Source organism: Micromys minutus (genome assembly GCF_963924665.1).
Source record: "Micromys minutus genome assembly, chromosome: 21".
In the NCBI taxonomy this organism is placed as follows: domain Eukaryota; kingdom Metazoa; phylum Chordata; class Mammalia; order Rodentia; family Muridae; genus Micromys; species Micromys minutus.
Window position 1 is genome coordinate 40,373,977 of NC_137956.1, and position 71,306 is coordinate 40,445,282.

A 71,306-nucleotide genomic window follows, 5' to 3' on the forward strand; every position below is an offset into this window, starting at 1 on the left:
AAAGAAGTGTTTATCTGGGCTCACGGTTCCAGAGGGGTAAGAGATCCATCACGCATTGCTTCTCGGCCTTTTGGTTAAGATCAAGTGAAGAGTCCACCATGCCAGGGAACTGTGGCAGAGGGTGGCAGACACGGAAGCAGGGACAGTTGAGACCTCACATCTTGACCTGACCCAGAAGCTGGAGGCAACCTGCCCCGAGTGGTGCACTTCCTCCAGCAAGGCCACATCTCCCCATCCTTACTTCTAACTGGGGACCAAGTACTCAAGTGTCCGAGACTCACAGGGGATGTCTCATTCAAACCTCTCAAAGATTGCTTTTGCTAGAGGTTCATTTGGCTTTTCCTGTATTTTCATGGGAATGTTTATAACTTGTCTGAAGTACTTTTCAACCAAATCAAATAAAAACTTAACTTACTTCTAATATTTAAAAATAAGTCAGGAGAGGGCTGACTTCAACGGTTAAGTACCTTAGGACCTGATTTTGATCCCGGGCACCCCGGGTAAAAAACACCACAAACACTGGGTGTGGCAGTGTGCAGCTGCAATCTCGGTACTTGAATTGGATGAGCTTCAAGTTCAGTAAGGATCCTGCTCTACAATCTAAGGTGTAAAGTACTCAAGAAAAGACACTGGATGCCAACCCCTGGCCTCTACACACATGCACAGGATTGGGTGCACACACACACACACACACACACACACACTCAGTCAGGAAAAGGCAAGAGTATTAGGAGTTTCGCTTTATTTCTCTTTGGTTTCTTAACACAAAAGACATGCGTCCTATAAATAAAAAGTTTTCTGTGAAACAGCTGTGGGTAGAGAGGGTCAGGATTCCTTAGTTCCATCAGAGGCTGGTCTTCAGCTCTCCTGCTGTGATCTCTGGAGAAGCCCAGAGACAGAAGAGATGAGGAAGGACAGTGGACAGACCCTATGGTCCACCATGTGTGTCGGACCCACCTCCTGTTACATTCTTTCCAGTGTCCTTGAGTGACGTCTGTTTTCACATGATTCTTCTGTCCTAACACGGATGAGACAGATTAGCCACCTGCCCTCGGACAGGGGAGTATGGAAATGTCCCTGTTTGCTCATGTGTGTTCAGAGCCTAGATCAAAACACTGGCTTGATTGTTCTTGGAAACACTATCTCCGTGTAAGCTGTACACTAGGAGGTGGGTGTGGATGCAGGAAGGCTAATCCGACAGCAGCAGGCCGGAGGAAGATGTATATCATCTCCAGTGATGCAGCCTGCTAGCATCGTAAGGACCCAGGAGGCCCGCCTGGGAGCCCACTGACTGGTTCTCAGCACCTTTACAGTCGAGGCTGGGCAGTACATTCACAGAAGGACTCAGTAAGAGGAGCGTGGATACACTCCTCCTAATAGGACTAAGAGGAAACCAAGACCCATGGTGCCCCAGTCTGCCGCAGCAGGCAAACCGAGGGGCAGGAAGAAATGCTGGCGCTCCACTGGGAGCCAAGTTAGAATTTATCAGTTATCAGATTGTTCAGTCTTTTGAGATAAAAACATTATTTTCAAGTGCTTATAGCAGAGGCCCAGTTCTTTAAGTTGCAGGGACCAAAAGTCCTTCCTTCTGAATCTATGGCAATTGCACACACTGGTAACCCTGATGGTCCAGGGAAAGGGATACCCGCAGGCTTCACATCACCTTTCTGAACCATCATTTAGGCTGATCCAAGTAGGCGGCAAAGGGCAAGAAATCAATCAGGCGGACAGTGGGACAGACTCTTTAAGACCCAGTTTGGGGCTAAAAACACATATCCTTCTCGTCCCTTCTGGAAGAGTTTTAGGAAAGTGGATTTTGGCAGCAGCAGTTGAAGGTCTGCCCCACTGCCCAGTGCACTGGTAACACAAAGTCTCTTCTCTGGGTCCCTCTGTGCTATGGTTAAGGTCCCATCCAGAGGAAGGAGGAGCATTGAGTCTCTTCACGAGGTCATTTGCCAAGATTAGAGGAAGAAACAAAATCTCTTCCTTGCAGCAGCAAAAGACTTTTTTTTTTTTTTTTTTTTTTTAAAGTCTGTAGGCCTTTATATCAGGACGCCAGCGTTTGTTGCTTGAATGTAAAGGCCCTTCTTGCTGGTCAGTCTGCCAAGGGCTGGAGAGAAGGTGGACACCAGGGTTAGCAAATGGATGGAAACTAGGGAAATGGCAGGGCAGACAAGTCACATGACCAAGCTGGTCCATGGCTGGTAGGAGCAAGCCCCTGGTTAGGTCCTAGAGGTACAAATGGTCAGTGTGCTCCAGAAGCATTGTGATGAGGAAGTTAGTCAAGGATGGTGGGTGGGTAAGCGCAAAGGGCAGACATGTTGTTTCCTGCTGGCCAAAGAGGAAAGGGATGTATGTGGGAGTGGGGATCTGTGGGAGCGCTGGGTGGTGGTGGGAGGTAACCATGGGGTGACGGCTGGGAGCTCGGGTAGAGGTGAATGGCAGGAAATGGCTCCCTAAGCCTATGGTTTAAAAAGTCCTCTGACAGTGGTGAGGAGGCCAAACCCCATGAGCACCTTGCTACAGGTCAGTCAAGAATGTCCTGATTTCAGACACACTGTGGGGCTCAGAGGGAACCCCAACTACTTTAGGAGGACTTGGGACCCTGGGATCCGAATGCAGGAGTGGGTTCCACCGTTGTCATGTTTGGTGGTTTTCCATTTAAACGTATGTTTGCTTTTAGTGTCTTTTATGCTTTCTTCCTGTGAAAAATGTTCAAGTCTTTTCCTTCCAGTTTCTCTCCAACATTTTCATGTCTCCATTTCCTCCAGTTTCTCTCGAGCATCTCTCTTCTCCTTCTCTTTCTCCGGAGAAAGATCTCACTGGATTCCCCCCCCCCCCCAAAAAAAAAAAAATCAGGCATGGGGAAGACTTCTGTTCTCCCTGCTTACTGGAGACAGGGACCAAGTCCTCTGTGCCCATGGTGAAGGGAAAGCCTGTGCACACAGCACGCTGCTTAGCTGTACCACCACAGGCAGCTAGAACACCAGGGTGCCCCTTCTCTCTCGACTTCACCCCACACTTCCCAAACGGCTTGGACACTGCAGCTTCCCATGGCAGACTGGCCACAATAAGGCTGCAGACAAGCAGGAAAGGAGAAGCATCGGCTTGGAAGACCTCCCGCACATGAGCACTCGCAGCTCTGTGGCCAAGTGGGAGCTGGGCCAGCACTGCAGCAGGTGCTCCCTGGGCTTGGATGGAGCCTGAGTACAGGGACCAGCAAAGCACTTCCGTGTTTACTGGCTGTGGGACCCAGAGGGACTCCTATCCTGTGCTGTGCATCTTGAGAACCTAAGGTCACAAGGGCAGTACAGTGAGAGAGGACTTAAGCACCTGGAAAAACTGTCCCTCTGGCAAGCTCACATGACACCCTGTCTTCTGATCCACCACTGCCTCTTCTGAGAGGACTTTCCCCTGGAAGGAAGCGCCTATGCTTGTACCAGATCCCTAACCCACCGCATCCCATCCTCTCTTTAGATGGTGAGAAGAGGGATGCAGCCCACACCAACTCCTCCCTCATGGCATGCCATGGGGGCCATAAAAGTCCAGCGGTCGGTCTCTGGGTCGTACATCTCCACGGAGCTTAGGTTTGACTGTCCGTCATAACCTCCCACTGCATAGAGGCGCCCACAGCTGGCCACGAGGGAGACCCGGCTCCGGCGTGTGTGCATGGGTACTATGAGACACCACTGGTCTGCCACAGAGCTGTACATCTCAGCAATACTGAGGAAGCCAGAGCCATCATAGCCCCCACAAACAAACATCTTGCTTCCCAGGGAGGCGGCACCATGGCGGCAGCGTTTGTTGAGCATGCTGGCTGCTGGGTGCCAGGTGGCAGTGTGGTGGTTGTAGTGCTCCACCTGCAGCAGGGAGAGAGGGTACCACACGGTCAGTAACAAGGCCTCATCTGTGGGGTGACCTTCCAAGACACAGAAACCCACACGGTGCCAGACTGGGAGAGGCTGGTGAGAGGGAGTTCAGGTCGCACGCACTCTAGCTCTGACACCATCTCTTTAGATGTTGTGTACCTGCTCTGACACTACGCTGGTACTTTCTAGGCATATGCAAGGAAATGAAGAAAGGATCTTCCCAAGGAAGGGCTTTTAGGTGCTGGTGAAGCTGAAAGGTGAGTACTGTCTCATGCGACTGTCCCCAGCACTTTCTGCCTTGGAATTGACTGATGCTGGAGCCACTACTGCATGGCTGCTGAGCCCAGCAGAGTGTCCAGAACTCACTCCTGGCGTTCCACTGGGCTTACTCTGCTGAGGGTTTTTAAAGGCTTTTCAGCAACCCATGCACACCTAAATGGGGCAAGTCCAGGATAATTACACCCTAGCTTCCTTGTGTACGTGACTGTCTAGAAGTGAAGAGTTTTAACTTTCTTTTAAGATGTATTTACTTATGTACATGAGAGATCTTTCTGCATGTCTGCCTACATGACAGAAGAGGGCATCAGATCCCATTACAGATGGTTGTGAGCCACCATGTGGGTGCTGGGAATTGAACTCAGATCCTCTGGAAGAGCAGCCAGAGCTCTTAACTGCTGAGCCACCTCTCCAGCTTGAAGTGAAGAATTTTAGATGATGTAGGAGACAGCCTGAAATCTGTATCTGGCAGTAATGGGGCTGAAACAATTGAGCTCAGGGTCTTGGGTCTTGTACATGCTAGATAAGCAATATACAACTGGTCTACACCCCACCCCAGAGCTGAATTTGGAAAAAAAAAAAAATCCAAGGATGGAGGAAGTCACCCAGGAGGGGCTGGACTCACACTGCTGAAGATCTGCAAGCCGTCATGGCCTCCTGACACATATATCCTGCCCTCGAAGACTGTCACTCCAGCAGCACTCCGGTTTGAGCTCATCGGAGTCACCACTGTCCACCTGTGGGAACAGTAGGAACATGAGATCCAGTGTTCCTGACCTTCCAAGACAGCTTAGCCAGGAACAGGCGAATTTCTCTGTCTTTCTGTGTCCTGCTAGTTTCTCTTCTCACTTCTCCCAGCACTCTGCCTGCTGCTATGCCTCTCCCCCAAGGCTCAGACCCACAGCCAGTCAGTATGGTGTGTGAAATCAGCACACTCAAACAAGACCTGCCACACACATCTGCAACCACTTAGCATTCCTTGGTCTTGTTAATGAGACCGCCACCTACCAAGTTACTCAGAGTGTCACTGGCGGCTCTCTCAGCGTTCCTGTGGTCCACAAGTACTGGTTTAGCTGACTTTCTAGTCTTGCTTATCTCTGGCCCCCCATCTGGGCCACTGCTACAGCTTGGCATGCATGGCCTTGCTTTCAGGCCATCTTTACCCCAATCCCACACAGCAAGGGGAGGGGAATTGCTTTTCCAGTCTCTGACATGGTTCCTCACTGTCTTTTTTCAGGCAATGCATAAGTACGTCAGTGTGAGTTTTGTTTCTTTTGTTTTTAAACCTGTAGCCCTGTGTAGCCTTGGTTGTCCTAGAACTTTGTAGACTGGGCTGGCTTTGAACTCTTTACTTCTGCCTCCCTAGTGCTGAGATTTAAGACATGTGCCTGCATGCCCGGTGGTTCTATTTGTTTGCTGAGAAAGGCTCTTATTCTGTAACTCAGGCTGGCTTTGAACTGGAGGCAATCCTCCTGTTGTAGCTCTCAAGCGCTGAGATTACAGGATGAGCTACCATGCCCAGTTCTTGCTCTGCTTCTTTACCCTGTAGATTTTACCCACTTTCAGGTGTTACCACAGCACATAGTGAGGTGTTTCTTATTGCAATCCCTTCTTGCCCCACTGTCTCCTTGTTTAGGATAAGATTTACCACTGTTCAATTTCTTAAATAAAACCATATGTATATGAATGTGCTTATGCATGCAGGCACACATTCATATGTGAATGTGCACATGGAAGCCAGATGGGTATTATCCTCAGAACTATGTCCACCTCCTTTTTTGAAGGCAGGGCATTTTTAAAAAATTTACTTATTTTAAGTATGTGAGTACTCTGTCTTCAGATACTCTGAAAGAGGGCATCAGATCCCATTACAGATGGTTAATAGCCACCATGTGGTTGTTGGGAATTGAACTCAGGACCTCTGGAAGAGCAGTCAGTGCTCCAAACCACTGAGCCATCTCTCCAGCCCTGAGACACAGCATCTTACTGGCCTGGAGCTCATCTATTAAGCTCTGAGGGATTCTTCTGTCTCTACATTCTCAGCCAGGATTGCAGGCATGAGCCCCCACGCCTGTCATTTTTGGACTTATTCTTGCAAGGCAAATATTTATAAATGTAAGCCATCCCCTCAGCCTCACCGTCTGTCTGGTGAGTCCCCTTGCACCTCTGCCCTAGAGCGATGGATGTCCCCACACGGTGCCAAGAACTCCAGACACAGACCTCCAGGGAAAGTGATGACAGTGCACTAAACTGAGCAGTGGGGACCTTCCTACAGATATAACCAAAAAAGCACCAGGGAGGACCAGCCTCCTTTCTACTTGATAAGAACTGCAGTCAGTTGGTTAGGCAACAGAACACTGGCTTTGAAACATGCTGATGAGTTCGTTCAACCCATCTGCTTACACTGTTATCTGAGACGGGAGGATACAAGCACTAGAGCGAGTGACTCAGCCGGGCATTGCCAGTGTTCCTAGTGTTCCACAAAAGCATCTACACGGTTGTGATGAGTGTTACAGAAAACACACATTCAAACAGGATTCCTCACTGCTGGATTTTCTTTTGCAATGTCATTTGTATGGTGAAAAGACAGACTCTCAGGAAACAGATGCCAACAGTGCCCAGGCTTATCTGACCACACAGCCTTCACTCCAGGCCGCACTGCCGTGGAACAAGCTCTCCAGACATTCCTTACCCCGTGCTTGCACTTCCACCAGTGGATCTATGTAACAAGGAGACACAGACCAATGGATAAATGATTCAGAGTATCCCAGCCTTTGTTTATGTGAAAGGGGTTCATGTAGCCTTGAACTCCTGAGTCTTCCGACTCCACCTCAAGTCCTGGAATTACAGGCATGAACCACATGCCTGGCTTAAGCTCTTTTGAAATTCCACTTAGCCTAAGAATTTTTTAAAAATATTTTTGATTTTTGTTTTGTTGAAACAAGTCTCACTTTGTAGCCCTGGCTGGTCTAGAATGTACTTATATAGACCAGACTGGTTTTGAACTCACAGAGACGCACTTGCCTCTCTGCCTTCAAGTGAAAGGATCAAAGGCGCGCGCCACCATGTCTGGCCTTTAACCAAAGATTTAAAAATCGATTACATGCAAGCATTGTTAAGTCACTTCCTGCCTGGAAGAAGCGTTAAGCCAGGTGCCACGGCATGTCTCTGCGGCTGAGTTATGGGAGTCAGTGAGTGCGAGAACTCTTGTCCAACAAAGCAAAGCAAAACTAAAACAAAAGGTGGTGGTAGGGGGTGCTGGAAGCCTAGTGAGTGCAAAGGCCTGGTCGTGGAGAAAGGTGGGCTGAGTGTAATGGTTTATATCTGTAATCCCAGCACACCAGAAAGCTGAGGCAGGAGGATTGCTGAGACTGATGAGATACAAGTCAGCCTTACTTGTCCGTCTCAGGTGAGTAGGTCTCCACAGAGTTGAGGGAGGAGTTACCATCATAGCCTCCACACACGTAGATCTGTCCATCCAGCACGACTGTCCCCATGGCACTGAAACAGACAGAATGGTCATCCCAGCAGCCTCTCACACAAGCTAAGACATTAATCTGCCAACTGTCTTTTTCTAGAACAGACCCAATCCCAGGGACACAACCAGGTAAGGGCAGAACATCAACAGCTGTTCAGTGGTTCTTTGCTCCCCCGAATCTGAGTCTCAGCAACAAGCTATGTCCCCCTCAGGCATTCAGTCCTTGATCTGCCTGAAGGGCTCACCTCCCACCCCACAGCACGGTAGGTTCATTTACTTGTTTATGTAGCTGAGGATGGCTCTGTGCCCCTAATCCTCTTGCCTCGATTTCCCAACTGCTGAGATTACAGGTGTGCACCATCATGACTAGCCTGATTTACCTCAAACTGGAGAGTTTTTTGGGGGGCTGAAGAGTTGGCTCAGAGATTGAGAACACTGGCTACTCTTCCAGAGAACTGAGTTCAATTTCCAGTACCCATAAGGTGGCTCACAACCATCTGTAACTTCAGTTCTGATGCTCTCTTCTGACCTCCTCAAGTACCAGATAGGTATGTGGTATACATACATACATAAAGGCAAAACACCCCCACAAATATAAATAAAATTATTATTATTATTTTGTGTGTGTGTGTGCATGCATGTGCAGAGATCAGAGGACAACATTTGGGAGCTAGATCTCTCCTTCCATTGTGAGTTCTTTGGACTGAACTCAATTTGTCAGGACTGTGTAGTAAGCACTTTTGCCCACCTACAGACTCTGGGCCTTGGCCTAATTTAACTGTAGAGTCTAATCATATTCTTAAAAAGTCCCACATGCTTCAGAACCACTATCTTCTAGCCCTGGGGCCCAAGAGTGGCTTCTTTATTAGGACACATGTTGCATTTATTCATCCACCATTGTTTTGTCAGCCTTGTGGAAGGCATGGTGTCCTAGGCAATAGGTTATGAGTAGAGAACAGAGGCTCAGTATGGTGGTGCAATCCCAGGACTAAAGAGGCTGAGGCAGGGAGAACTCAAGTTAGAGGGCAGCCTGGGCTACATAGCAAGAGTCTTAAAAAAAAAAAAAAAAAAAAACAGTCAAACAACAAAATAACAAGTGAACAGCCAAAGTTCCTAATTACAGGTACTTATGTGTCACCATGAGGTAAGGTGCTATGAATCTTGCTGACAACTCTGAACCAACAGGGACCCTTTGGAACACACGAAAGGTCTTTATTGTGACTTCAATAGTGATTTTTGTGGTATATTGTACAAAATAGGCCGTAGCTACATGTGCTTGTGTGTTCCCTCTGACTCCCTGTGTAATTTCCTTTGTAGTTTAACCTGTGTTTTTGTGACTCCTGCCCCTACACAGCCCTCTGTGACTCCCGGGCTCTACATAGTCCCCCGTGACTGTGACTCTGGGCTGTGGAGAGATTCCAGCTTCTGTTTGTTATACAGAAGAATTGCTGTTAGCATGGCCAGATGGGCTCTCTTCTCAAGGCTGCTTAGCGAGGGCATGCCTGAGAGCTAAATGACACAAGCCCAGAGTCCCCCGTTCCACACATAAGCTTCCCTAAAATCCTGATTACCCATGCTACGTGACCGCAGATAACCTTCCACCCTACTCAAACCTTGTGAGAATTCAAACGACAATGCCAAGCTACCTGACAAAGTGTTTTTGTGTCCAATGTTACAGAGGCTAAAACAAAGCTGGGGCTGAATAGGAAAGAGAAATACACCAGACAACTGCCACTTTTCAAGTACATATAGTGAGTCAAACTGCAGTAACAGAACTCTGAACCTGCCCCAAGAGGAGATTTAAGAAAGGTCACTAAGAAAATGATTTATTAGGCACTGATGTAAAACACATCAGCATGGATGTGAAACACACGTGAAGTAACTATATTTCCTTTTTCTTGGTAATATTAGGGATTGAACCTAGGAAAGCATTCTACCACTGAGCTACAGCCTTAGTCCCAAACACAAGGCAGTTAAGTCAGGAGTTGAGCAATGACATGAGAATGAATCAATCCTAAACCATAAACAACAGTCAAGTAAGAAGTAAGGAGAATGCTAGAGAAGGGAGCTCGCTGGCCAGCATGGGCTGGAACAAGCCAGTACAAGAACCCCAGAGGTGGCTTGCAAGATGGAAACAAGATGGAAAGCGACAGAGGGGAAGCTGTCACTGGCAGGATGGAGAGCCATGTGGGATGTCACCACAGAAGTGACTAAGAACAGCTTAAGGGAACGTGTAATTTAAGAGGGACAAATGGAACTGGGTCTATGTTGCTAATATCAGGGTATTAGCCACAAAGAAGGAGAGGAATGTCCGGAGAACTTTCCTCCCATTCAAATAACTTACCAAATCCCCTACATCAAAGCAAGAATGTCTCCCAGAGCAGACACACAAGGAGGGCCTACAGGCTGCTGTCAAACTAAAAGAGCCACCTGTGGTTGGGACATGGAAAAGGGGTCCCTCATTCACAAAAAGCTGCAAAATGTCCAAGGGCAGAGGGGGAGACACAGAAATGTGGCGAGGGAAAGAGAACTCTGAGAACATTCTTGGAAGAAGCACATCCTGTGCATGCATTGCTTCTTCCGAAAGGAATGTGCACAGACCCTTGTGTGCTCTGTGACTCTGCTGTCCTTCCGGCCAGTACTGCTGACCTTGGAATGTATGCATCACCTTTATGTGGCAAAGCCCTCCACACTAACTTCCGCCTTGCCATGCATGCCATCACTCAGCACCTCCCTCTCTCCCCCAGCCCAGTCATGTGATCTCCCAAGTAGAGAACCAGAAGTATGACAAGGAGGATGGGCCTGTGAGGCAAAAGTTAGGTCACAGAATTATACAGAGAAACCATTTAAGAGCAACTGGCGGGTAGGTTTCAGAGTATCCTTTAAGAACAGCACATTATTCTCCTTCCTAAAATGGATCTGTTCTGGTTACATGTCCAGGGACCCCGGGCTTCTCTCCTCCTCAGTCCCTACGCAGAGAGCTGGAACACTGCTCATCTGCTGTGGCCTGACAGACACCCTTTAAATAGTGTGGGGCCCCCCACTGCAGTGCATGCCCGCCATACGGGAGGACACTGCCCGTCATCTCTGGACTAAGAAGGTGACACATGGGTTACCATGGTGTCCTCCAGTTATATTCTGGACATGTGAGAGCACAGAAGTGTGGGAGACACAGGTAGCTAGACCATGTTTGATGATGTACAAGTTCAGTCCACCTTGTGAATACACATGTGCTCACGCCTGGAGAGTGTGTGACACTGCCTTACTCATGTACTTCAGGGGCAGTGAGGGTGTACGGATAGCAAGAGAAAGAAAGCACGAAGAAAGCCACCTTGGGTTTCCTCCATTACTAATGAGGTTAACACTCCTTATCCTTCAGGCTTCACCTTTAATCCCACCTCTTCCCTGAGATCTTCCAGATCTTCCAGTCCAGTCTCTCGCCCTCCTGGAATCTTCCAGAACACACATTTTCAGTCCTTAGCTGGCACTTACATGACATGTCCATGTCTTGGCTCCCCAAGTTCCTCAAAGGACAAGGCAGGTATTTTATGCTTAAGCAGATGGGGGCTTGTTCCCAGGAGGTGCTGGCAGTGGCTGGCCTGGCAGCAGGCTTTCCCCAGGCCAAAACTTGCATTTTACTTTATTATGTGCCCCTACATGGGGCTCCCCAGATGCTCAGTGTGTGCTCAGCCTGCACTTGGCTTCCAGAATACCTTCGCTTGCTATTCATGCTCCCCACTCGGGTCCATGTGTCCGTCTCAGGATTGTAGGCCTCCACGGTGCTCAGCCGCAACTGACCGTCATATCCCCCGATAGCATAGAGAAGCCCGTTCACCACAGCCACACCCACACGGCTTCGGGCTGTCGTCATGGGATGGCACTTTTCCCAGCGATTGGCGATAGGGTCGAACACTTCCACCACATTCAGGGAATCACCTGCATAAAAATTTGCTACTCAAATTAAAACAAATGAGACCACTTGTTTAGATCACAGCTACTGGGTGTTGACTATACGGAACATTTGACTCGGTTCTATTAGCTCTTCCCATGAACTACTCAGAGTAAGTGGGCCCACTAAAACCTCTAGCTAAAGATTTTAGACTCAGATGGAAAGAAAGCATTTGCTGCTTTGGGTCCTCACCCCGTTTTAAATGTGCCATGAAAGGCTAACAGACGGCCCCCAGCGTGGTTCTAGAATATACTTAGAAATCAGTCAACAGCAGTCACAGAGACCAGGAATGATAATTGAACCCTCCCATCCTCCTCAGATCCTGATGGGCAGCTCAAACAATTCTCTTCCCTGTGGCCCAGGTGCACCAAGCACTTGTTACATCCTGTGTTTGGTACTGAAGACTTCTCTTTTCCAGGCCACGCTGTTAACAAGCAGAAGGTTGCTGGCTACCTTTCCTAACCTTAGCTGAGAACAGAGCTGTCAACTTCCCCCTGACCCTCCAGGAGGCTTTCCTAGAAACGTTGACTGTCCGTAGTACAAGAGTGATGGGTAATGGTGGACGGTGGTTTTGTACTGTTTTGCTTTGGAAGCAGAGTCTCAATAACTGTAGCCCAGGCTGGCCTCAAACTTCAGACCTCAGTCTCTGAAGTACTGGGGTTACAGTGTGTATTGGGGCTGCTGATAATGGGTGGGTGTAAGACATATGGGGGCTTCACAGGAGGCAGTGGGAGGAATCAGAAAGAATTACAGACCTGGGGTACCAGCAGCTTGGGGTACTGGGTTATCTCAGTCTGATGTGTATGCAAGAGTGAACAGCCTAGTTATAGAACTGGGTGGATTCCTTCCTGTACTCGTTCTAGAGCTGAGTAAATGCTGCAGATAATCAGCACAAGGGAGGGGTGCCAGTTTAAGACTCAGGGTGAGTCCCAGTCCTTGCTCTGACCAGAGCAGTGTGTGTACACTGCTCAAGTTCCCTGGGCTCACCCTCCTCCTCTGTAAATTTCAGCTATGGTGACTTACACAATTCTCAGACAGGGTCCCACTGTACAGTCTATGCTGCCTGGGTCTTGGGATCCTTCCAAGTACTGGGATTACAGGTGTGTGCCTGGCTTCTCTCTTCTCTTCTTCCCCTTCCCACCCTTTGTTGTTGTTGAGATGACAGTAACCCTCCTGCCTCTTATTCTCAAGTACTAGATACAAGCAGGTGCTACACTGGCCAGCTTTTCCCTTCTTTTTTGAGACAGTCTTAACTGTGAAACTCAGAGTGGCTCCAAACTCACAATCCTCTTACTTTCATGACCCAAGTGCTGGGATGATAGGCGTATGTCAGCATCCCCGGACTGTCAAGCCTAATTCTTGAAGGCACCTTTAGCACTAACATCAACTCAATATTATGAAAACATAATAAGCCCTACTTGAGGCCTACTCTCCAATATCTTAAGATAAGGACAGGTGACGGAACAGCATAAAGAGGAGATTCTTCATTCAAAGAGTTCTAGGAAGGGCTCTGCAAAGGGGAGTTGCAAGATACCTGCTGAGTTGAGGCCCCCCACGGCGTAGATGAGCCCAGCGATGGATGTGCAGCATCGAGGCCGAGTCCTGAAAGCTGGCAGGTGGGGCCGGCGCTCTGGCATCAAGTGATAGTCCTTTGCTTCATCTACCAGGTCCCTGGAATGAGGTGTAAGATGCTAGGAGAGGAGGTCCACAGTTACACTTATGAGTCTCCTCCAGATCTTGGTGTAGGGAGTCTAGGAAAATCTGGACAACTCGGTCTACCAGTGTCTGTCTGTCTCATATGCTAGGGATTGGATCCAGGGCCACAAACACACCCGAATGCTCTACTACTGAGCTATATCCCCAGCCCCTATGTGAGGTGTAATGTCAGGAACTCAGGTGAGAGCAAGGGAAGCCACACAAGGCTACTGAGCTATGCTCAAAGGTGAAGAGCCAAGGCCACCCCAGCCGGGATGGCCAGAGCTACTCCTGACAGGCACTAACCAGGTGTGATTTGGGAAAACAGTGTGGGGTTAAAGCGGGAGTGTCTGGGGAAGCTCAAGCAGACTACTTCCTACCAGCACTCAGACCTAGCTCTCCTTCCCGCCCCATCACCATCCGTGGCTCACACCCTCCAGTCAATCACCCCTCTCTTGCACTTCAGCAACTGCTGCCAAGTTCTCTAGATAGACTGCCCAGGCCCTCACCTGCCTCACCAGCCCCTCAAAACCACTTTTCTCTAAGCACCTTCTTTGATAGCTACCTACTGCTGACAGAATAGTTCTTATATCTCGGTATTACCCTTCAGACACAGGGCCTCAGCTCCCTCTAGCCACATAATCCTTACTTCCTGACATACCTGCACCACACCACTGACATCCCCCTGAACCTGCTTATCCCAACTAGGGGTGCAATAATGCAAAACTGAATGTGTGTAAAAAACCAAACCCCAACTCTGCATTGTGACTGTAACAAGACAGGCCTTTCTTTGTTTTAATTGCATAACACCCATCTTCTGTGCTGCTGGCTCTAGGTAGAAGTTACACACACTGGTAAACAAGATCCCCCACCCCCACCTTCTATCACTCATCAGAGGCTAGTCACTAACTACTATTTACTGAAGAAAGCAAGGAGCCTCCGGGAAGCCCTGTTTGCACTATCGAGTCAGCTGCCAGTGTGGGTAGCATGCACAGTGTACACTCGTAACTCTCAGTGGATGAAGATGAAGAGCACAGAGACAGATGCCTTAGGGAAGAAAAGCCCCTTCTGCTCCTCCATGGCATGCATCTCTCTGTGAGCAATGTGTGAGTTAACTGGCTGCTCCAAAGTCTTCCTCCCCTGAGCTAGGTCAGGCGGCCAACTCCTCTTCTTTGCCTAGACCCTGGGCCGTGTCCTGGACAAGGCCACCTGAACTTACCTGCATTTGTGGCAACACCGTACCAGGTCATCTTGCTGCACTCGGTCTGATAGGAACTGGGGCCGGCAAAGAGGCAGGCGGATATTGGACAGCAGCTCGGGCAGGTATGGTCCCCTCTGCTCCCGGTTATATCTGACCCAGGCCAATGCAGCTTCAAAAACCTGTGGGAAAGAGCAGATGCTCTTGCAGCTACCCAGAGACCACGCTCCGGCCTCCTCAGTCTCAGCTCTTCCACTGCCTGTACTGAAACAGGTCCTCAGGTGAGCCATCTTTCCTCCCACTCCTGACCGGAATCCACAGCCTTCTTCACACATCTCGAGCTATGCTCTTAGGCCCAGTCCTTTTAGAGATAGGATGTTCTCTGCAGCCCAGGCTGGCCTACAAGGACTCAAGATCCCCCCCAAGTGCTGGAATTACAGGTGTGTGAGACCAAAGCAAGCTTAGGTCCACCTTTTTAAATGTAAGCCTGGGTTACTGTCAAAGCTTCCTGGGTTTCATTGATTCTTTTCTGCACCACAGCAGAATATCTTTCTCCCTGTTGATCTTACACCTAGCCAGCTCTAAATTCCAGCCCAGGTCAGTTCCTTTGATCACTGTCCACCTAGGAACCTTCCTTAATAGCTTCGAACACAGGACTATCTATCACCTGTTGACGGCCCTCAGAACTCAGACTGCCACTCAGGAAAAATAACATGAGCGGCTCTGGGATACAATCGTTGTTTGCCCAGGAGGCAAACACTCTGTTCTAAGTCTATGTCCACGCTGCCAAACTAAGGATCAATTTCTTTACGGCCACTAACAGTCAAGGATGGGACAGAATCTCTTCAGATATTTAAGAAATTTAGCTGCCTTTGTGTTAACATTTCAATGGCGGCCTCCTAGTGCTGGAAGCTAGACCAATCCAAGGTATTCTCAGAGGCCCTGATGAAAGGACAAAGAGAACTCAAGCTCTGGCAGACTTGGCAAGGTCCAGTATGGGGCTGAGGCCAAGCCAACAAATTAAGGTTTTGGTTCCTGGGAAGTCGCCTTTCCCCTGAAAGACTGCAGTTGTCAGTCCTGAGGCAGCTGCGTCTGAAGCGTCCTGTGTTCTCTTGCCACACTGACTTAGCTTCCTGCTGACCATAGCGCATTTTCCTGCTGTTAACAATATGTAAGATACTATTCTTCTTTTTTGTTTGTTTGAGTGCTTCTAGAACTCACTCTGTAGGCTAGGCTGGCCTTGGGCTCAGAGCTCTGCCTGCCTCTGTCTCCAGAGTGCTGAGATTAAAGGTCTACTCTATCATTGCCAGCAGAATGCTATACTTCTTAATAAACTTGCTTGTCATAGGCGATCAGTTTATGCAAAACCTCTGCATCCCAGGTTCTGTCTTCTTTATTTTCCTATTCCCTGTCCTCTCCACTGAACACTGTTCACAGCAGGTTACTCTCCCTTCCCCCACGTTTGCCACACAGTACCACGTGTACAGAGATCAGAGGACAACCTTGAGGTCAGTCCTAGTCTCCCACCTTGCTAACTGTGCACGGCTGACTAGCTGGGCTGCAAGCTTCTTGGGATCTTTTTGTCTCTACTTCCCCTCTTAAAATAACAGAGGTTACTGCTGTGCCTAGCTTAATGTAGGCTCTGAGGATTCAAATTCAGGTCCCCCGTTTAGTAGAACAAACTCTTTACCCAATGAACCAGGCTAGGGCTCTTGGTTGCAAACATCCTAAGTGGCTCAAATTTTGACTGGACCTCTCAGGAGCACAGGCAGTAGTGATGACCCCATGTTTGCTGAGCCAAGCTTCTCACTCTGCATGCAATGTCCTTACTGCCAGCCCTCAGCCTTCTCTGTCCCAGACAGCACACACTGCCCCCCTAAGGCCACTTACACTGCACCTCTGCTGATGGTGCGTTCTTGGCTCTTTGGCTGATAACACTCTGCTCTTATTTTAATTTTTCCTGACCACTCCTAGAAGGTTAAGACTTTTACTCTGCTTTACCAATAACTCCACCATACAAAATGATTATAAACAGCTTTCAAGAGCTTCCCAGGGCTGGAGAGATGGCTTTATGTGGTACTGGGGACTGGATGGAGGCTTTGCTCTCTCCCAATGGGACCTGATGCTCTCTTTTGGCAGGTAGGCATACACACAGGCAGAACACCCTTACGTTAAGTTAAAAACAAATTAGAATTAGCCCAAGCTCTAAGAATAAGGGAAATGTAGCTGATAAAAATACTATCATTTAGATACTAAAATATAGAAAAGATTTTAGGAAAATACATATAACAAAACAAGCCCTGAAATACATAAAATTGTACATTCATAATTTGTTTAAAAAAAGATGGAAGGAAAAATAGATGGGAGAAAGGATGGACGGGAGAAAGAATGGATGAGAGGAAGGATGGGCAGGGGAAGGAGTGTGCGCTCTGCTTGTGCAGATGGCCGCTGTGCTCACCGACCTGCTCCTCTGACTTCACATTCAGCTCATCCCGAGACACCAGCTCAAGCACATCTTCCAAGGGCAGGGCCAGGAACTCTTCGGACAGAGACACCTCTACAAAGTGCTGGTGGATGAAGCTGTTGGCTGCATCATACAGCACAGCACACATCATTGTCTCGGCAAACTGGCGCACACCCAGGCAATTTTTGGGGTGAAGCCTTCGGCATAAGATGAAAAGAGAAGGATCAGAGGAAGGAACAGTATTATCTTCAATCACTCTCAACATGGTTTTGAGTCCAGCCATGGAAGAAGTTTTGTTCTCAGCTTTGTTAGACACTCCCTATGGTGTGAGGTACATGACTCGGTTATCAACTTAAGATGGGCTAGCCTCAAGTTTTTGCTTCCTGGGGCATATGTGACTTTGTCATGTCCAAGTGAAATGGACTGTCAGGAAGTCCTGTGACCTGTGACATGAGAAGACAGTGAGCATGTGCTGGGAAGCTTTGTCACCAAGCCGGATGCTTTGGATTCTGAGTCTTCAGGGAACAAGTCCACCTCTGGGCACCAGGAAGGCACCAAAGGCATGGATGAGTCACCCTCTTTATACAGGGACCATTGCATACTTTATTTATTTATTTTTTTGGGTAGAGGGAGGCTGTATGAATCTAAGAGTTCAGAACCCTAGAAACAACAGCAGCAGCAGCTATTATTATCATCTTAGTGACTAAAATACTTTGCTAGGCTTTTTATACTCATTCTGCAAAATTGTTATATTTGTGTGTGTGTGTGTGTGTGTGTGTGTTTGCTTTGTTTTGAGACAGGGTTTCTGTAACAGAGCCCTGGCTGTCCTGGACTTTGTAGCCCAGAACTGACCTTGAATTCACAGAGATCTGCCTGCCTTTGCCCCCTGAGTGCTGGGATTAAAGGTATGTGTTACCATACCTGGCTTAAAACATTATTTTAGCACCTTTAACTACATGCATGTGTGAGTATGTGCGCACGTGTGCAGGTACCTGCAGGAGCCTGTCTTTCACTAGCTCCTCCCACCGCCCCTCTGCTCACTGACAGCTCAATTCTGTCCGTGAGGAGACTGTGGGTGTAGTGATGTGCCACTGCGGAAGTCACCGACTTGTGCCAGTGACACATTTGATTTCCCATCTAGCTCAGGCTGATGGTGAAGGTCAGTGGTAGGGAGCACTTATCGTGTACAATGACTTGGGCTTGACTCCCCAGTATATTGAGGGGAAAGAAACTACTAAACCAATCCAGTTCTGGGAGAAGAGTTGCCAAAAAAAAAAAAAAAAAAATCAAAGCAGTGTCTAAAAACCAGGAGGCCCATACATCTGCAGGCTGGGAGAAGGGCCACAAGTCAAAGCAAACAAACACCAAAACAAAATGAGAAGGGTGTAGGGGGGCAACAGCAGAAGAGCCGTAGGCCAGAGGAGCACTGCAGCACTGTGCCCTCATGCCCACGGTGGCTTTCCTCAAGACACTGGCAACCAACCTTCAAGCAAGGAAGCCCACACATTTGTCCTCTAACGCACACGGAAGAAGGGAGCTGCAAGTTCTCACACATCCCACAGCCAAGCTGAAGGAACGGAAGCAGTAATCGCTGGGAGAAATCAGTCGGCTGGCCAAGGCTCTGGGGCTTATGGCGGGAAGAAAGGCAGTGGTGAAGGAGGGGCCTGGGGCCAAACCAATGAGCAAACACTGAAGACAGACTCGGAATATCAAGGTTAAGCTTAAGCACTTGCTCCTCAGATGGGAATAAGACACATAAAAACTGCACCGGTCTAAATAAAGTAATTGGGTTTTTTTTTGTTGTTGTTGTTTTGTTGTTTTGCCAGATGAGGTGCCACACACCTATAATTCTACTCAGGAGGTAGGGGCAGGAGGACTGTCATGAGCGTAAGGCCGCCTGTGTCACAAGGTAAGACCTATCTAAAGAAGAAAAGGAACTGTTGGGCATCTTGTCCTTGTTTCAGTGAGGGTCTATGAAGCCTGGAGGTGATATGTAGATCAAGTTGGCCTCATCCAGCTCCACCTGCTCCTGGATGCTGGACTAAGGATGTGTGCCACCTCATCCAGCTGCTCAGCATCTTGAAGAGAAAGGGCTTTATGATACATAGCAAGTCGGGTGTTGCAGCAATGACCTCAAGAGCCCCTAGGTGGCACTGTTGCCCACTGGTGAAAGTGTAAAGAATGGCAACTGATAGTGCCCATTGCATCTGCAAGCCATTTTCCAAATGTGTGTGTGTGTGTGTGTGTGTGTGTGTGTGTGTGTGAGAGAGAGAGAGAGAGAGAGAGAGAGAGAGAGAGAGAGAGAGAGAGAGAGAGATCTAGAGCAGATCTTAAGGCAGGGATAAGCCTGGCCCCGGAGCTGCACTGTCACTAACTACAAGGGTTCCCTCCGCAACACTTAACATCACTGCCATGGTCATGTGTCAGTGAGCACATGGCAGTGCTCGGTGAGGTCGGATGTGGACACCCACAGGGGCCACAAACCATTTCAGTGGTTAGGACTGGTAGAGTGGGATGGGGAGGGGAGGTCAGCTCTGAGAGGATGATGTTCTTGATGACAGGGCTGAGGTGGAAGGAACACAGATCATCAGGCTAAACATGGAGCCTGGATTTAAGAGAACACCATATACACAAAGGAGCTCGTCCGGTTTTTCCATGCCTGTGTATAGCCCAGCCCTAACTCTCACCTCCAAATCTCTGGTGATTAAATGGCCTTTAGCTTATGACCGAGTACTGTCCCCTAAAGGGAAGAACGGGCTTATCTGATCAGTTAAAAGGTCACACAAGAACCCATGACACCCTTTGCTAGGAAGCAGAATTGTAGGAGTATAACCCATGGTCATCACCCTAAAAGACCTCACAATGGCTGCTTCTAGTGGGCAGACATAGGTGGGCTCTGGATGAGCTGCAGTATAGAAAAGTCGAGGAACTCATGAGGGTTAGGAATCTAAACAAACATGGAGATGGCCATGGAAACAGTTCAGGAGTGCCAAATAGATCGCTAAGTTAGTTTGGTGAGAAATTAGCTAAGTTATAAGCGACACTAAATGGAGACAACAAACTATATTTAAACACACAACACACACATATGCACACACACACATGCACACATACATACACAGATGATTAAAAAAAGTCATCATTTGAGAGGGACTTGGGGAGCATGGGGAGAACTGGGGAGCACGGGAGGAGAGAGAAAGCTGGGGAGCACGGGAGGAGAGGGATGAAAATGATGTAAATACAGAACACATAAGGAATTCTCAAAAAAAAAAAAAAATTTAAAAAAGGGGTGAAATTAGCGAAATGAACTGCTGGTCAGACTGAAAAGGGACTATGTCCTGCCACAAGAGTGTATGTAAGTGACCAAACAGTTGGATCCTGCACAGTGCTGATCCCAAGAAATGCCACGTCTACAGAGCAGAGTAACTCCCAGATCATCGCTCAAAAACACTCTGGACACACCATTAGTTCAGCAAGGTGGCAGGGGTTCCGGAATTCCAGAGCAGAGCAGGCCCCCACCATCTGCTTTGCTCACCTCTCTCGGAGGAATGTGCAGCAAGCATCTTTGATGCTCTGCAGCTGCAGGAAGCTTGCCCCCATCAGCAGGGACTGCACGTTTTGCTGGTCAATAGCAAGGTTGCCGTTGTAAGCGAAGTTGATGAGAGCCTCCAGCGCACTAGAAGTAAGAGGAAAGGCATGAGAAGCACTTCAGAGATGAGTCCTGGCCCACAGGCCACTTGGTCCTGACTGAACTGACAGGACAACTACAGTGGTTTGAATAGGAACAGCCTCCAAAGGCTCATACATTTGAACGCTTGGTCATCAGGAAGTGGCACTACTTGAGCTTTGGGTTTTCAAGGCAGTCCCAGTGTCTGTCTTCCTGCTGCCTCTCCAGCACCATGTCTGCCTGTGTGCCACCATGCTCCTGCCATGATGATAATGGACTAAGCCACTGATACTGTACTAGTCTCAATTACATGCTTTCTATTATAAGAGCTGATGTAGCCATGTGTTTCTTCACAGCAGCAGAACACTAAGAAACTACCTGAAGAATAGATGAGCCATGTTCAAAAATTCCTTTGAGGCTGGAGAAATGACTCTGGGACCAAGTTTGGATCCCAGCCCCCATGTAGCAAGTGGGTGTCCCACAAATGCCTGCAGTTCTGGCTTCTGGGAATCTGATGCCTTCTTCTGGCATCCACGGGTGTCTGCCATAGGCACACTCACATGCACACCCACATGTGTGCATACACTCACATAGTCACACACATACACAAATAAACAAATCCCCTCTGAAAATCCGGCAGCACACCCTGTGAGTTTGAGACAGGAGAATCTCAGGTTTAAGGTCCAGCCTAGACTATGTAAGACAACATCTCAAACATACAAACAAAATCTACTTTATTCAGGATATTTAGAATGGAATGACTATTTCATCACAGCCAAAGATTCATCCTAGTCAGAAGTAGCGGTGCAAACCTTTAACCCTTTAGAGGAGGCAGAGGTAGGCAAGTCTGGTTTACACAGCGAGAACCTGTCTCAAAACAAACAAAAACAATAACTGACTGTCCACATGTACTTTTTCAGAATCCTAATAAAGAAACAATCATTTACAATCTCTCTATTGAAGAAGCTAATGGTGGCTGTCTTTCTTGTTTTGCTCCTCTGTCCATCCATACTTGTAGTCAATGTGGACAAAGTCGTAAAGTGTTTTACTAATCCCTTCTCATTCTGCTACACTAGCTTCACAGTCACTGTTTTGGAATGGCTGCTGTATAATAATACTAGAATATGTTCTAACTTATGGCCTTTATTATCAGGCACTATAACCATTGCTATTATAAACTATTGCCATCATAAATTTTTAAAAAGTATTGTTTTGGAGCAAATGTTTAGGGAGAGATTTCTAACTATGTTTTTGACTTTGTATTTGTTCCCATGGAGAATGAGATTGAAATTCCAGCCGGGAAGCTCTGGCCTCTTCTCCCTGATCTCATAACCCTCTTCCCTGGCCGATCTCACTGTGTCCAGCAGTCTAAGTACACTCTCGCCTGGTGCCCAGGCTGCTCCCTCTGTCGGAGGACTGTCCCTCCAGACAACTCAATCTTCTCATCTTCCTGACCGACCCGCCATCCTCTGCTAACTTTTACTTCTCCTTCCACCCACTTCTTCCTCTTTCTCCTCCTCTTTCTTTTGTTCTGCTTGTTTTCAAGGCAGGATCTCTTCTTTTAGCCTTGACTATCCTGGAACTAGCTCTGTAGACCAAGCTACAGAGTTCCACCTGCCTCTGCCTCCTGAGTGCTGGAGTTAAAGGTGTGTGCCATCTCCTTCCAGATTCATTCATTCATTCATTCTTTTTTCCTTTCCTTTTTCTTTCTTTCTTTTTTTTTTTTTTTAAGGAAAAAAGGTCATGTAGCACAGGCTGGCCTCAAACTCACTACATAGGCAAAGGTGACTTTTGAACTTCTTACCTTCCTGCCTCCTCTTGAGTGCTAGGATTCGAGGTGTGTGCTACCATACTCTACACCCTGCTGGGGATTGTACCCAGGGCTTTGTGTATGCCAGGGAAACACTCTACCAACCGAGCTATACACCCCATCCTGCTTTGCTTTCCTCACATGACTTTCACTGCCAGCTACATACCACTGTTTCTGCCCTGAGCTATTCACAACTTGGACGCTGTTCAGTGAGGCACTTGAGTACTTAGGTCGTGTACACAGCTCCTTCAGACACTGAAAGGCTAGGCCTAGCCCATTCTCTTCAATGTTCTGAGCCATCAAGTGACTATTAAGTTTGCCACATTCTAGATAGATGCTGTCCTTATAATACAGTGGCTATTATCCACATAATTGCTTCGGTTTAAATTTAAATGAATTAAAATTAAGTAAATTTAAAAATTAGATCTTCTGTCTCAGAGCCACAGTTCAAGTGCTCAGTAGCCATACTGTGGTGGTGCCTACCTACAAATCCATGTGGAAGGCTGAGACAAGGTGCTTGCTGTTTGAGGGCAGCCGACAAAAAGACTATTACAAAACAAAACGGTTTATTCCCATACTACAGAAGGCTTAATGGCTAAGATAGTTCTAGACTGATGAAAATAAAATGTATCACAATGTTTACTGGAAAAAGTATTCTTCCAGCTCAGAAATGTAGAGTAATAAATATATACAATACATCAAATACCATCAAAACTCCCACAAGTAAGGTATGACAGTACATATGTATAACCCCAACACCAGCAGGCAATAGAGACAGAAGGATTTCTAGCTGAGTTCAAGGCTAGACTGGGCGACACAACAAGATCTGTCAAGCCAGCGAACCTCTTTCATTTCACCCTACCTCAGGTCACTGGCTGAGGTGCTCACTGCCTGTTAATTCCTCACAGTGTATGTGGAGCAGCTCCAATACACCTGCTGCAGGCCCCCATATGGTCCAAGGCTCAGGCTGAATGGGGGTGTGGCCACGGGAAGGGTGATGGGGGTTCAGGGCTCAGTACCTTGGGTCCATTCCCTGCACTGGTGGGGGTGTGGCCACGGGAAGGGTGAGGGGGGCTCAGGGCTCAGTACCTTGGGTCCATTCCCTGCACTGGTGGGGGTGTGGCCACGGGAAGGGTGATGGGGGCTCAGGGCTCAGTACCTTGGGTCCATTCCCTGCATTGGTGGGGGTGTGGCCACGGGAAGGGTGATGGGGGCTCAGGGCTCAGTACCTTGGGTTCATTCCCTGCATTGGTGGGGGTGTGGCCACGGGAAGGGTGATGGGGGCTCAGGGCTCAGTACCTTGAGTTCATTCCCTGCATTGGTGGGGGTGTGGCCACGGGAAGGGTGATGGGGGCTCAGGCTCAGTACCTTGGGTCCATTCCCTGCATTACAATCTCATCCTGCTTGCACTCCATCATGTCATTCGTAAACATAGCATGGAAGTACGGGATGGAGGCCGCTAAGACGATCCGGTGAGCACTGAATTTGTGGTCCCCGATCTGTGGGCCAAAGAGAATACAAATATTGAGGAACATGGATATAAAAGCCCAATCTTGCCTTCCACAGCTTACCCCAATGTTCCCAGCAGTGACAGGGAAGACATCCCAGGGATGAAGGACGGACAGGCTCATCACAGAACCCCTGTGCATTTCAAACCCAATACACCCAGTGATGCTGGAAGAGATGAGGTATAAACATGGAAAAACAGATAAAAGCCTGAATGGGACAAGTGCCAGTTTTTATTCACAGGGCAACTCCTCCCAGTCTCTAAAACACACATTGCTACAGCACTTTACTGGAACTCTGATTTTGATAAAAGGCAAATTTATTAAGAGACAGAAAAGTACTCAAATTAGAGTGCTTAAATGAATATTTGAAAAAAACAAAACAACAAAATTGAGCTTAGGTTTTCTAGAAAGAGCAGCAGGTGCTCTTAGACACTGTGCTGTCTTTCCAGGCCCTAGTATCAGATAATTTTGCTTCTAGTTTGTTGCTTGGAACTTTCTTTTGTTCGTTCATTTTTTGAGACTGAACTGTCCTGGAACAGGATCTGCCTCCCAAGCACTGGGATTACAAGCTGCCACTGCCACCTGGAAATTTTATTTATTTTTATCTCACGTGCATTGGGGTTTTGCTTGCATATATAGCTATAAGCTGCCATGCTGGGAATTGGATCCTCTTAAAGAATGGCTAGCACTCTTTTTTTTTTTTTAAAGAGTTATTTATTTCATGTATGTGGGTACACTGTAGCTGTCTTCAGACACACCAGAAGAGGGCATCGGATCCCATTACAGATGGTTATGAGCCACCATGTGGTTGCTGGGAACTGAACTCAGGACCTCTGAAAGAGCAGTCAGTGCATTTAACTACGGAACCATCTCTCAGCCCCAGCCAGTACTCTTAACTACCCCAGACCGATATGCAACATTCTTACAGCTTTCTGAACACTAACCCTGAGTGAGCAGCTATTCTTTAGCAAGTTTGACTTTCTGTTTCTGGAGTTCCGAAGTTTCAGGCTCTGTACCTTGGTGCTGGTTTCTCTTGTGCATTCGCTGCCTTATTTTAAATTCTAGAAAAGTATTTTCATAGCGCTTCTTTTATTTCTATTTATGTGTGTGTATGTATGTAATATGTGTGTGTGTGTGTTCAGGTGTGCTTGACCATGCTTGCACATGTGGAAACCACAGGTTGACATCGGGTGTCTTCATAGACTGTGCTCCACTTGCTTTTTTGAGACTGAATCTGAGACTTGCAGCTTTAGCTAGGCTGGTGGCCTGAGCCCCTGGGATCTCCCCTCCTCTGCACCCTAGCACAGGTTACAGATGTGCTGAGACTCTTGGCTTTTATCTAGGGACTGGAGATCCACACCTAGGACCTCCTGACTGCACAGCAGACATTTCACTCAGAGTCCTCTCTCTGCTTCTCAAACCACATCCTTGCTGGTTCATTCTATTTTGTCATTCTGTGTGTGAGTGCTGGGACGCACATGCCACAGTGCAGGTGTGGAGGTCAGAGGACAACTTTCAGGAACCAGTTCTCTTTTCACCTTGGGTTTTGAGGATCACACTCAGGTGGTCAGCCTTGTGTTATAAGCATCGGAGGATGAACCATCTTGCCATGCCCTTGATGAATTTCTCCCTTTTATAGTGCTGTGTGCTTTAATAGTGTTGCTTTCTAGTGTTGTGGGCATGTGTGTGAAAGCCAGAGGTCAATGTTCAGTGTCTTCCTTAATCACAGTGTATTGTTCATGTATGTGTGCGTGTGTGTATAGGTCAGAGGTTGATGTTGAGTGTCTTTTATAATCACTCTTACCTTATTTTTTGAGACAGTCTTTCTTACTGGACCTGGAGCTCACAGATCTAGCTAGGCTAGCTAGCTAGCAGGCTCCAAGGAGCACCCTGTTTCTGTTTCCCCTGCACCATTGCCGGAACGTGCTGTCACACTGGCTTTTATGAGGACGCTGGGGATCAAATGCAAGTTGTTACGCTTGCACAAGTGTTCTACCAAATAGCCTTTCCCTATTTTCTCTTCCCAAGTAGGTCCCCACCACCATCTATTTAATTGTGTGTGTGCATTTGAACATATAGCAGAGTGTATCTATAACAAACAGGGAAAACAAACAAACAAATAAAAACATCCCACAAAACTAAAATCCTTTTCCCTCAAAATCCCAAGTGTTAGATTTAAAGACTCTGATGGCCAGGCAGGGTCTTTAGTCGAAACAGATTTTGGTTTGTTTTCATTTTTGCGTTGGTGATTAAGCTGTGTCAGGTAAGCACTTGAGCACTGAGCTACCTCCCCAGCCTGAGCTGGGGTCTTCTGTGTTGTTCAGGCTAGCCCTGACCATTCTGTTGCAGTCTCCCACACAGCTGGGATTGCATTTGCGTGACATCACTTTCAGCTTTGCTTTTTAATATTTATTTATCAGAGAGGCAGAATGGGTTTATGCTTTGTTTCATTAGGTTTGTGTGTGTGTGTGTGTGTGTGTGTGTGTGTGTGTGTGACAAAATCTCCTAGTGCCAAAGCTGGTCTTGGACTCCTGACCCTTTTGTCTCTACTTCCCAAGCGCAGGATTACAGGCATGCCCCTAATCCTCACAACCCAAGGAACACACTATCGTATGTTCAAGATTTTTAACTCTTGACTTGTGGACCTACAGTGCGCTCGCACACAGCTTCCCATTGATTTTTAGATCCCAATCTCACTTGCCTTTGTGAGACTCCGCCATCTGTTCTAATTTTCCAAACAGGTATTGACAAGTATGAAAATTGGAGGTTCTCTGGGCGCAGTCTTCAGGGCTTCACTCAGACAGAGGCTCCGTGTCCACTCTTTGTATAAACCAAACAGCATGAATACCTGCTGTGGTTTTGTTAGCAGTGGTTTGGACTTTCCAGTTATAGCTGATTTCTTTTTCTTAGAAGCCGCTAAGAGGATCAAGCATTCAGAACCGCTCTATGTGCATCGTAAGAACTGTGCTCTCCTCAGCAGCCATGATAAGCAAGTGCTAATTACTGAATATTTTTAAGGATTTTTTTTTTTCTTCTGGTGTTAGGAATTGAACCTGGGACCTTGTGCATGCCAGGAAAGAACTCTACCATGGCGCACTGCTTCCTGTGTACCATGGGCAAGGGGCTGTGCTTTGCCGTCCTCTCCTCACCACAGGGCCTAACACCTCTGTTTGACATTGACTTTGGTAACACTGGATACCACAGTGGAAAGAAATTCAAATTTCACTGTCCAGATATGGTAAAATTATGCTCATACCTTTGCTTCTTTTCCCGTGTGGTACTAGGAATTGAACCTGTGGTCTTGTACACTCTGCACAGGCACTCTGCAAACTGACAAGTTCAGTAGCTGTGAGTGACCCATGCCCTCAAAGCCAAAAAACAGTTGCCATCTGACCTGTCACAGAACATGTTTGCTCAAAGTCATGGGGAACAAATACCAAGAAGGAAGTGAGCAAGTCCTCCAGAAAAGAGGAAATGGCAATTCTTAAGACCCTCAGCTCTGGGAACTCCTCCCTTAGCTCCTCTCCACGCTTCCCTTAATAAATCTATATGAGCTCTGCTAAAAACAAACCAGTACCCCTAATCGAATCCCTCATGATTTCCTGATGGTGTTCATGACTTTCTTAGCTAAATTAGCAAAAATCACCTGTAGTCTGTGGAATTCAACACCGACTATACACAAAAAGCTTCCTCCTTTGTAGAATGCAGAAAGGTTGAGCCTGAAATAAAGGCATTTATTCCCCGGACCTGCCTTTCTGTTAAATAGTCTCACATGACCCAAGCTGGCCTAGAACTTGCTATGGAACTGAGGCCCATGTGGACTTTGATAGGGTTATAAGTATGGCCACCGAGCCTTTGTTCTGAGACAGGGTCTTGCTGTGGAACCCTAGCTGGCCTACAACTCTAGCCCTGGCTGCCTTCAACTCACAGTAATCCTCCTGCTTCAGTCTCCCAAGAGCTATGATTATAGACATGTGTTACTATAGTCAGTTCTATGTTATTAATCTTCTTTTTTTAACTGGTGTGTGTGTGTGCATAAATATAGATGCACACGGAGCCTAGAGCTATCATATTTCCCTGAGTCACCTCATGAAGGTGCTGGGAACTGAACTCTGGTCCTCTGTAAGAAGAGTACACATTGTACCTCTGAGCCATCTCTTTACTCCTATTACGGTGTTTCTTTTTCTTCTCTTATTGTTACAGAATTGGGTCTGAATATGTATGGCAGGCAAACAGGCAAGACATTCAGGTACATTTCTATCTTGGAATTCCTGACCCTCTCCCTTCAGAGCTGAGGAATGAACCCAGGAGCATGCTTGGCAGTGTTCCTACCACTTAGCCTAAGCCTAAAATGTACTTTTCCCCCTTGTGTCCTACTGGGAACTGAACCTATGAACTTACCCACACTAAGGAGACACTGTCTAACTGAACTACACCTCCAGCTTTCTGCAATCTTCAGGCAGCACGACTTCTTTGGGAAGCCTCATGTTTCTCTCTTAAATCTTGAGACTGGGGTTTGGTGAGAGGACTAAGTGGTTAAGAGCATGTAATTGCTCTTAGAAAGAGCCTGAGTTTGGTTCCCAGCACCCACACAGCTTCCAGGGCTCTGATGGCCACTTCCTGCTCTGACTGCTGCACTTGCATGCAGATACACACCCATACAAATAATTTAAAAATCGAAAAACAAAACTCTAAAATGATGGAATGAGGCCACCCACACTATCAAAAGGTATGTAGTTTATGGATTAAAATATATATATATATTTTTTCTGAGACAGGGTTTCTTCATGTAGCCTTGGCTGTCCTGGAACTTCACTGTGTAGACCAGGCTGACCTCAACCTCAGAGATCTGCCCTCTTCTGCCTCCTGAGAACTGGGATTAGCGGTGTGTGCCACCACTGCCCAGCTGGCTAAAATATTAATTACACTAAAACTATTTCCAGTGTTTGGCCAACTGCGCACCATAGTCTACTGACACATAACTTTAAGTTGATTCATCAAAGTTCTCATTCCTCATGTTTGTCAGTGCTTGCTAGCCTAGGTACAGCCCCTGTGGAAAATAAGCTGTCAATTTCTTCTACACAACCACCATATACAACAGCCTTTGTACTCTTGGCACATCTATCCAAAAACAAAAACAAAAGTCATGCATAATCTTTTACATACGGTTGGTCCACAGCTTTATTTGTAACAGTCAAAAAAAAAAATCCTTCAGTGAGTAAATGACTAAACAAACTATGGTACATGGAATGATACTCAGAAATATGAAGGAAAAAGGCTATCAACACACTCAGTTTGGGTGGACTTCTAAGGCATTATGCCCCGTGAGGAAAGCCAACCTTAGGCGCCACGCCTGCTACGACCCCTCTGGCAGCACTGTTAGAAAGAGAGAAGAGACTGTGGAGCTGACCTGTGCTTCCCCATACACAGGATGAGGCAGGGGATTCACTTGGGCCTAACAGGTAAAGGTCAACCTGAGCAACATAGTAAGACCCGAGCTGAGCAAAAGAAAGGCTGGAGAAGTGGCTTAGTGCTTAAGAGCACTTGCTGCTCTTGCAGAGGGCCAAAGTTTGGTTTCTAGCACTCATATCAGGTGGCTCACAATTCCAGCTCCCAGCAATCACCTCTGCATGAGGGTCCCAGTTCCGGAACTCAGGGGCTGGGCTTTCACGCTCCGATCTATCTTGGCAGTCTACAGGTTGTTTCTGAATGAGTACACTCAATGCATAATGACATCTGCTCATGTCAACTCCCACTATTCTGCCCAAACCCAACCTACCCTGTCTGTCTCACGTTGTTCCATCCACCCCCATACCTCTTATTTAAGCTGCTGGCAATTGTGCAAAATGTCTTTGTCTCCTTGCCTGGATCTTTATCTCCCAGGTTCCTGCCTAGTGAATTACTCCTCAGCTTTGGAGCTGCAGCTAAGACCGAGGCCTCCTGTGATTCCTAGGCAGTCAGTACATTCATGTGGCACAGTCCAAGCCTCCAGCACACATTGTATACCTATCCCTTATGAATACCCCTCCATCCAGGCTGAATATTCTTCCTACATAGGAAGGCCTCTAACATGTGGTTCATATATACATGTATTTAATTAATCCTAAAGCTTGTTTCATAAAAAGTCCCTGCATCTGAGATAGGTAATAGAATTGTTAATAAATCATCTTTTTAACTGGCCCCTTCTGCTCACACTGGAGGAGATTCACACGTGGGAGTTACAGGTGGCACACCTTTGGGAGTGCTGCCCTCCAGTGTCACCTGAAACTTCAGCAGGTGTGGCAAGGGCCAGGCTGTGGACAGCTTGACTTCAGGGCTATCAATGCAGCCAGTTCTGAAGAAATAAATGAGCTACACCAGCTTCTTTGCTCAGATGAGCTGCTAATCGGCTAGTATATAAGAAACTTCCGAGGAAGGGGGCCAATTCTTTCTCTTCAAATGCTGGTGATCTGCCCACCAGCCCAGAACACTAATGAGGAACCTTGTCTGGCTCGCCAGAAGCAGAAATGAGATGAGCCCTTACAAACCCACGGGGCTGGGAAATTGATAGCAAGTGTTTTCAAATACACTAGGTTCAGCTGGAGGTTTTGGCAGTGTTTTAAAGTACATTCCACCAAAGGGGGGGGGGGGCTCGTGGTGGCACACATCTTTCATCTCAGCATCCAAGAGGCAGGTGGACCTCTGAGTTTGAGGCTAGCCTGGTCTACAGAGTGAGTTCCAGACAGCCCAGGTTACACAGAGAAACTCCATCTCAAAAAAAAAAAAAAAATTAAAATTAAAGATAGAAGGAATATTTCAAACTATTGCTGAAGCTTTGGTTTTTCTGTTTTTTGGACTCCACTGGGTAGGAACTCAGAAAGGCAGGGCGAGTTGCTGAGAGTTGACAATGAGATGTGGGGTTACATCCCACATAAAGAGCTGGTTAAGACATTCAAGCCTATCCCCAGCCTTTCAGAAGCCTATTACCTTTTACCACCCATACCAAACAGGGGAGGAGAGGGGAGGGAGGAAGTAAGAGGCAGAGTCCCCAGGAATCACTGCATCTGATTAGACCAAGATCAAGTGCTAAGAAGCTATGTCTTACCAGTCCAGAGACCTTCCTCATCATGAGACTTTAAGTATACAACCAGTATCACACTCTGTCTTTTCTAAAAGTGAGTTCAAGAGTATCTCTGCCACTAATCTATAAGCACCAAAGACACCAAAGCTGGCCTCATTCATAGTCTGCTACCTCACATCTCGCCAAGCGCCAGGCACCAGTGAGTGTACTGAAGGGACATCACAGACAGACTGCCTTGGCCCTGTGGGGTGACTCAGCAAACACCCGTGAGCATTTGAAACATCTGAAGTATGGCAGGAGGTAAAGAAGGTCTGGCTGCTTCAGAAGCTCACCCTCCAGAGGAGAAAACAGACACACCTATGCTATGGAGAGGGACAGAGTGCCAGGGCTTCCAGTGCACAGCACATAAGCGGCTCTCCATCAGCCAGACAAACTGTCTCAAAACACAACCAAAACCCAAAGCAAACAAACAGAACCTCTAGATTTCAGGACAGCTGGTGTGGGCACTAAAACCCTGCATTCAGACAAGCTTCCACGCAATGCTGATGCTCTGGGTCCAATGGCAACAGTCTAAAGGTACCTTCTATTGACTTACACCAGAAGGGAACAGAGTCACAGAGACTCAACTTTACACAACTACCCACTATGCTAGGACAGGGCAAAAGAAAGAAAACATGGGTCACTTCCAAACAGAAACACATGGTTTGGTAAGGAGAGAGAGGTGTGTGAACCTGTAACTACAACATTAAACAAAAATGCCTGGTGTTCTAGCACAGGCGGCTGCACACACCTGTGATCACACCTGAGAGAAGGTAGCAGATCAAGAGTTCACGGTCATCTGTCACATAGCCAGTTTGAGACCAGCCAGGGTATATGAAACCTTGCCTCAAAAACAAACACACAAAGAGCTCCTCTGCAGAGGGGGAAAGGTTTGGTTGCTTTTCTCTTCTTGAGATGAAAGGATCCATGAAGCATGGACAGGACCCTGTCCACAGATGTCTGCAGAGGCCCGGAGCAGGGAGAACAGACAGTTACTGCAGGAGACTGTGGGCAACTAGGGAAGAGGAGCAAGAGCGGTGAGAGGAGAGTCCTAGTACTGAAAAGAGTGGGCAGGCGAGGAAAGCCAGCCAGGCTGTCTGCCAGCAATCCCCATTGGAAGCGCCTTTCGCTGGCCTCTGAGTCAGCAGGGGCAGTGGGGGATTTCTGTGAGTAGCTTAGAATTATCGGGCAGTCAGTTCAATCAGCAGTCCCTTCCTAAATCCTCCAGAGAACTAGCTGCCATCTGCTGCTTTTGCATTTACCTCCACCTCTGGACAGTGTGATAACTTGTTACCTCGTCCAAAACACAAACAAGACAGTATTTGCCAAAATGAGGCAGCAGTACCTTGGAGACACTGGTTACTGCACAGCTCTTCCCCGCCCCACACCCCCCTGACAAGTCCATAACCTTATTTGCAGTGGGCAGAAGAGTAGACTTTCCTGGGACTGTGGGGATAGTTTAGTGAGGAACATGAGTACCTGAGTTCAGATCCTAGCACCACATAAAAATCAGGTTGAGGTAGAACGCATCTGGAATCTCAACACTCGGGAGGCAAGACAGGAGGATCCCTGGAGCTCATTGATTATTCAGTCTAGCCCAACCTCCAGGTTCAGTGAGAGACCTAGAGCAACTGAGAAAGATATCCAGTATTGACCTCTGGCCTCCATATGCATGCACACACAGAGGGACAGGTACAAATGCACCATGCATGCACACATTCGTGAGTGAGACATACAAACAGCCACAAACACTCTCTCTGTCTCTCTCTCTCTCTCTCTCTCTCTCTCTCTCTCTCTCTCTCTCTCTCTCTGTTTGAATGCTTGGCCCATAGGGAGGAGCAATATTAGGAGGTATGGTCTAGTTGGAATAGACACAGCCTTGCTGCGAGGAGGTGAATCACTGATGAGCTTTGAGGGCTCAGTTTTCTTCTGCTGCCTGCAGATTAAGTTATAGAACTTTTGGGGCTGGAGAGATGGCTCAGTGGTTAAGAGCACTGACTGCTCTTCCAGAGGTCCTGAGTTCAATTCCCAGCAACCACATGGTGGCTCACAACCATCTGTAATGAGATCTGATGCTCTCTTCTGGTGTGTCTGAAGACAACTACAGTGTACTCATATAAATAAATAAAATAAATATTAAAAAAGACATAGAACTTTTAGCTCTTTCTCTAGCACCATGTCAGCCAAGATGCTGCCATGTTTTCTACCATGATAATAATGGACTAAACCTCTGAACTGTAAACCTGTTTTCCTTAGTAAGAGTTGGTGTGGTCATGGTGTCTCTTGACAGCAATAGAAACCCTGACTAAGACAGAAGAGTCTGTTTTGGTGCTGGGATTGACGCTAGAACCTAAGGCATGCTGGGTACTGTTCTTCACTAAACTACCCCTCTAGCCACTCATAAGGTACTTGAAGAGTCAAGAGTTTCAAACAAGGAACTAGGCTCCGTGGGGAAGAGAGGGACCTTGGCTGACTTCATGCACTTCCTCTTTTCTCTTTGGCCATTCTGTTCTTACCTATCAACTCCCTGAAGGCACCACAAAATAATGAACGAATGTGTGCCTACCTCTGGCCCGAGTTCATTCCTTTCACTCCATACTCCTCCCTCTCCTTCTAGGATGAACTACTCCCTGCCTGTAGATCGATATTCAGAGAGGCTGTTCTGGCTCTGCTGACAAAAACAGCATTTTCAGGCTCCTTATTCTGCTTTGTTTCTTTGGACTTGTCACTACTGGACCTTCAGTCTTTTGGTTTTCTGTTTGCTGCCCATTCTGAGCACAAGCTTATGTTCACAAAGACCTTCCTTGAACACGGAAGACAGAGACACATCTGTTAAATACAATGAAAGTCATCCAGGAAGAGCAGGATAACAGGGTCAAGAAGCTGAGCATGTGAGTACATGTGTACATGTGCCAGTCTGTTGGTTACACAATGATCATTCCCTGAGGCCCAATAATTCTCTGGGAGGGCCAGCAAGATGACGTAAGTGTTGTGCAAAGCTGGACAAGACTGAAGGCCTGAGTTCAATATCCAGAACCCAGACTGTGGATGCCTCAGTCCTTCTTAGAAGGGAGAACAAAACAGGAGAGGAAACACAAGGTCAAGTAGAGGAGCCGGGACTGAAGAAAAGATCTACAGAGACTCTCACCTGGAGAACCACCCCATCTGCAGCCACCAAACCCAAGCACTACTGCTGATGCCAAGAACTGTTTACTGGCAGGAACCAGATATGGATGTCTCCTTAGGGGCTCTGCCAGAGTCATATAGATACAGATGAGCTAAACATCAGACTGAACAGGGGGAACCCCAATGAAAGAGCTATAGAAAGCACTGAAAGAGCTGAAAGGTTTGCAACCTCATGGGAAGAACATCATCATCATCAACCAGCCAAGGCACTGAGGTGGAGAGGGTGATTGGGAGAGGGAGCACCTTCATGGAAGCAAGTTGAGGGGGAGGAAGAAGAGGAGTGGCGGGGGGGGGGGGGAGGAGAGAAGGGTATAACATTTGAAATGTAAATACAGAGAATAGCCAATAAAATTGAAAAAATGCAAAAATGGGGGGGGACGGAGGATAGATTGCCAGAGTAAGTTTGAAGCCAAGCAGAGCCACTAAGGAGGGGCTGAGAGAAGCCAGATTGAATCAGTCAGCTTGGAGAGGAGTATAAGACAGAGCAGTTGAGTTGAACCAGCCAGTCGGTGCTCAGAAAGAACAGAAAGGGGTGAGCTTATTCAGCAGGAGGTCTCAGAGGCTGAAAACATTCTAGTTCTAGATAAGATTGTATAGAGGCCAGAAGCCTCCAGGTTTAGGCCTAGGTAAGCAGACTGAGGCTGTAAGCCTCGGAGAGGACACATCAGAAGAGTAAAAGATATGTTACAAGCTAGCGTGAAATACCCAGTGCTACAGCAGAAACAAGAGAAACCCTGCCTCAAAATGAGACGGAAGGAGAGCACCAACTCCCAAAAAGAGTAGTTCAGACATCTACCCACTTGTGAACACCTATTACCTAGATATGTTGATAAAAAACAATTCTGCCTCAAACCCTGCTTCCCTGGACTGTGGCTATTTACAAAACTATAAATAATCACACAACTATTGTAGAAAGTGCCACAAAACATACAAAAAAAAGAGAGGATGAAGTTGTGTATGGTGTTTTCTGATCTCAGTTTCTGATCTAGCTGTTGCTCCTTTCTGAAGTGGCTTGTAATTTTTGTTGTGGGGAAGTGGGGACTTGAGCCAGGCCCCCAAAGCTGTTTCCTGACAGCATGAAATTACCTGGGATATCTCTTTCGCACTGCACTCATTGGTCTATTGGCAACACTTGCTGCATTGACTGCACACCCCTGAAAGCCTAGGCCTTCTTTCTGGTTTATATTTAGAAAAATGATTGCCCTTACAGATGCCTTGTTCACAACTCTGTTGCAAATGACTATTTCCTACATCTGAAACACGGGACATTTTGATATCAAAGACCTCTAGCTACACCTTGATCTATTATATTAACGTGGTATATATTAGAAACAACATTGTTCCTATTCCTTATTCACTTGTCCATGTGCGCTGCCCGCCTCACTGTTAATGGCTTAATATTTTTTTTTTTTACATTCGGTATTCGAATTTGCAAACGCCAAGGTCTCAATCAACACTTGCCCTCCATCAGCGCCCTGTACATCTTTGTTCACAGCTGAGACTAATCTTTGTCAAAATTCAGTGAAGGCCTTGTATAATCTTTGTAAACAAGGTGAACTTTCTCCTGGGCTCCTCAACTTTTGTCCCAAACTCTTAAAGCTGCTAAGCAATGTTGTTCTATAGTATCATCATCAAATCGAAACTGTTCTTCTATACCAGAGCACTGTCCTAGCAACTGGTCTTTAACGATATTTATTCCGCACTCTATTCCCCTCTTCAATACTCACGGTTTCTTTCCCCCACCAGGTGAGCCCTTGCAATTGCAGACTTGCCTCTATTATATGTTACTAATCCCTCCCAGTCTTGGTGAATAATTCTATTTTGAGTAGCCTGGTCATTTAGAATTTGTTTCAAATAAGAGAGTGCATCCCATATGAAATTATGGCAACTTTAAAATACCTTAGAGCTATCATTTCTATAGGATACCATAACCTTGATCCTGCATTAGCAGGCATGTGTTATGGTGGGAAGTTGGTGATGATCTCATAAGCCCAGGCTACCTGTCCTACCACTCTGGTGGTGCAGGTGAGTCGAGATGAATCCTTTCTAAATGGGCTGTTTAATTAGACTGTCTTCTGCCTCATCAGCTTTTCTCTGACCTGACCACCCTCAGGCACAGTTTCTGTCCCTCTTTCTTCCTGCAGGAAACTCCAGGACTGATCCTTTGTGTTCTTTTTTCCAGTGTTCCTCATTTCCCAAGTGAGTCTCCCTCCACCTGTAACCTCTCCAGTTACACTGCCAACTCTGCAAGCCATTCATTCATAAACAAGAGAGCACAGTGACTGGGAGCAAAGCAGAGATATCCCAGTGGTAGCAGCCACAATACATTTTTTGTTGGCATATTGAAAAAAAATAATTCCATTACTTTTCCCCTGCTGTGTCTTCTATGGCATTTAAACTCATGTTTCCCTTTTTTTTCTTTATCAAGTCCCATGTTTAAGTGCCACTTGTTACTTTGTGAGTTCTTCTTTTTACCACCCTTTATCCCTCTGATCACTAGATTGGAAAGAAAGAAGGATAGAAAGGGGGGGGGGGCATGAGTCTAATTTACTTCCTTTCATTTCTTCTTTAAGCATGACTGCTAACAAACTGCAAACAACCCTGCCACCCTCCAACCCAATGTTGTTGCCCATTACCAACAACCACAGACGATGCATATCAGAGCCCTAGCATTTTAAAGAAAAGATTTATTTATTTAATTATATGTAAGTACACCATAAGCTGTCTTCAGACACACCAGAAGAGGGCATCAGATCTCATTACAGATGGTTGTGAGCCACCATGTGGTTGCTAGGATTTGAACTCAGGACCTCTGGAAGAGCAGTCAGTGTTCTTACCCATTGAGCCATCTCTCCAGACCCTAGCATTTATGTGCCCTCTGAAATTTTACCAGAATTTCAAACATCACACACTGTAGAAACTATCTGCAGCTGGCAAAGCCATGCCTCTGACAGTGCTTGAAACAAATCATACTGAGTTGCTGTGGGTTGTATGAAGTAGCTCTATATCCTTGTACCTGGGATTAAAATGAAAGTACATTCTTCCAGAATTTCTAATTTTTTTTAAACAAAGCCAAAAATCCCAAAGTACCAAAAGTGTTCCTACAAAAGGGTCTTATGTAGCCCAGGATAGCCTTTCCAATTGGCTATAGAGTATGAACTTCTTATCCTGCCTCCACCTCCCAAGTGCTAGAACTACAGGTGTGCACACCACTCCTTGTTTACAATCCAGCTCCTAACAGCTGAGTTTGCACACTACCTAAGTTAGTTTTGCATCTCTGTGGCAAAATATCTGTCATAAACAAGTAAGGGAAAGTTACTGTGGCTCAGGGTTTGAGAAGACACATTAATACATCCTGGCTAGGGTATGTCAGTGGACACATGAAGCCAATGATCACCCTCCTTTTGGTTTTGTTTTCTGCAGTTAAGTTTTGTACTGTTGTGATAAAACACCATGACCAAGCCTTCTCATAGAAGAATGAGTTTATTTGGGCTTACAGTTCTAGAAGCGTAGAGTCCATGGGTGACAGAGCAAAGGCATAGAGGTGGGAGCAGGAGACTGAGGGTTCAGACCTGAATCACAAGCAGGAAGCACACAGAGGGAATTGAGAGTGGTTCAAGTCCTTAAACTCAAAGCCCACCTCCAGTGACATTCGTCTTCCAACAAGACCACACCTCCTAAGTCACCCAAACAGCACCACTAACTGGAACCACGAATGTTCCTCAGCCAAAACACCATGCTATGTCCACTGTCAAGAAGCAAAGAGATGATGCTGGCTTCCTCCTTTTACCTTTTCATTCAGTCCAAGACCCCACCCATGACACAGTGCCACTCACACTAAACCTTTCTGAAAATTCCCCCAGAAACACATCCTGGGTATGTGTATTTCCTGGGTGAGTCCAAGTCTAGTCAAGTTGATAATGAAGGATAACAAACTCACCACAAGTTCACAAATAAGTATGGAAAAGATTATTTCTTAATATGAAATAGTTTTGATCGTTGTGACCGGATTAGAGGCAAATTTTGTTTTAGGGTCAGAAAGCACTATAAATATTGATTCTGAGTTTGAACTCAGCTTGGTCTACGTAGTGAGGTTCTAGTTAGAAAGGAAGGAAGGAAGGAAGAAAGAAAGGAAGGAAGGACAGAAGGAAAGAAAAGAAAAAAGAAAGAAAAGAGATGTAATGAGTTGGAAAGATGGCTCAGTGGTTAAGAGCACTGACTGCTCTTCCAGAGGTCCTGAGTTCAAACCCCTGCAACTACATGGTGGCTCACAACCATCTGTAATGGGATCTGAAGCCCTCTTCTGGTGTGTCTGAAGACAGCAACAGTGTACTTACATGTAATAAATAAATAAGTCTTGAGAGAGAGAGAGAGAGAGAGAGAGAGAGAGAGAGAGAGAGAGAGAGAGAGAAATGTCGGAATGTTTATATACACTGTGTGACGATGATACGTGCCTCTGTTCTTCTTTGCCTAAGGCACCTTCTGATTGGCCAAAATAAAAAGCCTATGGTGAAAGGTGTGGAGGGAACTCTGGGAAAGAGCCATGCTGGGGAACACTGGCCACAGAGATGAGGGAGTCAGACCTGTAAAACTGAGGAGAGGCAAGCAGCCATGTGGCAGAACTTAGATTATTAAAAATGGGATAATTGAGTTATGAGCTAGCTGGGAGCAAGCCTAGCTTAAGGCCTAGGCATTAATTCATAAATAAATAATCCTCTATGTCTGAGGCAGACATAGAAAAAGCCCAAATGATTACAAGTGGCATCCAATGTCAGGGTTTGTAAAATCCAAACTTAGAGGCCGAGAAAAAAACCTTGGGTAGAAAGGTGGGAAACAAACAAACAAACAAAAAAAAAAAAAAAAAAAACAGTAGAAGGTATTCTTCTAAGAGTGAACTAGAACCTTAGAGCACTTCTCAGGTGTGGCAGAAAGACTGAGCAGCACCCAGCTAGGTTCCTCAGTCCATACATGGAAAAGCCTGCAGCTGCCCGCGAGTGGCTAAGGTTAGCCTTCGATACTTGCTACTTGGTGAAAGGCATGAGGCTTGGGTGACACGCTACTCCCTGAGCTTTCTTTTTAGAACCAGGCAGTACACTGGGGCCCAAAGCTGTGTTCCCAGTGTGGGCAGAGATCAGAGGACAGGGCACGTGGGCCAGGAACTACTAGTGGGTGTCTGAGGGTGAAAACCTACACCTTACAGAGGTTTGGCAGGGCAGAGAAGCCAGTTCAAGTTTCATGGCGCCAGAACCACCCTTTCCACCTCTTTCCTGTGAGCAAAGGGTTGCAGCTTGAGGTACAAGCTGAACAGCTCAATGTAGACAACAACCAGAAGCAATTCAATCCTAGACATGAGCTTTTGACCAGGTTCAAACCTTTGGAATTCTGCTTAAATGCTAAAGAAAGAAACTGAATACAGAGTCATAGGGAGAAATAGTAGACAAAGTCTCTGAAGGAAGGAGAGAGTTAGAGATTTCAAAAAGTAAATTTTTTCCATGTGAAGAATGGAGAAAAATGCAATGACACTGGGCATTTGGATCCAGTATAACTTTGTTTTACTTATCAGCCTACAAATATTTATATTTTCAACAATGATCAAATGTTCTATGTCCTTTTTAAGAATGATCATAAGAAAGCAGACTTAGATAATAAAGGACTGAAAAAAAACCCTTGCTAAATTACAAATACAACAAAATTTAGGCAATCCTTTGAATCATGAAATTTCAGAGGAATCCAATCAACGGCCTATGGCGCCACCTTGTGCCACGATTGCAAAATGACAACCCATAGAGATGCACTATGCAGATTGTTTAATGATGCCATCTTGGAGCAATGTCATAATAACTTATGTGTTTCATTTTGTACAGTTCGGAGAATTAAGGTATGCACATGTTAATACATCACACAACTGATTCCTACTCAGGATTTCAATGGGCTTCTGTCATGAGTTTTGAAAAGGCTGATTCTGAGAGTGCACATTTTTTAAAGATGATGACTATCGTGTAAATAAATACCTTTACAGACTAAAGCTGACCATGCTTTGACATATGTACATATTAAAATATAACCATTTTACACATTATGGCATAGAAAATGTTACAAACATGTGTTGCAATCCTATAGGTCAAACAATTATAAAAGGATTTAGCTACACTTTGAAGGAAATGCTCATACAATATGATCTCCAAAGGATAGATTAAATGATGCTTTATTGCCTTTAAACTTTAAGTGTCAACGAGACAGAGAGCACATTGCTGAAAACCACTGCATTTTAGAAAGGACTGCTGAATCGTGTGTGTGTGTGTGTGTGTGTGTGTGTGTGTAACTTCAGAATGGAAGGCAGGAAAGGTGTTGTGTTAGGGGAAAGGTTTGTCTTTGTTACACAGGAAATGAAAAGCTTAAATTCTTTCAAAATTAATAAAAGATTAGATTTGACTGGGGAGACCTCTTGAAAATCTTGGCAGCAGACATGAAGGAAGAAACCATGAACTACAAAGCATGCAAGGTATATGCTGGCTTGATACATGAATGTCTCCAGCCGGCACGTCAGCTTGTGCAACCAATAAATCTGGCAACAGAGCTCTTAGGACCTATTATTATATGCCATCCTTTCAAATGGCATGAATGAAAATTTGTATTACAGTTTGGGTACTGTCCAAACAGACTTCCAAAGTGTGATGCCTTTTTCCTGCGTGAGCATGGAGCAGAGAATCACCTTATTGTGCCTACTGCACGATCCATACATGTGCTAATGCAGAAATGTATATTGCCTTTGAAAGCTTATATGTTTATAGAGCGAAAGGATCAGACACACAAGAAGACAAAACAAGTGGCCCAGGTGATTCAACCTCACAGACTGTCTCATATGCTGCTTCCTTAAATACCTGAATCCAGAACAACTTCAATACAGCTAGCTAAGTACATCCAGCCTCAGGGACTGTTCTAGCCAAGACTTCAATTAAGTCCTGTACTTTCCTATCACAGAGAGATTGGGCAGGATACAGCTAGATCAATTGATCCATTTAAATTAAAAGTCCATGGTCTATATAGCAAAAGGGAGAGGCAGAGACAGACAGACAGAGAGAGGACAGACAGACACACAGAGAGAGCGCGCACTTTGGGAAAGAGTATGATGTGGGAACCCTGGTCTCTGAGGTGCAGAGGAAGTCGGACCTATGAAACTAAGGAGATGTAACCAGCCATTTGGCCGAACTTAGATTAGTATAAATGGGATAAATGAATTATAAGCTAGCTGGGAACAAGCCTAGCTTAAGGCCTAGGCATTAATTTATAAATAAATACACCCCTGTGTCATTATTCAGGAGCCGAGGTGGACACAGAAAAAGCCCAGCTGGCTACAGAGAGAAGAGAATGGGATCCTGAGATTGCTTAGTAGACACTGCTGTCTAATCCTCTAACACCGTGAGTTCTGTCCTTGGGGATCTAGAAGGTAGAGTGGGAGAAATAACTCCCACACGTTGTTTTCTGACCTCTACAAGTACTCTGAGGCATGTTCTCACTCCCTTCACAATAATAAGAGAATGTATTTTAAATGTTTACATAAAACGTGTATATAGAGAGTATACAGATACAGCTGAGCACGTGGCTCACACTAATAATCTCTGTACTCATGAAACCAAGGAAGAGGACTGTCAAGGCCAACCTAGACCACAGAGTGAGCTCCAGTGAGCTCTAGGTTAGCCTAAGCTACAGAACCAGACCTTCTCTCAAAAAACAAAGTAAAGCAAAACAAAACCACCCCCACCAAAAAGCACACTTTATTTGATGTGTAAGGACAGGTGCAAGAGCGAGGTGTGCGTGTGTGTACACGTGTGTACACTGGATGTGGAGAAAGGGGGCAATCTCTGGTCATTCCTCAGCACTGTCCATCCACTTCACTGGCCTGGAACTTGTCAGTTCAATGTATGTATGTGATAACTTCAGAATGTATATGATGACTGGCTGGTGAACTCCAGATATACACCTGTCTCTGCCCAGACTTTGGTTCTGGGAAGCAAACTTGCCCTCGGCTTACAAGTCAAGCGCTTGACTTGCTAAGTCACCTCCCTAGCTCCATTTCAACCACTTCTGCAAGTAGCTTGGCATCCTCAGCTTCAACTGAGACAGGAAGGGAATGTGGTGCTTTCCTTAACAATTTGGAAATATTCAACTTCATGCTTTAATGGAGCTATGAGACTTTATTACCAAAATTGAGAATTTCTAATAAAGTCATCTGTCTGTGTTTCTTCCTACAGCACTGGAGACAGAAACCAGCTCCTCCCCCTTATGCAGAGTGCATGTTCCCAAGCTGAGCTCCATCCCTAGTTCCTCAGCCTTAGGGCACCATTTATTAGGAGACACTTCCAATTCCTAGATACTGTATGTGGAGACACAAAGTAACTGTAACCAAAAAGACTTCAGCTCTACAGGGGTCCATTAAAACACACCGAGGCCAATAAGCTGTAGCCAACTGTGTTTGTGTCAGGCTTCCTTTGTCAACAGTTTTATTAGAACACAGCCACATCAGTTCTTAAGTGTATTGTGCAGAGTGGCTTTTTGAGCTATGGGCAGTCACAGCTGACACTGTATTACCTAATCCCGAACCCGTACTAGGTTTTCTAATTCATAGCTCACACGTGTTTTGATTCCTTCTTTTTGTTCTCAACTGGAAGAAACGATGTACTCCGATGTCTGGGTGTTCTCTCATAAACTAATCGAAAGGAAGCTGGATGGTTCCATGCCCAAGAGGCAAGAGTGCCGAAAGTCAACAACTTGAAAGTAGGAAGGTGGGGGCCACGCTTGTAATTCAGGAAAGTCTGGGGACATGCTTTAGAAAAACAACGTGGTTTCATTTTGCCGTCATCAAGCTGGACCAGGTGGGGCTAAGAGCAAACAAAGGAGTCTGTCTCATGCTCGAAACAATAAAGGAATTGTTTGTCTACGGTGAGAAACATCCCCGAACACAGGCTTCTGACATTCATTTTTCCCAGCCAAGCTCCAGAAGCGAGTGGGAACCCCATGGATGTCTCTCCACTGGTGACAGGTTTTCCAAACTGCTGTGCCTCCAGCTTCCCATAATGTCAGGTGACGGGCAGCGTTAAGTGCAGAGTCTCACACTTCCGTTCAGTTGGTGTCCAAACGTTGACAGCACCATCCGAAGGGTAATTCAAATGAGAAAGAGATCCAAACCCTTTTCCCTTCCTCTCTCCCTTTCTTTGTCGTTTTGAGACTGTCTCACCTTGTAGCCAAGAGTAGCCTGGAATTTACAAGGTGGCCCAGGCTGGTCTTAAATTGGTGTCCGCCCTCTCGTTTCAGCCTCCCATGTTTTGGGATTAAAGGCAAGAGCCACCACACCTGGGCAAAAGTAAACTCTTGCTGCATATCAAATTCTTGGCACAAGGGCTTTGTTCCTCAAGGAACGTATTCTTCCACTTTAACTACTTTAGGGACCAGGCTAAAGGTGAACACTACTTTAAAAAGTTAGGAGAAAGTCTTAGGAATAAATCAATCAGTGAGTGTTCAGAAGTTTAAGTTTTCCTATACAACATCATTTCAGAATTAAAAAGCAATTCAAAACTATGTCTACAGCTGGGCATGGCATCTCAAGCTACAGTTTCAGCAATCTGAGGCTGAGGATGGAAGATCACCAAGTCTGAAGCTGTCCTGGCTACAACGTGAGTTTCCAGCCAGCCTGAACTACAGATGGAGACTCTGTCTCAAAGTTAACCCTGCCTCCAATCCCAACTACCTCCCCCCCCCCCCCGACAAAAGAGAAAGAAAAAGAAAAGAAAGAAAACATTACATCTAGAAATCAGCCAAAAAGTCTTTACTTTCCTCTTTGATGCAGCAATCTGTGGTGTTGGATTCAGACACACTAACATCACTGCCTTCCAGGCTCAGAAGAGACATTAAAGGTGGTTTGGTTGTATCCTGCTCTGTTTGTTTCATGGCATCCCTAGCGCAGGTGAGTAATCTGACAGAGCATAAAAGCATCGCTTCCACCCATACAAAAATAGCTATGCTGGATCTCAGCTAATACAGTTTTGTGCCTTGGATAAATCCCTTAATAGCTCTAAGCCTCAGGCTTTCCGCTCTACAAAATAAATGGCTTTAGTAAAGACCTCTATGGATTCCTTTTAACATGGTTATTCTAGCTCTATAATTACCCTGTATAATACACTATACCATACGTAACAAAAATGGTGTGCACCAGCCAGTTCTGACTTCATTTCCTCCTCCACCCACTCTTCTATTACTAGCAGGGTACGATTTCAGACTCACAATGTGCAGCACTTGAAGCCAGCTTCAGGGGAGATTCTGTACCTAGATCTAGTAGACCAAAAGAAAATATTCTAATACTTCACTCGCAGAAAAGACATTTCCTTTTGGGGGCTAAACTTTCTAGTTCAGAACTTTTGCAGGGACAGGAGACATGGCTGTCGGGTCAAATGTTTGCCACCCAAGCACCCCAGATTTGAGTTCAACTCTTGGAATCCACAAAAAGGCAGAAGAATTGACTCCACAAAGTTGTACTCTGACCTCCACACGTGTCATGGCAAGGTGTGTATCTCACACCCACCGGCACATCACACAGGCACACACAGCCCTCCCCTCTCTCCTCTAAGCTTACAGGTCTGTGAATACTAAATATGCAGGGTTGCTGAGAGCCTCCCCGTTCTGCTTTCACAAATATAGAAGAAAGGGAGTGTGTGAGCTGAGGGGGAAATAGGAATAAATCCCCTGCAGCCTTGAGATCTCAGGAGAAAGGATGCAACCTGGATCTGGGAGGTGGGGCTTCTGCCCAACTGGCTGGACCCAGGTGAACCTGATGCTCACTGCCTGGACCTTGGAATTGTCAGAGGCATGGAGATGAGAGGGGGAGAGAAGCTAAGAACCTCCGTGCACACAAACTGTTCTGTTGAGATCTCAGGCACATCCCACAGGTTGCCAAGAAGCCCTATACTATCCACCTCGCCATTAATGGAAAAGGACTTGCCAAAGAGAAGAACCATGGGTTTTTGTTTCCTATCTAATAAATTCATATTAAAAAACAAAACAAAAACTACTCAGGAGGCAGTGGCAGGAGGATCTCTGTGAGTTCGAGGCCAGCCTGGTCTATAGACCTAGTTCTGAGACAGCAAAGGCTAAACAAAGGAACACTGTCTTGGAAAAAACAAACAAAACGTTCAAGTGATTACTAATTTTAAAAAGGGGGTTTTTTAATTCTATTTTCAATTAACTAATTAATTTAGAGACAGGGTCTCTATTTAGTTCTGGCCAGGAACTCACAGAGATCCACCTGCCTCTGCCTTCCAGAGTGCTGGGATTAAAAGTGTGCTCCACTACACTTGGGTAAAAGGTAGGTTCACATGTCAGCAGTGAACTTGGAGGGTGTAAGACCATGCATGCTCACTTTCAGTCTTCCTCGGAGAAGAAAGAGGACAGTTTGTGGGGAAGAGTGAGCAGAGCTGAATGGAAGGAGCTTAAATCACAGTCTCAAAGGATGAACTGAAGTAAGTTCAGTCTTCAGTAACAGAAGATTCAACAGTAGACCACAGAACCTACACCACAAGTCTAACCCTAAGTTTGCCTAATGCAGCCTGCCACCTTGAACACGACCTTTCCAGGCTTTGGTCTTGACTGTTAAACGCAAGCTACTGAAGTAGAGCAGTAGATTGTAAACTCTCATGGCAAGCAGCACAAATAAACTAAGATAAACTCAAAACTGCACACCGAAACCAAGTGTGGCGAGGCACCGTCTTCAGTTTAAGGTGATTCTCAGCTACATCGCAAATGCAAGCCAAACTCAGCGTTCCTGAGACCCTGCCTCAGAAAACAAACACAAATATCTGGGCATAGTGGGACAGGCCTTTAATCCCAGCACTTGGCAGACAGAGGCAGGCTAATCTCTATGAGTTTGAGGGCAGCCTGGTCTACATAGTGAGTTTCAAGACAGTCAGGGCTACGTAGAGAATAACTGTTTTGGGAGAGAAAAAGGTAACAAAAACAAAAAACCAAATACAAACAAAATAAAACAAAACCCTGCAAATGGAACACATACATTTATTTATACGTTAGCTTAGCTAGGGTTCCAATGCTGTGAAGAAACACTATGACCAAAGCAACTCTTATAAAGGACAACATTTACTTGGGGATGGCTTACAGGTTTAGAGGTTTAGCGCATTCATCATCATGGTGGGAAGCACAGCAGCCTCTAGGCAGGCATGGTGCAGGAGGAGCTTAGAGTTCTACATCTTGTTCCAAAGGCAGCTAAGAGGAAGCTCTTAAAGCCCATTCCTACCACGACACACTTCCTCCAACAAGGTCACACCCACTCCAACAAAGGCTACACTTCCAAATAGTGCCACTCTCTGGGCCAGGCATATTCAAACCACCACCTACTTTCTTTGGAAACATCATTAAACTATTATTAATGTCAGATGCAATGGAATGCACCTACAGTCCCAACTATTTTGGAAACAGACGAAAGATCATTTGAGCATAAACAGTTAGGGCCACCAACCTGCTCAACACATAAAGATCTTATCTCTTTAAATACTGTTATTAAAGGCTTGAAAGATGATTCTGTGGTTAAGGCCACTGGCTGCTCTTCCAGAGGACTCAGGTTCAATCCCCAGCAACCACACAGCAGCTCATAAGCATCTATTATTCTACTTCCAAGGGACACAATGCCCTCTTTAGCCTTTAAGGAAACCAGGCACACAGTGATATACATATGTATGTGCAAGAAAAATTATCCATATACATAAAAACAAACAAATATAGCTGGGTGGTGGTGGCACTTGTCTTTAATCCTAGCACTCAGGAGGCAGAGGCAGGTAGGTCTCTTGAGTTTAGGACCAGCCTGGTCTACAAAGGGAGTTCCAGAAAAGCCAGAACCTGTCTCAAAAAAAAAAATGAACACACATACACAAATACATATATATATAAACAATAAAACACAAATACCTACTGTTCTCTAAGCATTTATTACATTAAGTATGAAGTTTATTAATCAAATCCTTAGTAGTCAGGTAGGTAATGATGTCCATTCACAGAGGAATAAACTGACTCACTAGCATTTAAAGAATTTAAGTTTTGTAAGCTATGAAGTGGCAGAGCCAGGATTCAGATCCAGGCAGAGCCTGTGCCACGCCACCTCTCAGATCACAAGAACAGCAAAGTTCTCACGGAAAATACAGCACAGAGAGATTACAAATGCCAGCAAATGAGTACCAGATGAAAAGCCGACAAGTTAGTGCCTGGCTTAGATGAAGAATCTGAGCATTCCAGAGGTCCAGCACCTGCAGAACAACCTCCAACTCTGAGCACTAGGAACACTCAACTCCTCTGTATGTGTCATGAGGAGGGGCCCAGAACAGGCCGTACTGGTCCTCTCTGCCAGACAAGCAACTCACTCTGTCACTGCCCTAACAAAACACAGGTGGTTTACACTCTGAACAGGATGAACTCCTTGACTCCAGACCTGGCTTACTAGGGCATCACTGAATACAAAGAAGATTCACTGATTCTGAATACATCCTGAGAGGACATGTGCTTTATTTTATAGCCATGGTTCTCACAATGTGCTCCTAGGTGAAGACAGCAGCATCACCGGTGAACTCGACCGGGCTCATGCCAGACCTATGAATCTGAAATTCCAGGGTGAGCACTAATGAGCAAGACCACCAGGTGATTCTCATATCTCCTGAAGTTTGAAAACAGCCACCCTAAAGGTGGCAACTAACTACTAAACCACCATCGGCCAAAAACCTCCAACTAGTTCTTTCAGAGCCTGCTTGAAAAACAATCTGGACTCACCGGAAGTTGGAGGAGAGAGTAAATTTTGAGAAACCAAGACAGATTTTGCAGAGCAGCTCTTGTGAGTAGTAACTGTAGTGTTGGTGTGCTGGGCCTTTCTGTGGCTCCTATCATCAGAGTTCTCCCGTTATCTATAGTCACGTCTAGCTCTAGCTTGTGCTTTTACACAGGTCCCGATGACTCTGACCTGACACTGGCAAAGTAACCGAGGCTTGCACTCTCAGTCGGAATGATGCTTGAGTGATAGAATCATCCCTTTGCCTGAACAGAAAACATTTTCGCGGGGGGGAAAAATCAGACAAGCAATTTCTGCTGTAGGTTTGGTAGACTGAGCATTTATGTGGAACGCAGAGGCAAACTGTACTGCTTTATGGAAGCATCTGTGACCTACATTCTAGCTACGATACAGCTTTTTTTCCCCACTGGCTCACCTTTACAGCCTGAGTCTTTAAAAAAGAAAAAAATTCTTCTTTATTTGTGTCTGCGTGGTTTTGTGTGTGCGCGCAGGTGCCACAGCACACCTGTGGAGGGCAGAGGGCAATTTTCAGGACTCAGTTCTCATCTTCCACTATGTGGGTTCCAGGAATTGAACTCAGGTGATTAGCAAGTGCCTTTACCCAGTCAGCTTATCACCAGCATACAGCCTAAATCCGAACCCGAACCTTCTTTCTTATTACTGCCTTTCACTGGTCCCAAATGTCAGTGCCACAATCAAATCATTCTGCTTCCAAATCACTACTGGCCTGGCCATCTTCTGCGTCCCATAATCCAGCTTATTTTTCTTAATCCTCTTGGTTTCCGGGTCTTACCTGAGATCTGTCCCTTCTCGGACCATTTCACTACTCTAGTAGAGGACTGTTTCTTTCAGGATTGATGAAAAAGTTAACAGAGGTGTTATACAAGAATACCAAATATCTAATCCTCACTAATAGTGAGATTTACGAATCATCTTTAAATGGAGTGGTGGTGGTTCACCACCAAAAACAAACAAAACTCCCAAACAACCTTATTTTCACATTTCGAAATGTAAGCTTGGAAAGATTAAGTAACATGTCCAAAGTTACAGCTAGTATGTTCTGTCTCCAGAGCCACTCTCTGGTTGCTTTGCTTTTCAATGTGCCACGCTATTAACCGTCCTACCCCCTACCCCCTTTTTTAAGAGTCAGGGTTTCTCTGTGTAGAGACTCCCCAGTGCTGGGATTAAAATCGAGTGCCACCACTGCCCTGTAAACCACCCTAGTCCTACCAATCTGACTCGAATATATGGAGAAGTAATGCTTCCTTAACTGAGTGGAAATAAAGTCTAAAAGGTGTCTGTGTCTCTCTGTTGTTTTGAAACAGGAAGAGGGAGTGTCATGCACAGATAGTAAGAGCCTTCCAGGCAAGGTCCAACAGGAAAAACCACAGGCAGGCAGTATCTCCCCACCTGGAGGGATCAGCCGGGCTCAGCTGTGCAACCAAGGGGCATTCCAGCATAACTCAAAGGACAGGGGCGTGGGGGGTGGGGTGGGGAATGGGGGTAGAGGGGCTGGCCCTTGACACCAGACCAGAATGCTGGATGGGAACAGGTGGCGAATATATTCCTCTCCCCAAACAGTCCTTTAGCCTGGCTCAGGACCTTTTAAGGTGGTGACAGTAGATTGTTTTCCAGCATAGAGCAAAGTAGCCCACATCAAATGATTTCCAGATCTGATTCTAAAAACGCCAAGGGCAAGCAATGACTCCTGAAGAAAAGGCTTAGCATTTACAACAGTACAGCCAACTTCAAGGAACCCAAAGAAATGACTTTATGACAAGATAAGATGTTTTAGTGGTACCCATCGGAATGTGGAGTCAGCCACCGCCCCTTCCTCCATGGACTGGCTGTAAGAACATTTTTTCTTGTCTGTATGACAGAAAAGGAGGCGGATACCCCAATGTCTCCTGCTCTTAGGGCGTCAGAGGCACACCTCTCAATCTTTTCTCCCAATGGCTGAATGGCTGTCCCCTTTACTCTCCCAACTTGGCCTCAATCCCCCACAGCGCTTGACACCGCTCTCAACTACTCTGTTCCCCTCTAACCTTTCTCAACCCACAGTCGGCTGGACCACTCTTCCCCTGTCCACCACCCTTTCCTTCCCGCTCAGACCCTTTCCCATCAGCCAGCCACCGCCCAGACTATGGTTACCTTGAGCGTCACGTCGCATAGCTTGCCCTGCCGCCGGATCTCCTCCATGACGCCGTAGCCGCGACTGGGCAACTCCGACACGGAGAAATGCACCAAATCCTCCAGCTCCTCCGCGCCGTCCTCCACCATCTTCCCCGGCCGCCGCAACTGCGCAGGCCTGGCCGGCAGGCTTCACACTAACCAGGGCGGGGCAAGGGCGCACGCTGACGGCCGCCCGGAACGCGAAGCCGGAACCTCACTGGCCTGCGCGGCCACCGTACGCACAAAGTCCTCGATACCGGAAGTCTCGCTGCCCCGCTTCCTGGTTCATACATAGCCTTCTTTTCCCTGCAACCTAAACCCCTGTTTCTCTTACACAGATGCTCTAAGCCGTCCAAGTTAATTGACTCCATAACTGTCTTCTTTGTTTAGCCCTGACTTTCCCTGTATCTTCAACGGAGAAATGTGGACTTAAATTCCGCTACCACCCTACACTACTTCCGTAATCCCTGCAGGCTTCCCGTTGCCATGGCGACTATGTACACTGTGTACACAGCCAGTCGGCTAGCTACAGAACTGGTTGCTTACAGAACTCCCTCAAGTTACTGCAGTTGTAGCGGTCGCTTTACCCGAGTGCCGCTGCCTCGCGAGGTGAGCAGTGGTCACAAACCGGTGGCGTTAGGTAAAAGGGAAACCTGGTGGGGATATCCGCCCTGGCTGCTGCTGGCAGTGGCTGGGTTCCTAACTCCTTTGGCTATTTTATTTGTAAAAAAACTGAGGTGCCCTTGGAGAGCATGTTATAGCTGTGCTCCTTTCAGCCTGGGGAGCTAGGAGTTTCTGATGTTCATTAGTCCTACGAGTCTCCACCGGGGTCCCAGAACTTCCCTTAGACAGAGAGGATGTGAGGTTGAATGTCAGAAGTCGTTAGACACGGTGTCATCACTTAAAGCCTTCGAACTACCAAAGAGGAAAACCGTCTTGAAGGGGACAGGAATGGGACCAAGGCCGTTCATCACACATATTTTAGAAAAGCATTCCAATGGGTGAAAAATAGAAGAGTGGCCAATTTTACCTGGATGCCAATTTTGGGCTCATTTCATGGTACGATACAATAGGACCCTGTGTTGTGGGTTTAGAGGGTGTTGTTACTTAGGGAGTCTTTGTCCCTAATCAAGGTAAGAGAATGGTAGATATGAACCCCCTAGTGCCTAGTAATACATCCCATTGACTTCCTGTCAAACCTTCATGGGCATTAATGTATATCCTGCTCATTCCCAAGCCCAAAACAAATGAAGAAACATTGAATCTCTCAGCACAGAGGTATCCTGGTGGATCCTCAGATTCACTTTATTATGCGAGAAGTATGTGAGGATTGTGTTGAGAAGACCCGGGGTATTCCATCCAAAGTCCTGGGAAAGAAACACTACCTAATGAGAGGATGTATTGAGACTGAACATGGCTTCTTGTAACGGGAACTCAAGTATCCTCTCAAGAACACTGCAAGTTCAGGGGTTGCAGCAGTGAGGGAGGGGAGTGACATATCACACACCTTGGAATTCTCTCAGTAGTGGCTGAAGATGGACCCACCTATGGAGACTCAGTCACCCTCTGACTTCCAGCCATGAGTGTCACCATCAACTACCATTTCTTGAGCACTGGGTGTGTGCTGGGCGCTGTTCTGGACCTTGTGGGGGGAATCACAGGAGAGAAAAGACCTGATCCTTACCCCCAAGCAGCCCGTCATTTGATTTGGGAGCTGAAACCCACATAAATGAAGCGGCATAAGAACAGTAATACGCAGTCTCTCAGTAAGTGCGGACTGGCATGTGCTTTCCTTGCACCGTTGACTAGTGGGCTGGTGAGAGGAGCATAAGCCCATTGGAAAGGCTTGCTGCAGGCTGCGGCTGATTCCAGGAATGCTCGATGGCATGAGCATCCAGAGGGCCTTAGAAAGGATAGATGGGTAGCTGCATGTGCATGTGCATGTGCATGTTGCAAGTTTTAGGGCAGAAACGGGGGAAAGCTCTGGAACATTCTTGGAGCTGGCCTGTGAAGTGCTTCCAGAACTCTCTGGATTCTCTGTAATTCCTTCTAGACATTATACTCAATGGCAGTGGAACCTTCCTGGACAGGAAGATAAGACTCCAGGGGTTTGCGTTCAGAAAGGTTTCCCAGAGCTGTAAAAACGGAGTATTGAGTGAAAAGCACAGCTCTCAGCTGGAGGTACTATCCCCAACACTTAGGAAGCTAAGGCAAGAGAATCGTGAGTTCAAGGCCAGCCTGGGCTACACAGTGACACCGTATCTCAAGGAAAACTTTTTTAAATCATGAAAAGCAAACCACTTCTCTCTACTGTTGGTTTCTCAGTAACATAAATCAAAGTAAATTTGGAAATGAAACCTTCAGTCTCCTTAATTTGGGGTCCATGTTAGAAGCTACATGTGATTTTCCCCCCTACAGCTCAATTTTGCAGACAAAAAAAAAAAAAAAAGTGGTCAATCAAACCATGTTCTTTTCTTACCCCAATACTTTTCAGATTAATTTTCTAAAAACAAAATGTTGTGAAAGTTCCGAGAATGCTAGGAAAATACTTATATGAAACAGCGACTCGAGGAACGTAGGACTCCTCACTTGATAATGGGCAAAGGCGGGGTCACTGTGTGTGCTTGCTTGACTTGACAACTTGACAACAACTTGCCATGACGGTGACACTTTTACCCACATCACTGAAACTTGAAGCTGTAAAGGCAGCGCCTGTTTCTGTTTAACTTGTTTCTGTGGGATACTTAACACCATGGTGTGATGTAAGTGTAAGAGGAAATGATCCCAAGCCCTGTCTAGAAATGGGAAAGCCGATACTACTTTCAAAATCTAGAATGATTTTTGTTAGGCAACACCACCGCACCTCTATTAGAGAAGTACATGCAGAATGTTACTATTTATTTAATATGCTTTTAATATTTTGTTATAGTTTGTGTGTGTGTGTTTGTGTGCCAAGATGCATGTGTGGATGCCAGAGGATAACTCTTCTTTGACCATGTAGGTCCTGGGGATCAAACTCAGGCCATTAAGCTTTGTGGCAGGCGCCTTTATCAGTGCCTCCTTGTTGGCCCTCAAAAGCCTTCTTTGTTTGACACAGGGTCTCACTATGAAGCCTTGGTTTGACTGAAGCTGGATTCATAGACCAAACTCATAGATCCACCTGCCTGTGCCTTCAGAGTGTTAAGATTAGATGCATGTGCTACCCAACTTGGTCCCTTAAATGATTTTAATAAATATTAGAAGTTCTGTGTCACGTGAGAATGTTTTTCTGTAAAGGTATTTAAAAAAACTTACTGAACATCCCTTCTGTATGTTAGAAGATTGAATCAACTTCCTTTGTCTGACATTTCACTTTTCATAAATTCAGCCAGTTCTTTTGCAGATGTATGTATGCTGTTTCATCCACCCCCTCTCCCCACCCCCTACCTGTTACCTGTCTACCATCCCTCCTTCTACTTCCCTGTCTGCTCCTCCTTTAAAAGTAAAGGTTACTTTAGGGGCAGATGCTTTATTTCTTTTTAAACTGGCCCAACCCTGATGGGACAATTTAAAGGGAGATGTACAGTGCACCCTACATCCTGCTCTGTGGACCTTTTCTCTATTTAAATTTTGTTCTGTACATTGTGCAATAGTAGTTACAAAAAGCCAGGTGGTGGTGGCACACACCTTTAGTTCCAACACTTGGGAGAAGAGGCAGGCATATCTCTGAGTTCTAGGCCAGAGTAACACCTAGGGTTACACAGAGAAAACCCTGTCTTGGAAAAAAAAAAAAAAAGTAGTTCCAAATGGGTTTTTCTTTTTTGAGACAGGGTCTTGTTTTATCTCAGACTAGCCTTGAATTCACTATGTAGCTGAGAATGATCTTGAACCTCTGGCATTCCTGCCTCTACCTCCCAAGTGCAGGGACTCTAAGCAGGCATAGCACTGCCACTCACCTGCCTCTCAGAAAGGGCCCATCTTAGGGCTCTGAGGTGGCTCGCTGGGTAAAGTCCTTGCCGATTCAAGCATGAAGAACTGAGTTTGGATTCCACATAAAAGCTGCCTATGCCAGAACAGAGGCAGGTGCATCTCTGGGCTTTCTGGCCAGCAAGTGTAGCCAAAATGGTGGGCTCCAGGTTCAGTGACAGACCCTGCTTCAAAATATAAGGTGGAGATTGATGGGGTAGACATCCCATTTCCACTTCTAGCCTCTACATGCACTCACAGGTGAGTGTACACACACACACACACACACACACACACAGTGCTTCATCTTAAAACATCTACGCTAATTTACCTAATAACAATGAAGTATTTAAGTATATGTTTGTATACATATATATGTATATATAATTTTTTTAAAGACAGAGTCTTTGTGTTGCCCTGGCTTCCTGGAACTCACTCTGTAGACTAGGCTGGCCTCAAACTCAAAGAGATCCTCCTGCCTCTGCCTCCAAGTGCTATGATGAAGTCATGCACCGCTGCCACTGCTACCCAGCATATTTAGTGTATTTTCATCAGCTTTTCTTGATTTTTTTTCTTGTGTAGATTTTGCTTATCTTTCCTTAGAGCTCTTGGGATTTTGTGTCATTGTTTAGTCCTATATCATCACTATGCATCATGAGACACTTGAAAAAGCTATCAAGTTTTCAGTCCCCCTTAAAGTCATAAAATTCAACTGGGCACCACTGTAATCCAGCACTTGAGGAGGGAGACAGGAGCATGAGGAGTTAAAGGCCAGCCGTGGGTCTGTGAGATGACTCACAGGTAAAGGCACTTACCCTGCAAACCTGGTGGCCTGAGTTTCCTCCCTGGAACCCATGTAAAAGTGGGAAGAAAGAACTGACCCCACAAATTTGTTTGCTGATTTCCACACAATTTTAATTAATGTTTAAAATTCATTTTTAAAAGGCAAGCATGAGATATATGAGCCCTGGTCTCAAAAGAAAGTATCAGCTGGATTATTAATTCTATATAATTGGTGCTTTGCTTCTCCAGCATCTGGATTCAGTGCGACAGCTCCAATGGCAGCATCTCTATTAACTAGCATTTGACTCTGCTTGATCGTTAGTATCTGTGACCTCAAGGTCTTTTCTGTTATTAGACCCTTCATATCAGAAAGTCTTTAACTAAGCTTGCCTCCTGATCACTTCTGTTCTTTTACAGTGTCTATCCCACAAGAACTCATGAGCGTTTTTAAATGTTTAATGTTATGTAAATGAGTAAAGAATATATGTGTGGCTCCCTGTTTTGAGGGAGCTGGAGAGATGGTTCCACAGCTAAGAGCACTGGCTGCTACTTCAGAGGACCTAGGTTCAATTCACAGCACCCAAATGTTGGCTAACAACTGTCTTTAACTCCAGAGGACCCAATGCTCTTTTCTGGCACCATGGGTACTGCTCATATGTTGTACACAGACATTTATGTAGGAAAAATACACATACCCATGAAATAAAAACAAAACAACCCTTTAAAAAAAAAGTAGTGAGAATACAATTTGGTTTGAGGAGAGCAAGAAGGGACAAGAGACTTATTTTTTTTTTTCCAGTAAAGTGTGAGAAGAAAAACAGTTGATTATGGACCAGACCAAGAACACTTACTTAGTGGCTGGATTCAGTGGTAAGAGTGCTTACTGCTCTTTCCAGCACCCGTGACAGGCAGTTCATTACTGCCTGCAACCCTAGGTACAGAAGATCAGACACGCTCTTCTGGCCTCCAGGGAACTTACAAACGTGGGATATACTCACACAGACACACAAAAACTGAAGCAGAAGGAGGAGGAGGAGGAGAAGACAACGACCAGCAAGATGACTCAACAAGTAGAGTGCTGACCCTGCAAGTCTGACCACTACCATACTCTGAAGCAGGTGTCCCTCGTCCCCAGATAATAATAATAATAATAATAATAATAATAATAATAATAATAATAACCATCCTTTTTCTGCCCTGGAAGGGCTGACTTTAATGTATTCCAGGCAAGTGTGTCAGGAGAAATGGGCTAAAAAAGCAAGCATAAATGTGTTCATCTTAGATGTAGGACATTTCTGGAAACAGCAGCTAAAATTAAGCAACTAAAAGGGACCAGTCTTTTTACTTTGGATTTCAGTCTCTTTGGAGTCGTGGTGGAAAAAGCCGAAGCATTTGAGAAACAGGAAGCACGTGTATTTGTAGGGCAAGGACAGTAGGATGTGGGTGGTCTCTTGTAGCCCAGGCTGCCCTCCAACTCACAATGGAGCTAAGGCTGGCCTAGGACTCTGATCCATCTGCCTTCACCTCCCAAGTGTTAGGGTTACAGGTGTGCCCCACCATGCCAGGCTTCTATTCTGGTCTCAATGACATCTCCCTTCTGGCTGGTATTTGATGATGACCACTAAAAATACTGTCGTTCTCCTCTCTCCAGCTAGAATGGGTACTAGGAAAAAGGTTCAAGCGTTTGTCCGCGTCAAGCCTACTGATGACTTTGCTCATGAAATGATCAAATATGGAGAGGACAACAAGGTAAGTGCGCTGCGTTTGCCTTTGCTTATCCAGTCCTGCCCTTTTCAGTTCAGCGTGGCCTTGTTTTCACACAGCCATGTAAGGGCCAAAACAGAGGGCTGGAGAGAGAGCTCGGGAGCAGAGGCCAGAAAGCAGGAAAGCACGCCTGAGGGCCTGAGGACTCGCCCCTCAGGAGAGTGGAGGGAGGGAACCACTTCCTAAAAGTTGAAAAGTTGCCTTCCACAGTCCATGCACGTGCTATTGTGTGCACACTTATAAACACACACACTTTTCATCAGAGGGACTAAGAAGTGATAAATGTTCATGTAAATTCTAGAGTCAGTTGATCAAATCCAAACTGTGCTGTTAGTGGGGATTCTTGAGATTCTCATTATTTTTTTTCTTTTATGTGTTCATATGGTGGAAGAGGCACACACGTGTGCTACAGCACAGTTGTGGAAGTCAGAGAGCAACTTGCAGAACTGTAAAATAGTTTCTCTTCACCCACCACGTGGGTCCTGAGGAATCAAATTTGGTCGTCCAACTTGGTTGTAGGCACCTTTCCTCACTGAATCATCTTGCCAGCCCTCAGGTATTTTAAATGAATAGTTGAAGAACAAATTGCTCAGGTGTTGAAAGTTGTGGTAGTCAGGAAAGCACTCACGGATGGCCCTATGTAATGTGCTCTATGGCATGGTTTAAACATGGAGGCTTAGAGCATGACATTTGTTCAGCAGCATTTACTATGGGGTGTTCATTTGTTTTGATTTCGCTGGAGGTGGGGTCTCATGTAACCCAGCTGGCTTTGAACTGGCTGTTTAACAGAGGGTAGCTATGATTCCTTTGCTTCTGCTTCCCAAGTGCTGGGATTGTACCGACACGTCACTGAACCTGATAACCCTATCTGTCTTGGCCTTAGTCTTGTTTTTCTATGGACAGCTAGGTCTTGGTTCTTAGATTACAGTAGCCAGTAGAAGATTTCACTGAAAGCCCCATCAAGAGCTTGGGGAATACATTAGATATGGTGCTGTACTGTCATCTGAACAGTTGGGAGATGGAGAGGAAAAATCCAAATACTTATTCAAAGCGAGCCTTCATATCACAAAAGCGACTTTTACAAAGGGCTTGGACTCTTACTGGGAAATGGTTGAAGGTGCACTTGAAATTCTGCTGATCAGCAGTAGATCAGGCACCCTCCATTTACACTAACACAAATGACTAATTGTATCTGAACACTTCAGGGACTTCATGTGAGCGTGAAGTAAAACTTCACAAGAGAGGAAGTAAATGCTGACCACAGTGTAGAGGATGGAGGGGCAGCACACTTGTAGGCACACAGACAGGGACTGCCCAGGCCATTGTTTCCAGTTTCCCTGTGACTCCTGCCTAATTCAAGGTTCAGTAGTTAAGAGCACTCCCTGCTCTTCCAGAGGACATGTGCTTAGTACGCAGTACCCACAAGACAGTACACAACCACATGTAACTCCAGTTTCAGGGGATCTGACATGCTTTTCTGGTCTCTGCAGGTACCAGGCATACCTGCAGCACACACACATACATTCATGTAAACATTCATACGTGTAAAAAGAAAAGTAAGTTTAAAATGTCTTTTAAAACTTCACGCCCTCTGTTGTCTCTAAGTTGGGCCTCACTGATGAGTGATTATTTATTTACTTACTTATATGATACAGTCTCCCTACGTGGCCCTAGCTGTCCTGGAACACTCTGTGTAGATCAGGCTGACCTTAAGTTCACAGAGATCTACCTGCCTCTGTCTCCTGAGTGTTATCAGTGAATTTTTTTTACAAAGACTTCCTAAAAAGAACTGCACCACCCCTTTTTGTGATGTTTCTCACATGTTCCCCCACAGTGGCCTGAAACTCCAGAGCCTCCTGACATAGCTGTCGGGGGGGGGGGGGGCTGGGTTCAGGTGTGTGTCACCCACATCTTGTCTCTCTCTCTCCTCCTAGAGCATTGATATTCACTTGAAAAAAGACACTAGGAGAGGAGTTGTCAATAACCAGCAGACAGACTGGTCCTTCAAGCTGGACGGAGTTCTTCATGATGCCTCCCAGGACTTGGTTTATGAAACAGTTGCCAAGGATGCAGTTTCTCAAGCCCTTGATGGATACAATGGTAATTTGATTAACTGTCATTTCATCTAGGACTCTGAGGATCCCTTCTTGGAGGAAGAGGTTCAAGAAGTACTCCATCCTGAACAAAACAACAAAAAAGAAACTACATTTACTAATATTGTAAACTTACTTGTCAGTCTGTGATCTAGTGATAGAACATATATTTACTTCTTGATGGTGTAGGAATGGCTTCATCCAGCCTCTGAGACATTACCTTTATTGGATTGTTAGAAGACCCTTCCTTTTTTTATTATTAGTGTATTTATTTACTTTATGCCCCAATTGAAGCCTCCCCATCCCTCCTCTTCTCCTAGTCCCACCCCCACACCCCTCTCCTACTCCCCTTGCCCTTCTCCTCACAGAAGGGGAGGCCCCCATGGTATCAACCCACCCTTGGCATATCAAGTCACAGCAGGACTAAGTGCATCCTTTCCCACTGAGGCCAGCTAGAGAAAGGGATTTAAAGGCAGGCAACAGAGTCAGAGAGTCCATTCCAATTGTTAGGAGACCTACATGAAGTCCACGCTACACATCTGCTACATATGCTTTTTGGTTGATGGTTCAGTCTCTATGAGCCTCCATGGACCCTGGTTAGTTGACTCTGTAGGTTTTCTTGTGATGTCCTTGACCTCACCGATTCACTGAATCCTTCTCCCTACTCTTCCACAAGACTCCCTGAGCTCCGCCTATTGTTTGTCTGTGAGTCTCTGCATTTGTTTCCCTCAGCTGCTAGATCAAGCCTCTCAGACCAGTTTATGCTAGGTTCCTATCTGCAAGAATAGTGCCAGAGGTTGGCTCTCTCTCTTGGGCTTTTCATGGGTCTTAAATGGTCAACTATAGACTTGTTTCAAGTCTCTCAAACATTGGCTTTGTTTGTATCTCTTGTTCCCCCCCACACACACCCGTGTGTGTGTGTGGGGGGGGGGTGTGTATCCAAATATCAGTCTCACTATTAGTCCTGTCTGGTTTAGAACTCATTATGTAGACCAGGCTGGCCTCAAACTCAAAACTGTCTGTTTTTTGTTTTGTTTTGTTTTTTCTTTCTTTTTTTTTTTTAGATTAAATTCTTGCTTGGTTGTTTTTTGATTTTTTTTTTTTAAGACAGTATTTCACTATGTAGCTCTGGCTATCCTGGAAATTGCTCTATAGTCCAGGCTGGCCCGAAACTCATAGAGATCAGTCTGCCTCTGTCTCCCAAGTACTGGGATAAAGAGTGTGTGCCGCCACCAAATGACCCTCCATCTAGTTTTTAAAAAAACTTTAAAAGTAAGTAGATGGGCTGGAGAGATGACTCCTCAGTTAAGAGCACTGGCTGCTCTTCCAGAGGACCCAGAGTCAACTCCTAGCACCCACAAGGCAGCTCACAACTCCCTGTAACTCCAGTTCCAAGGGGGATCCTCTTCTGTCCAGTTTGGACACCAGGCAGTCACATGATCCACAGACAGGTGCAGGCAAACACCCATGCATTTAAACATATCCTTAAAACAGAACCCCAGCACCTTTTGAGTGTGATGTAGTAGCAAATTCCTATAATCTCAGTGCTTAGAAGCAGAGGCAGGAGGATCAGGAGTTCCAAGTCACCCTCAGCCACCTATCAGGTAGATGTCAGCCTGAGCTACATGTGGCACTATCTAAAAATAAATAAAGCGTAAAAACGTAAAAATAAAGTTGCAGTTTGAAGACGACGGCCATCTGGTGGCTGCTGATCAGAATGATCTCTTTTGCAAGGCTTTTGTTTGTTGGTTGGTTGCTTGGTACTGGGTATCAAACCCAGAGTCTCACAAATATTAAGCACATGTTCTATCACCACGCTACATATATAGCTCCAAAGGTTTTAGACTTCTCTATAGGAAAGCCCATGAAGGGCGTCAGACATAGTTGTGCATACTTGTACATCCAGCACTTGGGAGGTGGAGGCAGGATGATCAGGAATTTGAGAACAGCTTGGATATATAGCTAGACTCTGTTTTAGGAAAATCCAGTGAATCTTGAGTTCCCCAAATTGTAATGCATTCTTCATGTGATACATAGGTGCGGTCCCCACTGACCCAATGATATTTTCATGATTACCTGAGAAGCTCTGTGGCCTGGAGATAGAGATGGGGGCGGGATTAAGAATTAGGGGATTTAGTAGTCTTAGGCACTTGATGTTGCAGAATTACAGATGGGCTCTGAATCCCAGCTGAAGTAAGTTCTGGCTCATTAGCAGTGGGATAATTACTAATTGTTTCTGACTTCAACCCAGATGCTGAATTAGGGCCACTCATCTAAAACCTGCCTCCAATCCCAGGGAAACAGAGGCAAACGGAATTCCAGGGCCTAACATAGTCTCACCAGGTCTGCCATGTAGATTCACAGAAGCAATCTTTGGAGATCCTTCAACTCAAGAGGAAGGAGGAATAAGAGCCCAAGGTGACAGTAGTTTTCATCCCAAAGCCTGATGATGGTGATGATGATGATAAAAGGTACAAATGAAAGTACCTCAGGGTAGGCAATTGGACACAGGTCATGGCCCAGTTGTGGTGGTCCATTTCTGGAAATGGCATGGTACTAACTAGGAGCCTTGTAATCTATAAATAATTCTTTTAGCAAGATGTAGGGTCACAGGCTGGTTATTCCAGCACTTGAGCAGTGGAAGGAGGTATATTAGGAAGGAGTTCAAGTCATTCTGGGCTTCGTAGCTTGATGCCAACACGGGCTGCATGAGACCATGTTTCTAACGTGTTAACAAAAAAGCTCACCATTGGCAGAAATACCCTTCTTACTCCATCTCTTCCTGCGAATTGTCTCTGGGGTGTCTCCTGCTAGCTTTGAGACATGCAGTTCCTAGCCTTGGGAAGGACTAGAGTCTAAGGCTCCAGCTCCCTCCTGTTCTTTTCAAGAAAAGTTGCAGCCACAGTGTTCCCTAGTGCTCAGACTAGGAACCTAGTTCATCTTGGAACAGGGAGTCAGAGAGGTCTATGTGGATCACACAACCCTGTGTCCTTGCCGTCTTCCAAGGTGGAATCCCTGGTGTCTTTGGCTGTGTGGTGGCTACCTTCACATTAAGATCCCGGATGGCACCAAGCATGTTGAAGATATGAGAGTTGTCCATGGAATGGTTTCTCTGAATGTCACTCTGTCATATTTTGAAATGTTTGCAGGTACCATCATGTGTTATGGGCAGACAGGAGCTGGCAAGACATACACCATGACAGGGGCAACGGAGAATTACAAGCACCGGGGTATTCTCCCTCGGGCCCTGCAGCAGGTAGACAGTGGGCCTGTGGTTGGGATGCCACACAGCTACCCTCTTCTCCACAGGTGCAGCCAACCCCAGGTTTACCTCGTAGAGAGAGTGTGTCCAGCCCTCAAGTGAACTACAGCTAACACTGGATCTGGAGACAGGGAACTGTGACTAGGCTGGGAGTAGAGTTAGAATCCCAAGGAAACCCAGGCTTTGATTTTCAGACTGACCCTGGATGCCCAGCCTGTTTCCTTATTCATGAAGGAGGGACCAGGACATGCTAGTCAGGTTCCTGCTGCTCCCATGGTCTGTGATCCTGTAAGTGAGGGTTTAGAAGCCTTTGCTGGTTTTAATAAAGAGAATTTTCATTTCATTTAAGAACTTTCAGAACTTTCTTATTGTCCTGCTGTGACTTCTTCCATTCAGTAGCTCCTGGAAGAACAAAGGCAAGCAGGGTTCGGCTGAGCCTTTAGGACTGTCAGCTATGGTTCTGGAAATAAAAACAAACATGGGACAGAAGGGACCTGCTAGCTCAGGTTTTGGTTAGAGGTAGGATGCAAACAGCCTTTCTCCCAAAGCAATTTTGTGATTCTAAACCACCCACGCTCCATTTTCCTGAAGAAATATGCTTACTCTCCCATTGTCCAAATGTCAACTTCTCAAGGCTGAGAATGTAACTCACTTGGTACAGAGCTTGCCTACTATGCTCAAAGCCCTGGATTAGATCCCCAGCAATGAAAAAAAAATAGTGGCCTGTGTTTGTGCTCAGGAAGTGGAGGCAAGAGGATCAGTCCAAGATCGTCTTTGCTTACACTGGGAAATCCTCAGCAACCTGGGTTACATGAGACCCAATCTCAAACTAGCTGGGCATGATGGGGCACACTTACAATCCCAATACTTGGGAAGACACAAGCAAGGAGATGGTGAGTTGGATTAAATAATTGGGAGACATTTTTAATTCCAGCCAGACTGGGACACAGTATAAAACCTGCCTCAACAAACAAACAAACAAACAAACAAACAAACAAACTCCAAAGCAAACCAGTAAAACCTAAAAGTTGACAATCTTACCCAGTAGACTAACAACAGTGGCTGTTGTTGATAGTGACCATGTCATCAACCAGACTGTAATCTCTTTCAGACAAGAACTGTCCTGCTCTCCCTGATGCTCTCTCCCGAGGGAAGATGTGGGCTGACATGAAGTGATCAGCCTCTTCTGCTCTTGGTGACTGTGGTCAAATCCCTATGTAGGTGTTTAGGATGATTGAAGAGCGTCCTACACACGCCATCACAGTCCGTGTCTCCTACTTGGAAATCTACAATGAGAACCTGTTTGATCTCCTGTCCACTCTGCCCTATGTTGGACCCTCAGTCACACCAATGACCATCGTGGAAAACCCTCAAGGGATCTTCATTAAAGGCTTGTCGGTGCATCTCACCAGTCAAGAGGAGGATGCGTTTAGCCTCCTCTTTGAGGTGAGATGAGAGGCCCCTCCCTCCCTTCCTCCTTTCCCTTCCCCTTTCCTTGCTTTCCTCTTTCCTACTTTTTTTGTTAGTTTTTTATTTACCTTGATAATCAGAATGAAAAATTCATATGTGCTTATATTGAAAACTTAGTGTTCAATAAGAAGAAAAAATTCAAAGTGTTTTTCATTGAAAAACAAAAACATATATTTTAGATCATAAACATCTAGTCCTTTCTTTCTGTGAGGTTTGTTTGTGGAACTGGAGACTGAGCAGAGGGCTTCATATGTGCTAGGCAAGTCCTCCATTATTGAACTATAGTCCCAGCCCTTTTTTACTTTTTAAAAATATTTTAGCCAGGTGTGGTGGTGAATGCCTTTGATCCCAACACTCCAAGAAAGGTGGATTTCTGTGAGCTCTAGGCCTGCCTGGTCTACAAAGGGAGTTCCAGGTTAGCCAGGGCCGTTACACAGAGAAACCCTGTCTTGAAAAAGAAAAATGCGCGCGCGCGCGCACACACACACACACACACACACACACACACAAAATAAAAACATTTTAGCTGGATAGACAGTAGTAGTGCATACTTTTAATCTCTGCACTTGGGAGACAGAGACAGGTAACTCTCTAAGTTCAAAGCCAGCCTGGTGTATAGAGTGAGTTCCAGGATAGCCAGGGCCATACAGAGAAACACTTAACAAAATTTTTTGAGATTTAATATTTTAGATTGTTTTTTTCTTTCTGTGGGGTTTTAAATTTTTTAATTTAAAAAAATTAAATGAGAATCTATTTTAAATTGAAAAACAAAACATTTAAACTTGTAATTATATGCCTGCTATGTTCGTGCATGTGTGTGCAGTACCCACAGAGGCCAGAAGATGGCATCAGATTATTTGAAACTGGTTATGAGCTATCCCATGGGGAATGCTGGGAGCTGAATGTGGGCCCCCTACAAAAATTGTGCTCACTCTGAGCCATCTCTCAACCTCTCCTATGTACTTTGTTATTTTGAGATAGATTCTCAATACATTTCCCAGGGTGAGCCAATTATAATGGTACATTCCTATAATCCCAGCATTTGGGAAGCTAAGGTAGGAAATTAGTTGAATTTAAGGACAGCCTGAGCTACATAATGAGAATTTATCTCAACAAAACAAAGATGCCCAGGCTGGCCTTGGAGTAACTCTGCAGCCCAAGTAGGCTTTGAACTTGTGACCTTTGCCTCTTGAATAGCTGGATTTACTCTTATGGTTTTTTTCTCTTATCACTCTTGGCTGTGCTAAGGATCAAAATCAACCTTGTGTGTGTTAGGCAAGTACTCTACCAGTGGGATGCACTCCCAGCCCCATCTTAGGCTCTTGAATTAACCTTAAGTCTAACTACTTATTGGATCCAAATGTAAGGACTGCTGATGTGGTGCAGATACTCGTAATCCCTTCTCTTGGTAGACTGAGGTAGGAAGACCTTGAGTTCAAGGTCAGCCTGGCCACCTGTAAGAACCCTGTATAAAAACAGTTCTTTGTAGTTAAACTTAAATATGAAAATTAGAATTGTGGGATTGGCTCCGTGGGGAAGGTATCTACCACCAACCCCAATGCCCTGAATCCAATCCTCAGGATCCTCTTGGTAGGGGGAGAGAACTGACTCCAGCAAGTTGTCCTTTGACTTATAAATACACAGTACATAAATAATAAAGAAAATCAAACCACACTGACAGTTACCTAGGAAACAACCCTCCTTAATCATGTTTTCCAAAAGACATAGCAATTCCTTTCCTAGCTGTCTACCCAAGAGAAAGGAAGCCTGATGCATATACATATCACACAAAGACTCACATGTTAGTGTTCACAGCAGCATTATTCATAGCCATCAAAGATTCACACAATATCTGTTACCCATTAGTAGATAAACATCTCTACAGTGGAAAATTAGCAGGTGGGGGAGGCCAGACATGCGTTCTACAACTTAAATAGACGTTGGAAACATTGTAGCAGTCAGCCATAGAAGGCCACATATTGAAGTTCATGCCCATAGAAAATCCAGAAAAGCCACACAAAGAACCAGAAAGTAGCTCAGTGGCTGCCTGGGAAGGGAGTGGGAAGGGACTACACATGGCCCCAGAGAGCTCTGGGATGATGTAGCAGCTCTAAAATGGGATTGTGATAATGTTGTACATTTTTGTACATTTACTAAAAAGCATTATATCACAAAAAATAGCAGACTAGTGCCATTCATGGTATACAAATTACAGTAGTCAGACATGATGTACACCCCTATAGTCCCAGCACTTAGGAGGCTGAGGCAGGTGAATTTAAGAGTTCATGGCTAGCATGTGCTATACAGAAAGGTCAAACAAACAAATAAAAATTATAACTAACAAAATTTTTCTTAAAAGTCACATGGTGACTTTTGTCATTGGCCCATGAGTCCACAGGGAAGGAAGAGCTTCCCCTGGTAGCAGGGACATTTTATAGGAACCTTTGGAATTTTATTTTGTTTTGGAGACGGGGTTTCTTTGTTTAGCACTGTCTGTCCTGGAACTCACTTCATTGACCAGGTTGGCCTTGAACTCACAGAGATCCACCCACCTCTGCCTCCCAAGTGCTAGGATTAAAGACGAGGCTGTGAACACAGCAACAGTTCAAATATTGATGCCTTCCAGACCCATGTCTGTTCTGAGCTCTTGAAAAGCCTAAAGAAACTCACTGTGGGGCTGCAGAGACCACTCACTAGTTAAAAGCACTGACTCCTCTTCCAAAGGTTCAGTTACTAGCTACCTGAAGGTAGCTAGTCCACACTTCCAGTTTCTGACATCATCTTCTGGCCGCTGCAGGCGCAAGGCCACATATGATGCACAAACCAAACACCTATACACATAAAATAACTTGGGAAATAAGAGCAACAACAACAAAAAGAAATTCACTGTGGTGTTGAGGAGGGAGTGGGAAAGACCTGTAGCATAGTATGAGCCCTGTTCCAGGAGTATCAGGTACCCTAGCGGGTGTGGTCAGGAAGTACACTCAGCTGAGCCATTTTGCTGACCTCTTCATGGTTTTTCTATTGGTGCTTTTATATCACTTACATCATAGTATGATTTTAGATCCTGCATTTCTGAGTTATTAAAACCTATATGTCAGTGATCAATAAGAATTCTTACTGTGTCTCACTTCTCAGAAAACATCAGTCTGTACACCTCACCCCCAATCTCTGGTGGTGAAAGTACAGGACTAAACTCCAGTTTGTTTCTCTTTTATTAGTTCACAAAAAAGGCCCAGAAGGCCCAGCTGATCATAATGGTGTGAGTGTTGGACAATGATATAGATTCCTTGTTTTCAGTTTTCAAAATGTCACATATACTTCCTTTTCCCTCCAGGGAGAAACCAACAGGATCATTGCCTCCCACACGTTGAACAAGAACTCATCCAGGTCACATTGCATTTTCACTATCTACATGGAGGTTGGTGCACATTCTTTGTTTACCAGAGAAGGACTGGTGACTCCTGTGAGTGCCACCCAGTCAGAAGCTCTTCCCAGGGTATTCTAAACTGTTTGGATGTCTTTGTAGGCCCATTCTCGGACCTTATCAGATGAAAAGTATATCACTTCCAAAATCAACTTGGTAGATCTGGCAGGCTCAGAGAGGCTCAGCAAGACAGGGGTAAGTGAGGGGAGTGGGTAGCTTGTCAACAAGCCACAGACCCTGTGGCATAGAGCCTGTGTTATGCATGTCCCATAGTGGATGCTTGAGAACAACCAGATGGAGTGGAGTACGTTTCTAACCATTACATAGATAATTCCCTTTAATGTAATGCCTATGTTGGAAGTAAGCCTGGGGTTCAGGACCTCACTATGTCTCACAAAGGGAAAGTAAAGTGGCAAGTAAGCTTTTACTTTTTGCTTCAGTCAAGTAACAAACACACCTAACCAAAAATATGACAGGTTTTTATCCTAACACAAGAGTGCTGTCTCTTTCTCCTTTGGCTGGAGTCCGACCTCACAGTTTGGTTAGTTTTGAAACTTGGTGTGAGGGAAATGGGAAAAAGAGCCAGCCTCTCTGGATCATCAAGTTCTGAAAACACAGCAGGGTCTTTGCTAAACAAATAGTTTTACAAGGCAGGGAGATGGTAACAGCATCACAAAGATGGGCATTCTTTTGATAGGAAAGAATTGGGTTCCTTGTTATTACCCCTCACCTGTGTTCAGTAAGTGCTCAGTAAATGCTCCACACTGGTATGGTGGTTCTCTGTGTATGGACATGGGAGAATTCAAATGCATATTTAATTTCAAATATACATTTGCAAAGGTATTTTAACGCAAAATTTTATGAGAGTATTTAGATGAGTATTTGCTTGTGTGTGTGCTGCTATATTCTTGTGAATATTCATAGGCTTACCTGCTCAAGTATTTCATGTGCATTTGTACAAGTAGATGTGAGTATCATATGAATATTCATGTGTGTATTCTTATTCATGTCAACCTTCATATGAATGTTCCTGTGAGTTTTACTGTTACTGTTATCAGTAGCCCAAGATGGAAAACACTCCCAACTTGGAGGGAAAGGTCCCATCCAGTTCAGGGGAGGAGGCTCCAGCCCAGCTGCAGACTTACACATCACTGTAAACCAGTATGGCAACTTTAATAGGGTAGCTTCCCCATTCTGTTTAGAGTGACCCAGACATTTTGTTTGCAGTCAGAAGGCAGAGTCCTAAAGGAAGCCACCTACATCAACAAGTCGCTGTCATTCTTGGAGCAGGCCATCATTGCCCTTGGGGACCAGAATCGGGACCATGTCCCTTTCCGGCAGAGCAAGCTCACCCATGCCCTAAAAGACTCCTTAGGTGAGATGTGGATGATCCTCAGAGGAGGGGTTATGTCCTAGGGAAGACTAGGCCGGGCTCATCTGCCATTAGGGATCAGAGAATCACTTTGACCCAGGGGGATGAGCTTACTGCGGCTCTTCAAAAGAGATGCCAGTGAGACACATGGGGCAAGCCTTCACATACTCTTGTTAGAATCTATTCAAGCTTTGCCTCTGCTGGGAACATTTTCTCTTTCTACCTTGTCCCTAAACTGTTTGGCAGAGACCTTTGTGGCCTTGGAGACTCAGGGAAAGAGCCTCTCCTATCATTTCCCCATGTCCTTTGCATCTTCCTGGACACAACAGTGGGAGCCGCCTTGTCATCTCCACCTGTGTCAGGCTTTGTCAGGCCTAATAACACAGTCACTGGCTTCTGGCCGTTGGCCCTGTGACACCATGAGCAAAGTCTGAGCTCACACCTTCCCTCCTGAGCATGCCCTGGTCTCCTAATTGTCTCTACTGTTCTGTCCTGGTTCCTTCTGTGTACATCTTATGGTCTTCCTCTGTTCCCACCTCTGTCTCTTGCCTCAGAGCCTCATGCAGACTAGGGTTGTCTCTGTCGTCTCTAAGTCAGCATGGGCTGTTAAAGCACCACAGGCAGGAAGCTTAGATGACAAATGCATTTCTTGTAGTTATGTGGACAGCAGCAAAGGCCAGGATGGAGGAGCCAATAGATTTGGGTCCTTCCTTGCAGATTGCTACTTCTTGGCCATATCCTCACTTGGAAAGAATGAAATGGCTCTGCTTTTTCTTCTCTTACAAACACAGCAACCCCATCATCGGGGCTACATACACAAACCTTATCTAAAAGTAATTGCTACCAAAGGTTCCATTCCAAACACATCAGAATGGGTGTTTGGGATTTTGGAGGTTACAAATTTTGTGGGGACACAAGCATTAAGTCCATACCAGTACCTTGCCAATCCTAAAGGAAATTCCCATGTCCCTTTCTGCAGGGGGAAACTGCAATATGGTCCTTGTGACAAACATCTATGGAGAAGCTGCCCAGTTAGATGAAACGGTATGTAAAGACAGCCAGTGCAACCAGCCTGGAGTTTCTCCCTGTGGGTACAGAGGGTGAGGGTGGGGCATGAGTAAGGTTGGATCCAGATTGGCCCAGATGCTAAATCCATGGCATTGTCAGGGACTCCAGGGACAACTCTTGAGCCACAACTGCTAAGGGCGACAGAGACCAGGATGCAAACACCAAGCAATAAGCCATAGTAAGAAAGAAGCCCAGGTGTAAGACAGACTTAACCTTGGGGGCTTATTATACAAGGAGGGCACAGTGAGAGCGGTTTTGTGGGGACAAAGAACATGTTTTCAGGGGTACAGCTCATGTGAGGTGAATAGTTAAGTAAAGATACAGAAAGAGAAGCCCTAGTCCTAAGCCAGGTCAGAGTCCTGGGTAAGCAAGACCTGAAGAAGCCAGGGGGAAAGGACTTTTCCTCCCTGAAGCTTGGGTAGGTACTGAGCTGGGTGGCATTAAAATATTGGCAGTGGGATGTGCAAGTGTCACTGGTTGAGGTGGTGACAGAACTTAGTATGTGACTCATGCCAGGAACATCTTGCTACTATATGGGAGGGCTTAAGGAGAGAAGGGAAAATTGCAGGGCCTTGATGTGTCTGGAAAGGCTGAGCCCTTGGCTGTTGTGCACATGGCTGGAGCCATGACAGAGTTTGAAGAGGGGACAGCTGTGGACACTGATAGGAATCAGAGAGATAGTCCAGTGGCAGGACACAGGTGTCCTGAAAATGTCATGAAAGTATCAGACAGGAATAAGTGTTGGACACAGTAACAGGGGAATCCATTCCAGGTTGGGTTTCCCCCTTTAAAGTACCCATGTCATAAGATAGTTAGGAAAACTGTTCCTAGCTGTTTTGCTGCCGCAAATGTTGAAGGCAAGCTTCAGCTATCTGGAGAATTCATTTAGGTGAAATGGGTCATTTCCAGGGATGCTGTGAGGCAAGACATGACTGCAGGGCCTCCACCTGCAGTCATACATTAGGGACTGTCCCAGCTCAGGGAGAGTGCTCTTGCCACACATTCAGTGCCCTGGGACTTGAGAGGCCAAACCAAAGAGCTCTAGCTGACGTGAGACAGTACCTCCAGGGAAAGGGTTTAGGAACCTCCTGGTCTCATAACAAAGCACAACTGAGCCCCAAGAGGAGCTATTACAACTTTGATCTCCAGGCTGCCTTATTAATAAGAAAGCTACCCTTGAGAACTCTATCCATGCTGTTTTGGGGAGGTCACCCATGCTGGGATATTTTAGTCATGAACCTATTGGGTGTCACCTCATGTCCTTCTGTGATAGGAAGACATGATGAAAGATATGGGTGTCAAGGTACTTGGGAGGCTTTGCAGTAAGCATTCTTATTGTAGTATTGCTTTAAGAATGACCCGTGGAAAGCCGGGTATGATAGCACATGCCTTCAATTCCAGCACTCAAGAGGCAGAGGCAAGAGGTTCTCTGTGAGTTTGAAGCCAGCCTGGTCTATAAAGTGCATTACAGGCTGGCCACAGCTACTTAGTGAGACCCCATTTCAAAACAAAACAGATGAGCCTTGAGGTCAATCAGTGGCTGTTCCTCTTGACACATAATTCATATTTAACTAAGAAGCACACAGAGGGAAGGCCAAGAGCATTTTTAATAAAATGAAGGCAGTTCTTGCTGCTAACCAGGCCCAGATTACTTTACTATTCTAGAGAGTCAGTGACCATCTCTGTTTCCTACTGCGTTACTCAGTACTGCAAGCCAGTGATTGTATATTCTGCAGTGTCCTGCTTTCTGAGGACCTCTCTGTCTCTTAATCCTTGTGCTTAAAAATCTGTTTAAAAATACCTTTAATAAACTATAACTCTGTTACATAACAAGAGGGGAAGAAAAAGGGTAAGGCCCCACTTTCCCATCTCTACTCTGAGACAGTTGAGCACAGGAAGCAACTTTCCTGGCCCTTA

The 71,306-nt window shown here is 45.7% G+C and overlaps 2 protein-coding genes across 7 annotated transcripts in view; one reads left to right on the plus strand and one right to left on the minus strand.

The window, feature by feature from the left end:
• Nucleotides 1-760: 760 nt before the first annotated feature.
• On the minus strand, nucleotides 761-50,341 carry KLHL18 (kelch like family member 18). 3 transcript variants are annotated; one of them, XM_080934730.1, is made up of 10 exons: nucleotides 50,185-50,341; nucleotides 23,775-23,905; nucleotides 20,465-20,605; nucleotides 16,928-17,126; nucleotides 14,487-14,647; nucleotides 13,107-13,243; nucleotides 11,337-11,574; nucleotides 7,542-7,646; nucleotides 4,771-4,882; nucleotides 761-3,860 (listed from the first exon to the last, which is right to left on the minus strand). In XM_080934730.1, exons 1-10 carry the CDS (start codon nucleotides 50,311-50,313, stop codon nucleotides 3,474-3,476), a joined length of 1,740 nt encoding a protein of 579 aa, XP_080790856.1. In that variant the 5' UTR covers nucleotides 50,314-50,341; the 3' UTR covers nucleotides 761-3,473. The 3 variants fall into 3 exon arrangements, with proteins under 3 accessions (XP_080790856.1, XP_080790857.1, XP_080790858.1); XM_080934731.1 differs by having other exon boundaries at nucleotides 11,337-11,559; nucleotides 50,185-50,316; XM_080934732.1 differs by lacking the exon at nucleotides 23,775-23,905 and having other exon boundaries at nucleotides 50,185-50,322.
• A 5,890-nt stretch (nucleotides 50,342-56,231) lies between these two features.
• Nucleotides 56,232-71,306, plus strand: part of KIF9 (kinesin family member 9) — a gene marked incomplete at its 3' end in the record, with an annotated part of 40,201 nt that continues 25,126 nt past the window's right edge. For 2 of the 4 annotated variants that reach the window (XM_080934202.1, XM_080934203.1), the window contains exons 1-7: nucleotides 56,232-56,682; nucleotides 58,632-58,797; nucleotides 61,940-62,046; nucleotides 66,860-66,943; nucleotides 67,052-67,144; nucleotides 68,177-68,324; nucleotides 69,301-69,365. In XM_080934202.1, the coding sequence (XP_080790328.1) occupies nucleotides 56,545-56,682; nucleotides 58,632-58,797; nucleotides 61,940-62,046; nucleotides 66,860-66,943; nucleotides 67,052-67,144; nucleotides 68,177-68,324; nucleotides 69,301-69,365 (801 nt within the window). In that variant the 5' untranslated portion in view covers nucleotides 56,232-56,544. Of the gene's footprint in view, nucleotides 56,683-58,631; nucleotides 58,798-61,939; nucleotides 62,047-63,273; nucleotides 63,499-66,859; nucleotides 66,944-67,051; nucleotides 67,145-68,176; nucleotides 68,325-69,300; nucleotides 69,366-71,306 lie in introns of all 4 variants that reach the window. The other 2 variants (XM_080934204.1, XM_080934205.1) reach the window with 2 other exon arrangements.

What these genes read in the sequence shown, in the direction of transcription:
- KLHL18 (XM_080934730.1), bottom strand. Translation starts at nt 50,313, where the DNA reads ATGGTGGAGGACGGCGCGGAGGAGCTGGAGGATTTGGTGCATTTCTCC. An exon ending in GGGGGGCCTCAACTCAGCAG is followed by an intron (nt 11,575 to 13,106) that starts GTATCTTGCAAC and finishes TAATTTGAGTAG; the next exon opens with CAAATTTTTATGCAGGTGAT. An exon ending in AGCATGAATAGCAAGCGAAG is followed by an intron (nt 7,647 to 11,336) that starts GTATTCTGGAAG and finishes TGTCTGTTTCAG; the next exon opens with TGCCATGGGGACAGTCGTGC.